This window comes from Chelonia mydas, chromosome 10 (genome assembly GCF_015237465.2).
Source record: "Chelonia mydas isolate rCheMyd1 chromosome 10, rCheMyd1.pri.v2, whole genome shotgun sequence".
Classification (NCBI taxonomy): Eukaryota; Metazoa; Chordata; order Testudines; family Cheloniidae; genus Chelonia; species Chelonia mydas.
In genome coordinates, this window is record NC_051250.2 from 39,387,179 (window position 1) to 39,459,103 (window position 71,925).

Below are 71,925 nucleotides of genomic sequence, written 5' to 3' on the forward strand. Positions count from 1 at the left end.
GACAACACTCCATTCAAAAGCGTCTGGACACCTTACTTTCCTACAGAAACACACCTCATGCTACGACCAAGGCATCCCCAGCCTTTCTAATGATGGGACGACAGCTGCACACTTACTTTGATCTGCTGAAACCTTCTGAACCCAGACAAATTGTGCAACAACAGCAGCAATATCAAGACAGCAGACGTGCACCCAGAGCAAAAGACCGAACCTTTAGCTCGGGACAGCCAGTTTTGACTTGGAATTATACTTCTGGAGCTAAATGGGTCCTTGCCATGATCATCGCTCAAACAGGACCTGTTTCCTACACAGTCCGGACTGCAGAGAATCTCACCTGGAGGTGACATATATATCAGCTGTTGCCAGGTCATGCCAGTCCTCAGGACACATCTTTAGTTGAGTTGTCTGACTTCACCTCTTCTGGTGAGACACCGAATCAAGAATCACCCTGTTCCTGACTGTTCTTCTCCATTGCTGCCGGCGGCTGAGATACCCCCTTGCCCGGAACAAGCTGTTACCACCTCCTCACCCGTTCGCGCTACAAACCCTGAGCCCATCGTCAGGCCTGCGCCCAAGGTACTTTTGGGTGCAACAACACCAGAAGTTCGCCGTAATCCACCTAGAGACAGAAGACCTCCTCAATGGCTGGATCTTTAGCTAGGGCGAACCCGCAGTTATGGGGCAAAATAATCCCCGGGGTTTAGCCCGGAATGGAGGCAGTCTACCCTCCTTCTCTAGTTTAGCGTTTGTTTTATTTAGGGGATGTTCTTATTCAGGGGGGAGGAATATGTTGTGTATTTGGTTGTCGTGGTAATAGCATCTTGTTGCTATGGCAACTGAGTTAGATTATTAGGGGATAGCCCAGCCAGTTTTGGCTGGTTTGCTTAGTTCAGTGTGTGGAAATAAGTGGCTGCTTTCATGGCTCACAGCTCTCTGTGTCTCAAGTGATTTCTTCCTAAAACTGCTGCCCCCAAGGACTTGGGGTCCATATTTAAGTGCAAATAGAATAATGAGTAGCAAATACTCTTGTTTGCACCTGGTTAACTTTCTGACTACAGGTCTTGGGATGAAAAACAGCCGGTTCCTTAAAAAAACAAGCAATCATGAATGAAATAGCAAGATGTAGACATGGTGGGTGCAAACTGCTCTTTGGAATTCATACCAATGTTTACCAAGACTGTTTTGCAGGGTTCAATCAGCTCTACTTAAAAGGATTTGCTATAAGTTCTATCCCCGCTGCCCTGCCCAAGCTGCACTGGTCTGCTTTGAGATGGACTGTGATGATGTAGTGATGGGGCACTGCCCTGCAGCAGTTTCTGGGTAGGGTTTTGTGTGTGTTTGTTGAGTGGGCAGCTTTGAGGCTGTGTTCCCATTGCCATGGAAATGCACACTGGGTAGCAAGACAGTGGACATGCTGCAAGCTCTAGTGCCCCAGGTCTAGGCCTGGAGTAGAATTCCAGTATGACCCACACCGGCCTTCTTTATGAGGCAATTCATGTGACTTGGCTGTCCGGGTGGGCCCTGAAGGTTTCTTAGATGGAAGCTAAAGTAACAATAGGCCCCAAGCCTTACCCAACACTTAACCCAACTTTTTTGAACTTGAGGTTTTACATTTTCCTTTTTACATTTCCTCCTGGCCCCTGCGCATCCTGCTTTCTGGCCGGGATCAAAAGCAAAATGAGGGCTCTGCTCACCAGATTTACGGCCTAGTGGAAACCACATCTTGGAAGAGATTCTCAGCATATTTCTAGACTGCAGTGGTTCTGCTGTACTTGTGGCTGTTTACTCATATCAGCCCTCTCAAGCTTTGCCTATCTCTGCTCTGCAGGCACGCTGAGACCAGGGGGATTGGTACCAGCTGCAAACCAAAGCAGAATAGAATGCCCATGTACACAGTGTGTCTGTGTACCACTGCCCTCTAGTGGATGGCATCAGAACTGCTTTGAGTGAGTATTATCATGGCTCTGCCTAGTGGCTGGAGGCCCAGATCTGATGAAAGCCCTACTATAGCAAATGAAGAGTCTTCTTTAGTTTAGGGAGTAGAGGCCTGTGTCTATGGCGCAGGAGAAGCTGAGTCCTCTCCCTGCTTATGGCTGTGAAGTCCAGGCATCCATGGGGTACGTCAGAGGTGACAGACCTTTGGCTGGAGGAAAGAAGAGAGGTTGACTGCACCAGTGCCGCTCAGAGGATTCAGGGAGCCTGGAGCAAAGCAATTTCGGGGGCCCCATCCATAAAAAAAGTTAGTTTTGCCGCCCCGAGTGGCGAAGAAAAAAAAAGAAAAACCCAAGTCGTGCCGCCGAAGAAAGAAGAGGACAGGAGTACCCACCGCTGAATTGCCACAGAAGACTGAAGCGGAGCGATCGAGCTGCCGCCAAAGTGCCGCCGACGAGGAAGGAGAGGGACTGAAAGACCCGCCGCTGAATTGCCGCCGAAATTGCCCCTGCCCTGTCTGCGGGGCCCGGGGCTTGGAGCAAATTGCCCCACTTGCCCCCACCCTGGGTGGCCCTGGACTGCGCCCAATGATCCATGGAGAGAGCAAAAATGAAGAAGAGTGGGGTCTCCTGATACCTTTACCCCACTCCCCTCCTCGGGAAAAGAAGCCAAGATTTCTCCCTCCTGTGTTCTGCCTAGGAAGGGAGATGGAGGGAGTGGAGAGCGCTGGGGCATGGGTGGAAATAGGAAGAGCAGCAGGATTGAATTATGGGGCAGTCTCTTTTTTCCAGGTTGGGGATTAATTTAGGTCTGGGGGAGAGTGCAGGGGGAGGGATGGGCATGGCCGGATTGGAGCCTGTTGAGATTGCACTGGGTCTGTGCAACATCTCCAGAGTGGTCCTAGAGCCATGCAAGATGCATGGTGGCACAAAGCATCCATCAGGTGACTCTGCTGCGGAAGCAGCATGGAGATCAAGCTCACATGATGCCAGCAATCAATTCCTTCTGGCTCCAGTGCTGACAGCAACGTGCAGCTCCCAGGTGGCTCTGTTCCAGTTCTCACTACTTTGCTCAAGACTACCCGGAGACAGGCCCAGAACAAAACCCAGAGCCAAACTCCCCTGAACTTTGGGAAGGTTGAGACCTAGAGCCAAACATTGCTGCTTGAGCCCATCTCTAAACGTAATGCAGAGGAGCCTCTCCAGAGTCACTGATAAGTGGATTCCTCATTTTCATTCCTGATCCAGCACGGAGGGGAAGGGGGGAGTATGGAAGCGGGGGCCATCCATGTCACATCAGGCAGATGGTTAAGAAATCAGCCCAGGGTAGCTCTAGTCCTTTAACAGCTCTGCTAGTCATTGCCATATATTATAGTATCAGATACAATGGCAAAGAGCACTTGGTACCTCAATAATAATGCTAATTTCCTGCATCGTAGTGATTGAAAAAGGATTTTATTTCATTGGTTGGCTCACAAATATAGCTGCACTGTATAACCTGTAATAGCTTTAAACCTTTCACTGATCACATATGGGTTCATTAGGCTACTCAGTACTGTTGTGGCGCAAGACCAGAAGCCTCGGTCCTGATTCACAAAGGCTGGGTTCAGATCCAAAGTTCAGAGGGGACAGAGTATTGTTTGGCTCCGAGGCTTCGTTCTGAGGCCCACCCTCTCCTCCGTTATGGAGCCTGGGGAAATATAACACCATATGCAGCTGCAGCTGTCCCTGCAGTAGTATTACTTAGGGTATATCTACACTGCAAGAGCTGTGCACAGCCTAGCATAACCTACCTAGCTTGAATCCAGTGCAGGTAACAACAACCAGAAAGACAGTGCAGCGTGGGCTAGGAAGCTGAGTACATACCCAGGGCTCATGCTGGGGTTGTACACCTGCCCTGTGCTGTTTTCATTGCTATTGTTAGCCATTCTAGCTGGAGTCATGCTAACCCCGGTAGACTGGCCCTGCACAGCTTTTGTGGTATAGACATATCCTGGGGGTACTTAATGCAGTACCCCTTAGCGTACACTGAATTTACTCACTCCAGCCTTGGAGTGGGAAGGACCTAGCTGCCTGGGAGCACAGGGTACCTGAAGCAGAGCAATGCTGGGGAAGGGCAACAGGAGCTGGAGAGCTCCAGATGCGGCCTTGTTAAAGGTGCAGCCCGGGGATAGGCAGAGGCAGCTGGTCCAACCCCCTTGCCAATGATGAGTGGCCATTACAGACTAAAGTTTGTCCCAGAGAAAGGAGGCTAAATGATGACTGGCAGTAGTCACTGAGATAAGGTGGGCATAGAGGGAGGGGGTTCCCCTGGGAGGGGAGACCCAGAGTGTGGGGACACTGCTGCAGGGCAGCACCGCAAGGAAAGGGGCACTGGGGACTGGGAGGGACACGGGTCTTGGGCAGGAGGGACACTGGCCAGCAGGAGGCACTCTGAGTGCTGGAATTGAGCTAATTCCCGGGTGACCAGCAGGAGGTGCCACGCTGGTGAGTCAGCGACTTGCTACAGGATTACTCTGGAAAACACCCACAGCCAGCCTTTCAGGTACAACAATGAAGAAGTCAGACAGGGCTGATGACCCATCAGCAAAAAAATGGACTGTGGAATGTTTAATCTTCCTGTAAGCGTTTTGACCAGCCTGTAAGCAATGGCTGCTATAACACTGCAAGGTCATGTGACCAGACTACATGTCTCTGGACTCCAGATGTTAGTATTTTTCCACAGATTGGGCTGGTAACCAAGTTTTAAAACAAAGGGTTCCCACCATATGCGAAAACTATATAAGGCAATGGAGTGACCTCATCTGTTGTTCTTCACTCCCCACACGAGAAGACTCCTGGAAACATCCGAGGAACAAACACTGAACTGGAGGAAGTGCTGGACCCAGGCTAAAGGGATTTCTAGCCTGTGTATGAAGACCTGAGAAACCCAAGATGTAAAGCTAATGCAGCTTGTGCCTTAAGAATCTACAAGTCTGTACCATCAATTAGGGTGAGAACCTGCTATTCATATCCAGTCTCTCTAGGATAATAAGTTTATGTTGCGTTTTTGTTTATTTGCTAGGTAATCCACTGTGATCTGTTTGTTATCCCTTATAATTACTTAAAATCTATCTTTTGTAATTAATAAATTTATTTTACGTTTTAATCTAAACCAGTGAGTTTGGAATGAAGTGCATAGGAATTTTAGCTCAGATAGGCTGTAGTATATTCCTCTACACATTGAGGGGGGGAAGTGGAGAAATCTATGAGCTTACGCTGTAGTTCCCTGTGCAGCGCAAGACAGTATCATTTTGCGTTTATGCTCCGGGGGGGGTGCATGACTGGGGAGCTGAGAGTTACTTTGGCTTTAGCCTTTCTACTGTTGGTTTGTGCAGTGGCTAGTCAGAGACCCTGCATGTAACTGCAGCTGGGAGTGTTCCTACCTCTGTATATGCTGGTGGAAATGTAAGACCAGGAGCATATCTGCAGCTTGTCACAGCAGTACAGTGTGAGAGGGAGCCCAGGATTGTGGATCAGAGGGCTCAGTGGTACCCCAGTTCCAGGTGGCACCCTGTGGGAAGCCTGTCACAATCCCCCTGCCCTGTTGGTGTTTGGATTCACAACGCTGTAGGGGAAAGTTTAACACTAATTTTTAAAAAATTATAAAAACCTGATGTGATTATTATTTTTCTTTTAAATTATAAACTAAAATATTTCCAGTCATATTAGGTATTTTTAATCCCTTCCGGCTTTTTAAACAAAATATAAATACTCAGTTGACAGCATCCCTTTAAACTGAATAAAAATTAAAACTCCCTGACAGATTCTGATCTCACGTTCACCAGTGTAAATCAGGAGTAACCCCTCTGACTGTTTTATACGGCTAAATGCAGTGCCCTCTGACTGTGACGTCAGTACTAAGTGACGTTGCATTGCTTTACTTAAGTTGTAAATTCTTTGGACGGGGACCAGTTTGTTGTTCTGTATCTGAACAGCACCTAGCACAATGGGGTCTGGGTCCATGACTTGTAACATTACAGGTACTGAAAGAAGATTTTAGCCCTAGACATTTGGCTAAACGTTGGGTGTCCTAAAACAGAACAATTTGGGCTTGATTTCAGAAGCCCTGAATACCCACTATTCCAACTGAAGGCAATGGGAACTGCAGGTGCTCAGTACCTCTGACAATCAGACCCTAGAAGTCTTAGACTGGGCACTCAGGAATGTAGACAAAACCAGAGGTCGCATTTGAAACTTTTCACCTTAATTCCTATTTGGAGTGTGGTGGTGTCAGATTATACAAAATAAAATACACCCAGATTACAGCTGTATTCTTACTGTGGGGCTGGGGGTTAGGATTTGTAATGTCACCAGCAAACCTGCACAAAAATACAGCCCCATATTGTACAGCAGGGCACAGTTTAGACTACAGAGCTATCTACCGATACAGCATGTAATCTACAGATATTGGTAGTGCCTGGTACAGTAATAACCCTTGTTTTATTTAACCTAAATCATCAGCAAACTCCACGTGGAAACAGAGAAAAGCCCCAAAGATTGAAGAAAAGTTAAGTATAAAAATATTTAAAATAATCACTCTCATTTCCCTCATGTTCTTAAAATTGAGAAATACTTTTTTTGTCTCCAGGGGCTGCTGGAATGGAGAAACGTCTGATGCCCCACTGTATCGTGCACCTCAGAAGCTGACATCTCAAATGCCATCTTGAAAGCATTGAATTTGGGTTGGGAGGTGGGGTCAGGTGTTATGCACCCCTCCCTGTGTGGATCACGACCTGCAAGAGGAAAATAAGAGCACTCAGCAGGCAGACTGGTTGGAAAATGCTCATTATTTTTAGGAAGGAGGGAAAAAAAAAAGTACTGTGTCATCTCTGTCCCCTGACCCCTTATTACGGCAAACATGCATTTAGTAAAAATTTTCAATCTTTGAAAACCAAAAACTAAACTGAAAAACTAAAATGTTTATTGAAAGTGTGCACAGAAAATCTGCAATAATAATGACCAAAATGAATATTTTAATTTTTGGTCAAAAAGCTAATTTCCACTGAAAAAAAAGTTTCAGTGGAAAAATGGGAGTAACTTTATTGTGGCTTGTTATGTGAAGGGAGGGGTAGCCCAGCTAAGGTTCAGCTGTCAACTAGCACACCCACCATGGCCCAGATCCTGAAAGGGAGTTAGGCACCAGAGAGCTACAGAGCAATCTGGAAATCCCAGATCTCATAAAATACAGCCTGGTCTTCCCTGGGATCTGGAGGACCTATGGATGAAACCCTGGCCCCACTGAAATCAATGGCAAAGCTCCTACTGATGTTAATGGGGCAAGGATTTCAGCCTGTGAGTTTAATTGAAATTCACAACTCGTAGAATGCCGGCAAGGCATCCTGTCCCACTGTGGCATGGAGCACTGATGAGGGAAACAGCTCCCAGGACCCGTAGCAGTGCCTGGCAGGAATCCCCCCCACCCCCCGCCTTTTAAAGCTACGTGATGTCTAATACCAGTAGAGGCAGGCAGTGCCTCCCTCCCTGCTGGAGCCCACAGTCCTCCCTGCCAGTGCTTTGGCTGGCCATGGGAGTTGTTTTTTTTTTCCATTCAGGACCAAGCGTTAGCCAGTTGCAAAATATATTTTTAATGAGAAAATGTAAAGAAAAATAAATTAATTTTTTTCCCCTCTTGGTTACTGTGTCCAAACCAACTACTGTCACTCGGCAATCATGGGAGAACTTCACCGCAGCAGTCCTGTTTGTGCTGGTTTCCCTAGCTCTGTGCTTACGGTGTTCTCAGAGATACCACAGTGCTTCTCAAACATGCACAGAGAGCTCTGCGATGGGACCACAGCAGGAGAAGAACTCACACCGACAATAGCAACTCGCTGCATTTTGACATGGCTCCTCAGCCTGAGCCCCTCTTCCCACCTCACCTGAGTAGGGGCAACCTTGGGCTGAGGAGGGGCAAGGTGGGGGATGGTGGGCCTGCGGGCAGGATGCAACATGCTTCAGTGCTCCTGGCTTGTGAAGCAGGTTGCTTGGAAGCTGCCAGCACTGGTGAAAGTTAGAGCAGCCCTGAGGTTGCTCTAACTTGTCCCAGGGCCAAACTGACCTTCCCCAGCAGCCTCTGGAATAGGGAAAGTGGAAAGGTAGCATAATTCCCCTACGTGCACTAAGTGCTGCTTTGACTCACTTGGGTAACTAGCCCTTTTCATAGAATCATAGAATATCAGGGTTGGGAGGGACCTCAGGAGGTCATCTAGTCCAACCCTGTGCTCAAAGCAGGACCAATCCCCAATTAAATCATCCCAGCCAGGGCTTTGACAAGCCTGACGTTAAAAACCTCTAAGGAAGGAGATTCCACCACCTCCCTAGGTAACCCATTCCAGTGCTTCACCACCCTCCTAGAGAAAAAGTTTTTCCTAATATCCAACCTAAACCTCCCCCACTGTAACTTGAGACCATTACTCCTCGTTCTGTCATCTGCTACCACTGAGAACAGTCTAGATCCATCCTCTTTGGAACCCCCTTTCAGCTAGTTGAAAGCAGCTATCAAATCCCCCCTCATTCTTCTCTTCCACAGACTAAACAATCCCAGTTCCCTCAGCCTCTCCTCATAAGTCACGTGTTCCAGTCCCCTAATCATTTTTGTTGCCCTCCGCTGGACTCTCTCCAATTTTTCCACATCCTTCTTGTAGTGTGGGGCCCAAAACTGGACACAGTACTCCAGTTGAGGCCTCACCCATGTCGAATAGAGGGGAACGATCACGTCCCTCGATCTGCTGGCAATGCCCCTACTTATACATCCCAAAATGCCATTGGCCTTCTTGGCAACAACGGCACACTGTTGACTCATATCCAGCTTCTCGTCCACTGTAACCCCCAGGTCCTTTTCTGCAGAACTGCTGCCTGGCCATTCAGTCCCTAGTCTGTAGCAGTGCATGGGATTCTTCCGTCCTCAGTGCAGGACTCTGCACTTGTCCTTGTTGAACCTCATCAGATTTCTTTTGGCCCAATCCTCTAATTTGTCTAGATCCCTCTGTATCCTATCCCTACTCTCCAGCATATCTGCCACTCCTCCCAGTTTAGTGTCATCTGCAAACTTGCTGAGGGTGCAATCCATGCCATCCTCCAGATCATTAATGAAGTTATTGAACAAAACCTTTTGGCTGAGGCTCTCCATGTGCTTCACGGACAATCCCTTAATTATCATGCCCCCCTGTGCAAAGATTTACCACACCTTACAGGTGGAGACCTAAGGAGGTTAAAGGCCTGATTTCTCGAGGTGGCAAAAGTCAATGAGAGCCGCTGGTGCTCAGCACCTCTGAAAACCAAGCCGTAAGTGACTTGCCAGTGGTCACCCAGTGGGTCAATGGCAGAGCTGGGATGAGGACCCAGAGCTCCGGGTCCCTAGTCATGTGCTTGAACTACCCTAGGCTGTGCAAAGCAGCAGAGTGTGGGGAACAAGCCTTCACAGGCCTGGCATGGGGGAACAGGTGGTGGGAGTGGAGGATATTACCTAAGAGGCATATGGTGTTTCTTGCTTAAGAATTAGCGATGCAGACATCTCACGGGAATGGTGTTGATGAGACCACAGCCTAACACTGAATAAGGGAGCAGAGCAAGGTGTTTTTTGTTCTGTGGCAGAGGGCTGCTTGGGGAGCAGATTATTCTGAAGGTGGCAGCTGAATACAGAACAACTCCATTTCAGGTGCCAACTGTTGCTCCACTAGACCAGGGGTTCTCAAACTGTGGCTTGGGACCCCATTTTAATGGGGTTGCCAAGACTGGTGTTGGCCCTAGGCCCCAGCAAGTCTGAAGGACAAGCCCCACCACCCAGGGCTAAGGTTACATGCTCCCTGCCCAGGGCAGAAGCCATTGGGTTTCAGCTTTGCCCCCGCCCTGGGCAACGGGGCTCGGGCGGCAGGGCTCGGGTGGGCTCAGTCTTCGGTCCCCCCTCCTGGGGTCATGTAGTAATTTTTGTTGTCAGAAGGGGGTCATGATGCAATGAAGTTTGAGAACTGATGCACTAGACCCTCAGGTCTAATTCTGGAAAGACCCTTTCCCCACCCCTGATTCAAGTACCATTTCTGCATTTCCCATGCCCCTCCCCAACAGCAGCTCCCTGGCAGCTCCATCCTCACATTTCCCTTTTGATCTGTAAGTCTACACCACCAAGAAGTGATGGAGGCAGAAAAAGAAAGAGGTGAGATGCCTGGATACCACAGTAATGGAAGAACCCAGGCAAACAGACAAGGAGTGGGAGAGTTTCACCAGTGCTCTTACTGGGCAATTTTGCAGTTTGTAGTGGCAACGTAGCGTCCAGTATAGTGAATATTGCACCTCACAACATTGTTGGTGAAGTCGGACTCCAGCACCAGGTACTTGGGGTTCACTTGAACCTGAGAAAACAAGACAAAGACCACATCAGGAAACAGTTCCTCTGATAGTCAGTGGAGAGAGAGAGAGAGAGAGAGAGAGATGTAATTGTGTGTTAGACCCCTTGTGTCTAGCTTGTCTATTTAGCTTGTAAATTAGGTGAAGGACTAGCTACTACTCTGTGGCTGTACAGCACCTAGTGCAACGGGGCCCAGTTCTTGGCGGGTCCCTGGGCTCTACTGTAAACACATGATAATGTACAACTAGAATTTTTTTCAGTGAAAAATGCACATTATTTATGGGGTTGGTGTGGGTGGTATTCCTTTTAGGGAAATAAACTATCATGGGCAGTTTTGCTTTTCTACTTTTATGGTTTCTTCTACAGGTAAAACACCTCCACTTTCTTCCAAGAAAACAGTTCATCATCCTGATGCAACCATCTTGCTTCACTGTAGCAAATGGTCAAAAAAAGAAAGCTGTAAACAAAGAGAGTCAAATTCAGCACTGGTGTAATTGGGCTTAGCTTCCCTTGAACCGAATGGCATTGTGCCCACTTGTAGCAGAGCTTAATTTGGTCCTAAAAATGTGTTTGAGTATGAGTACACAGTGGCTTTCTTTCCATCTGTTCTTGGGGTTACCAGCTATTGTTTCATTTTCATACCTCTCCCCCACCCCCATTGTTACTTCTAATTGCCAATGTGTAGCTTGTGACTGGGCCCTCCGTGCAGCTGCTTCTGTCCTCAAACAAATGTCTGATCAGCCATATTATTCACATGCTTTGAGGATGGATGTTCACAACCAAGGGGACTAGCAATGGGGCCGTGGACACACACAAACCAAAATCCAGCACTAAATTCACCATGGATTTCATGAGTAACTGCCTAGCTCTATTCATGGCAATGGCCCGTACAGAGAAGCTCTACATACAGGGAAACCAACCTTTAAGATGTAATTTCCAGGCTGAACGTCTGTTATGTCAATCCACTGGCAATCAATGTCGGCATTGTAGGTGTCATAGCAACCGGGACTCAAGCCCTGACAGAAGGAAAGAGCAGTGCTCACAATTCATATGGCCCACACGGAGCCATCAGTTCATCTAGTCTGACCTCCTGCATAACACAGGGTATGGACTTTGCTTTTTATCTTTAGCGTTTCTCATTTTTCCTTTTCTGTTGTTCCCTCTCTTTCTTTATATAGAAATATGTTCAGGAATTACCCACACTGCTCAATTCTGTGCAGGTGGCCTATCTAGTCTGCAACTTTTACTATTGCAAAACACATATTTTTCTCCCAGGAGCTGTATTGCAGAGTCCATTCCATGTGGGCAAAGTAATCCAGTTCAGGTTTTTCTCCTTCCCAAGGGCTGCATGCAGAGTCCATTCCCAGTGGACACAATCATCCAGTTCAGGCATTTTGAATGCGAAGGGAACAAGCAGTCTGAGGACTGTCCAGCAAATGTAATGCCTGTGATGGCTATATGAAAATACTGGAGTGGATTACTGTGCCCATCTGGAATAACTATTTTACTTCATTTCAGGAAAAATTGGTGCATCTGTGTTTTGCTCAGCCCGATATATCTGAGCATCAGAAAGATTCAAGTGTGGAGTGCAGACTAATCCTATATACATATATACATAAAAAGCACTACCAAGTGCTCAGCCAAAGATGTTGCTGCCCTGGGTGCCCCTCCTTTCCCTGCACTGGGCAAGCCCAGGAAACAGAGGAGCCAGAACCGGGAAAGTGGGGCCTGGCTGGTACACTTTTCACCTGGGTGGACTCCGACCCTTCCCCTCCTCTCCCCCCCAAGCCAGCCCCCCACAGCCAGGCTAGCGTGGAGGGAGCCCGCCTGGGGAGCCCAGGCAGCAGCTGTGCGGAGACTGGGTCCCTCCATCTGCCCGGAGTGCGGGGGGCTGCTGAGGGCATCCCTGGCCCGTGTCCCCCACCCAGGGCAGGTGGAGGGACCCAGGCTCCGCACAGCTGCCCCCCTGGCTCTTATCATGGCCGGGCTACGATTCCGAGCCCCCCTCCCTCCTGGGCTGGAGCCAGGTTGGGGAGAGCTGCATGGGCAGCTGTGGGGAGCGTGGGTCCCTCTACCTGCCCTGGGCGGGGAGCCCGGGACACGGGCAGGGGGCTGCTTTCGCTCCCCGGCGCCCCTCTAGCTTCGCAGGGGGCGGGGTCGACCCCCCCCCTTTGGGGAGGGCTCCAGTGCCTGTGCCAGGAAATCAATAGGACATGCCCACCTGAGCCTGCTTGATATTCCAGAGGGAGGTGTAACCCCTGCACTGGCATGATGCCTTGAGTGAGGGAGATTCCTGACCAGGTCCAGACACTCACTAATCCCTCCCCCAGCTCCCTTAGGTGACTCTTCCTGCCCACTCGCAGCTGGGTGTCCTGGGAGACTGGGATGGTCGGGGAAGAAAGCCCTGCACTAAATTGCAGCCAGAGGGTAGAGTGGCCCTGAATTCGTTGGACACATCTCCTCCTCCTCTCACCTGGGTATGTGAAGTGCAGGCATAGCGCTTCAGGTTCCCAAAGTCGCAGGTGGTGTCCTCCAGGCAGAAACTAGCCTTGTGGCCCTCGGCCACCTTTTTCCCTGTGGCCGCATCTAGCAGGTCGTAGTGGCTGAACTCGTCCATGCTGTGGTAGTGCCTGGGGGAAACCCAGGGCAGAGGCATGTACCACAGCGATATTCACAGATGTATGCTGGGTGGGTGCAGGGGCACCAGAGCAGCCCAGGAGTGGGCGGCGGCAGGGAAAATGGCAGGATCCCAGACCCTCCCCACCCCACATTTAGAAAATGCTGGGGCTCTGAGCGATGGAGTGTGCGGCTTCTTGAAAGCCACCTGCTCCCACAATGCATAGGTCACAACATTAGAAGCCCAAACTTCTCTTTGCCCATGGCACTCAGTTCAGGGGTCCGTGATGATGTGGCCTGACCCTTTGGGATCAGCACAGGACACTCACTCTGAGCAGCATGGAGACAGGAGCAGGAGCTGGCAGGGAAATGGTTTTGGGTTTGTGGGGTGGGATAAATAAATATTGCAGAGAAAGGATGAAAGAAAAGAGGAGCAGAGGAAAAAAGAAAGAAGAAAAGGGTTGGAGTGAGGGAATGAGAAAATGGAGAGAGGAAAGTAAGGTGGGAATGGAGGAGGCAAGTCCATTGATCTATAGCCAGGGGTGGCTCTAATCCTCAGCATATTGACCTAGATCCCAGTTCAGCAAAACGCTGAAGCATGTACTCAAGCTACTTTACTGAACCAGAGCCTCGCCCTGAACCAGCCTGGGTGGCTCCCCATGGCTGGATACCAGCCTCTGCCCACCAAAGGAAGGTCCCCTTGGCAAGGCCCTGTCACCCAGAGATGGACTAATAAGTTGCTGAGGAGTGCCAAGTTCTCCTCAACTTACTGGTGGCAGCTGTGCCACTCCCAGTTGTGGCGGGGGCGGTTGGGCAGGAAGTCTGCTGTGCCCTGGTTCTTCACCCGCTGCGGGAACCTCAGCAGCACCCGGATGTCGTAGTCGGTGGCCTCGGGGGTGTAGGCAGTGCTGAAGGGGTTAAAAGGAAGGAAATGGGGGAGATGGGTGAAAGTCACTTCACCCTGAAAACAGCTGGTGACATCTGAGCACTGGATGGGCTGAGGGATGGAGCTTCTACTTGGAGCAGAGGGAATTTTTTTCAGTGAATAGATTTTTTTGCTGAAAAATGCATTTTATTTTATTTTTTAGCTCAGAAACTGTTCCTGAATTCGGGTTAAAGCTGATGTATCCCTTCTGGGTTTGATTTTAAGTCAAAACTTTTCGTTTCAGCTATTCAGTTGGAAGCAGCATTTTCTTTACCAATGTGGCTGGTTAAAAAAAACAAAGGGGTGGTGGTGGTGAAAACACACAAAGTTGGCTGAATCAGAACACAAAACTTGAAAGCATTACCGGTAATTTCAAAACAACTGCAACATTCCAAAATTAGATTTTCCAAGTTTTTGATTTAATGAAATGTTTTGAAAAACATGGTTTTTGTTTTAATTGAACCCACCTTTTCTTCAGCCAAACCAAAAAATTCATTATTTGCTCAGTTCAGCTTGTCATAACCTGCCCCTGGGAGGGAGGGCGGGGGAAGGGGAGGGAAAGGCTCTGCTACCCCATTGGAGGAGAAGGGTTATACAGAGCGTGACAAGGCTGAGGCATCAATTGCTTAATTGTTGGGTTTAAGTGGTGCTAAGAGTCCAGCTGAGAACAGCTGCCCAGCTCCAAGTGGGCCCTTCACACAAAGTTCATTTTGAGCACAGGAACTGATTGCAATTCTATGTGCGCTCTAAACTTTACAGTGCAGGGAAGCTGAGATGAGTCATTGCAAGGGGAACAAAAATACGTCACGTAAAATAACCCAGCCCCTCATTAAGATATGAGCCGCATCTGCTAATACTGTGCATTCCAAGGCACATCTGCTTAATTAAGGCCAGATTCTGATACCCTTACTCCTGTCGAACATCACCTTACTACACTGGTGTTAATGGCACTATGTACAGAGTAAGATACTACCCAATGTGAGCAGCAGTATCAGAATCTGGTCCTTACCAAGCAAAGGCAATGTTTCATTATATTCAGCACAGCACTGCCTTAAGCAGCTACAGAAATGCCAAGTAAATTCCAGAGACTATTAGTGATGGTGGCATCTATCTATCTATCTATCTATGCATCCGATGAAGTGAGCGGTAGCTCATGAAAGCTTATGTTCAAATAAATTTGTTAGTCTCTAAGGTGCCACAAGTCCTCCTGTTCTTTTTGCGAATACAGACTAACACGGCTACTACTCTGAAACCTCTAATTTAATAGAATATCAATCACCAATATATTCAGTGTATGAACTAGAAAGAACAGTTACACGAATCTTCACATTCCATTGTATCCACAGTGAATGAAGGTAGATTTTCATGGGCACAAATGATTTTTTCTATTAAAAACGGTTTTCATTGAAATTTTTTGTCCCTTCTCAGAAATCTGGACATGTGCAGAAAAGGGCTGTACAACAGTAAAAGAACAATCCTCAGATTCATTCTCTCCTAGACTTCCTGTTTAGTGCTTTTGCTGGCCAAATTTGCGCACCTCTGAGTTAACACCGGAAGCTTTCCAAATTCAACCAGATTTTTGGCTGGCCCATCATTAATACCAAGGTAGCGACAACAGTATCATGAACTCCAAACATTCAAAAATCATGAGTTGGGCATTCAAAAATCATGAGATTGTTTAAAAATCATGAGATTGAAAAAATTGGATTCTTTTTCTTTGCCTTCAGGTTTCTGAGCCTTTAAGTTTAATGTTTTCAAGCTTTTCTCTGCAACCACAAGGGTTAGAAACTTCTTTTATAAAGGAAAGTTCAGATTCTCCCCTAATCTCCTGACTCCAGGAACTGGGGCTTCAGGGAGAACCCCAAATAGTACAATACTCATGATATAATCACAAGAGTTGGCAACATGGAGTCACCCATCTCCTTACCTGGCGAGGCACTTTTCCTCAGCGGCACAGCGGAGAGAATAGAGGTGAGCTCTCTGGATGTAGGTGGAGGCCTGGACATAGTTTGGATCAGGTACTAAGTCAGGGAGGCCTGTAAAAGATAGAGATGCAGCCTGAGAAAAGCCTGAAAATACATCAGCCACTTAAAGACTAACGGGAGCTGCTCGCTATGTGCGTCTGACACAGCAGTATTCTCAGACTTGGAGGCAGCTGCTCCTAATCTCATTGGGAAGGCTTGCCTTGGTGACTGCCATGTTTTTTTAATTTCAGCTAAAGATGGAAAATCCTCTTCACTTCCCCCCTCCCACCTCCTTTTCATTGGCAAATCAAACTCTTACATTTTCAAAGGCAGCCTGCTTCATCCAGCCTCCTGGAACTGATTATATGAAAGATTCCATTGGCTGGGTTACCCATCAGATTTGCAGTGGATTGTGGCTTCTTTTTCCTTCCAAACCAGCAGAGATAGCAATTACCTTAGTACCAACCTGGCTGGGAGACAGCACCAGAAATGAGTTCTTCCTATTTAATTATTTATTTTTAAAGTGAATTTAGTGGGCATGAAAGATTAACAGCCTTGGTAACATGCCAGGGAATCCACAGACAAGTGATAGCACAGAAATCAGTAATGGAAGCTTTTGATCTATTCACTCCTTTTGGCTAGACCACACCACCTCTCTGGGTGGTTTACCAGGAATCTGAAAAGGAAAAGAGGCTGCCAAAATGCTGTGCATTCTAGATCTGGGTGCTGTGATGGTTACAGGTGGTACTGACAGGGCTTTTCCAGGGAACTAATGCGCTCTGCATTAAACAATCTGATTGCTTAAATTTTCTCTCAATGTTCCACTGAACTCAGAATGTGTCATACTCAGAAAGGGGAGGGCATAATCTTGGCCCCAGGGATTTCACTAGGACATTACAAACACAAGTTTCAGGAATTCTGATCAGGGAAAGGATCTGGGGATAGGCTTGTGGTGAAACACACTTGGGCAATATACAAAACTTGGTGGCAGAATGCTAACATAACTTACACTGATTAAACTTTATAGTGGAGACATGGCCTGTGAAACCAACATCTCACAAGCTGGATACTGGGACTTAGTGAGAGGAGAATGATCATTACAACTCTACAAAAGGGCTAGTCAAGGATGTTGCTGCCTTGCTGGAGTATGGGGCACCGTAACTCTAGTTGAGATATAACGGGAGAGAGATTAATATTTGGCAAAAGTACAGAAGGTGGCAAATAGGGAGCTAATCTAGTTATGAGAAGAGGTGAAGGGCCAATATTTACCTTCCTTCTCACTGAAAGGGGTGTATGATGCAGGTAAGCAACTGATTTCATGTTCTTTCACAGGTACTAATCCGGAGAGAGAACTAGATGATACATCTGAGGGAAGGGAACAGAAGGAGACTCTGCCGACTGGAAGGCATGAGATGCACTGTCTTAGGGATGGGGGTTCCATGACCACCGCTCCCAAGAGAAAGAGGTGGGTGGTGGTGGTCGGGGAATCTCTCCTCAGGGGGACTGAGTCATCTATCTGCCACCCCGATCGGGAAAACTGAGAAGTCTGCTGCTTGCCAGAAGCTAGGATTCACGATGTGACAGAGAGACTGCCGAGACTCATCAAGTCCTCGGATAGCTACCCCTTCCGGCTTCTCCACGTGGGCACCAATGATACTGCCAAGAATGACCTTGAGCAGATCACTGCAGACAATGTGGCTCTGGGAAGAAGGATAAAGGAGTTTGAGGGGCAAGTGGTGTTCTCGTCCATCCTCCCCGTGGAAGGAAAAGGCCTGGGTAGAGACCGTTGAATCGTGGAAGTCAACGAATGGCTACGCAGGTGGTGTCAGAGAGAAGGCTTTGGATTCTTTGACCATGGGATGGTGTTCCAAGAAGGAGGAGTGCTAGGCAGAGACGGGCTCCACCTAACGAAGAGAGGGAAGAGAATCTTGGCAAGCAGCCTGACTAACCTAGTGAGGAGGGTTATAAACTAGGTTCACCAGGAGAAGGAGACCAAAGCCCTGAGGTAAGTGTGGATGTGGGATACCGGGAGGAAGCATGAGCAGGAGAGTGCGAGAGGGGAGGGCTCCTGCCTCATACTAAGAAAGCAGGACAAACAGAAAGTTATCTCAAGTGCCTATACACAAATGCAAGAAGCCTGGGAAACAAGCAGGGAGAACTGGAAGTCCTGGCACAGTCAAGGAATTATGATGTGATTGGAATAACAGAGACTTGGTGGGATAACTCACATGACTGGAGTACTGTCATGGATGGATATAAACTGTTCCGGAAGGACAGGCAGGGCAGAAAAGGTGGGGGAGTTGCATTGTATGTAAGAGAGCAGTATGACTGCTCAGAACTCCGGTATGAAACTGCAGAAAAAACTGAGAGTCTCTGGATTAAGTATAGAAGTGTGAGCAACAAGGGTGATGTCGTGGTGGGAGTCTGCTACAGACCACCGGACCAGGGGGATGAGGTGGACGAGGCTTTCTTCTGGCAACTAACGGAAGTTTCTAGATTGCAAGCCCTGTTCTCATGGGAGACTTCAATCACCCTGATATCTGCTGGAAGAGCAATACAGCGGTGCACAGACAATCCAGGAAGTTTTTGGAAAGTGTAGGGGACAATGTCCTGTTGCAAGTGCTGGAGGAACCAACTAGGGGCAGAGCTCTTCTTGACCTGCTGCTCACAAACCGGGAAGAATTAGTAGGGGAAGCAAAAGTGGATGGGAACCTGGGAGGCAGTGACCATGAAATGGTCGAGTTCAGGATCCTGACACAAGGAAGAAAGGAGAGCAGCAGAATACGGACCCTGAACTTCAGAAAAGCAGACTTTGACTCCCTCAGGGAACTGATGGGCAGGATCCCCTGGGAGAATAACATGAGGGGGAAAGGAGTCCAGGAGAGCTGGCTGTATTTTAAAGAATCCTTATTGAGGTTACAGGGACAAACCACCCCGAAGTGTAGAAAGAATAGTAAATATGGCAGGCGACCAGCTTGGCTTCACAGTGAAATCCTTGCTGATCTTAAACACAAAAAGGAAGCATACGAGAAGTGGAAGATTGGACAAATGACCAGGGAAGAGTATAAAAATATTGCTCGGGCATGAAGGAGTGAAATCAGGAATGCCAAATCACACCTGGAGTTGCAGCTAGCAAGAGATGTTAAGAGTAACAAGAAGGGTTTCTTCAGGTATGTTCGCAACAAGAAGAAAGTCAAGGAAAGTGTGAGCCCCTTACTGAATGAGGGAGGCAACCTAGTGACAGAGGATGTGGAAAAAGCGAATGTACTCAATGCTTTTTTTGCCCCTGTCTTCACGAACAAGGTCAGCTCCCAGACTACTGCACTGGGCAGCACAGCATGGGGAGGAGGTGACCAGCCCTCTGTGGAGAAAGAAGTGGTTCGGGACTATTTAGAAAAGCTGGATGAGCACAAGTCCATGGGTCCGAATGCGCTGCATCCAAGAGTGCTAAAGGAGTTGGCGGGTGTGATTGCAGAGCCATTGGCCATTATCTTTGAAAACTCATGGCGATCGGGGGAGGTCCCGGACGACTGGAAAAAGGCTAATGTAGCCATCTTTAAAAAAGGGAAGAAGGAGGATCCGGGGAACTACAGGCCAGTCAGCCTCACCTCAGTCCCTGGAAAAATCATGGAGCAGATCCTCAAGGAATCAATTCTGAAGCACTTAGAGGAGAGGAAAGTGATCAGGAACAGTCAGCATGGATTCACCAAGGGCAAGTCATACCTGACTAATCTAATTGCCTTCTATGACGAGATAACTGGCTCTGTGGATGAGGGGAAAGCAGTGGACGTGTTGTTCCTTGACTTTAGCAAAGCTTTTGGCACGGTCTCCCACAGTATTCTTGCCAGCAAGTTAAAGAAGTATGGGCTGGATGAATGGATGATAAGGTGGATAGAAAGCTGGCTAGATTGTCGGGTTCAACGAGTAGTGATCAATGGCTCCATGTCTAGTTGGCAGCCGGTATCAAGTGGAGTGCCCCAAGGGTCGGTCCTGGGGCCGGTTTTGTTCAATATCTTCATTAATGATCTAAAGGATGGTGTGGATTGCACCCTCAGCAAGTTTGCAGATGACACTAAACTGGGAGGAGAGGTAGATACACTGGAGGGAGGGATAGCTCAGTGGTTTGAGCATTGGCCTGCTAAACCCAGTGTTGTGAGTTCAATCCTTGAGGGGGCCATTTAGGGATCTGGCGCAAAAATTGGGGATTGGTTCTGCTTTGAGCAGGGGGTTGGACTAGATGACCTCCTGAGGTCCCTTCCAACCCTGAGATTCTATGATTCTATGAGGGTAGGGATGGGATACAGAGGGACCTAGACAAATTGGAGTATTGGGCCAAAAGAAATCTGATGAGGTTCCACAAGGACAAGTGCAGAGTCCTGCACTTAGGACGGACGAATCCCATGCACCGCTATGGACTAGGGACCGAATGTCTAGGCAGCAGTTCTGCAGAAAAGGACCTAAGGGTTCTAAAATGAAAAGGAGTACTTGTGGCACCTTAGAGACTAACCAATTTATTTGAGCATAAGCTTTCGTGAGCTACAGCTCACTTCATTGGATGCGTATTGTGGAAAGTACAGAAGATGTTTTTATACACACAAACCATGAAAAAATGGGTGATTATCACTACAAAAGGTTTTCTCTCCCCCCACCACACTCTCCTGCTGGTAATAGCTTATGTAAAGTGATCACTCTCCTTACAATGTATACGATAATCAAGGTGGGCCATTTCCAGCACAAATCCAGGTTTTCTCCCCCCTCCCAACACCCCTCCCCCCAAAAACCCCACTCTCCTGTTGGTAATAGCTTATCTAAAGTGATCACTCTCCTTACAATGTGTATGATAACCAAGGTGGGCCATTTCCAGCACAAATCCAGGGTTTAACAAGAACGTCTGGGGGGGGGGAGGAATAAACAAGGGGAAATAGGTTACCTTGCATAATGACTTAGCCACTCCCAGTCTCTATTCAAGCCTAAGTTAATTGTGTCCAATTTGCAAATGAATTCCAATTCAGCAGTCTCTCGCTGGAGTCTGGATTTGAAGTTTTTCTGTTGTAATATCGCAACTTTCATGTCTGTAATCGCGTGACCAGAGAGATTGAAGTGTTCTCCGACTGGTTTATGAATGTTATAATTCTTGACATCTGATTTGTGTCCATTTATTCTTTTACGTAGAGACTGTCCAGTTTGACCAATGTACATGGCAGACGGGCATTGCTGGCACATGATGGCATATACGACATTGGTAGATGTGCAGGTGAACGAGCCTCTGATAGTGTGGCTGATGTTATTAGGCCCTATGATGGTGTCCCCTGAATAGATATGTGGGCACAGCTGACAACGGGCTTTGTTGCAAGGATAGGTTCCTGGATTAGTGGTTCTGTTGTGTGGTATGTGGTTGCTGGTGAGTATTCGCTTCAGGTTGGGGGGCTGTCTGTAGGCAAGGACTGGCCTGTCTCCCAAGATTTGTGAGAGTGATGGGTCGTCCTTCAGGATAGGTTGTAGATCCTTAATAATGCGTTGGAGGGGTTTTAGTTGGGGGCTGAAGGTGACGGCTAGTGGCGTTCTGTTATTTTCTTTGTTAGGCCTGTCCTGTAGTAGGTGACTTCTGGGAACTCTTCTGGCTCTATCAATCTGTTTCTTCACTTCCGCAGGTGGGTATTGTAGTTGTAAGAATGCTTGATAGAGATCTTGTAGGTGTTTGTCTCTGTCTGAGGGGTTGGAGCAAATGCGGTTGTATCGCAGAGCTTGGCTGTAGACGATGGATCATGTGGTGTGCTCAGGGTGAAAGCTGGAGGCATGTAGGTAGGAATAGCGGTCAGTAGGTTTCTGGTATAGGGTGGTGTTCATGTGACCATCGTTTATTAGCACTGTAGTGTCCAGGAAGTGGATCTCTTGTGTGGACTGGACCAGGCTGAGGTTGATGGTGGGATGGAAATTGTTGAAATCATGCTGGAATTCCTCAAGGGCTTCTTTTCCGTGGGTCCAGATGATGAAGATGTCATCAATACAGCGCAAGTAGAGTAGGGGCGTTAGGGGACGAGAGCTGAGGAAGCGTTGTTCTAAGTCAGCCATAAAAATGTTGGCATACTGTGGGGCCATGCGGGTACCCATAGCAGTACCGCTGATTTGAAGGTATACATTGTCCCCAAATGTAAAATAGTTATGGGTAAGGACAAAGTCACAAAGTTCAGCCACCAGGTTAGCTGTGACATTATCGGGGATAGTGTTCTTGACGGCTTGTAGTCCATCTTTGTGTGGAATGTTGGTGTAGAGGGCTTCTACATCCATCGTGGCCAGGATGGTGTTATCAGGAAGATCACCGATGGATTGTAGTTTCCTCAGGAAGTCAGTGGTGTCTCGAAGGTAGCTGGGAGTGCTGGTAGCATAGGGCCTGAGGAGGGAGTCTACATAGCCAGACAATCCTGCTGTCAGAGTGCCAATGCCTGAGATGATGGGGCGCCCAGGATTTCCAGGTTTATGGATCTTGGCTATGTAGACTCCCTCCTCAGGCCCTACGCTACCAGCACTCCCCCCCCCTTCCCCCCCTTCCTCAGACGTTCTTGTTAAACCCTGGATTTGTGCTGGAAATGGCCCACCTTGATTATCATACACATTGTAAGGAGAGTGATCACTTTAGATAAGCTATTACCAACAGGAGAGTGGGTTTTTTGGGGGGAGGGGTGTTGGGGGGGGGAGAAAACCTGGATTTGTGCTGGAAATGGCCCACCTTGATTATCATACACATTGTAAGGAGAGTGATCACTTTACATAAGCTATTACCAGCAGGAGAGTGGGGTGGGGGGAGGGAAAACCTTTTGTAGTGATAATCACCCATTTTTTCATGGTTTGTGTATATAAAAACGTCTTCCGTACTTTCCACAGTATGCATCCGATGAAGTGAGCTGTAGCTCACGAAAGCTTATGCTCAAATAAATTGGTTAGTCTCTAAGGTGCCACAAGTACTCCTTTTCTTTTTGCAAATACAGACTAACACGGCTGTTACTCTGAAACCTAAGGGTTCTAGTGGACAAGAAGCTGGATATGAGTCAACAGTGTGCCGTTGTTGCCAAGAAGACCAATGGCATTTTGGGATGTATAAGTCGGGGCATTGCCAGCAGATCGAGGGACGTGATCGTTCCCCTCTATTCAGCATTGGTGAGGCCTCATCTGGAGTACTGTGTCCAGTTTTGGGCCCCACACTACAAAAAGGATGTGGAAAAATTGGAAAGCGTCCAGTGGAGGGCAACAAAAATGATTAGGGGACTGGAACACATGACTTATGAGGAGAGGCTGAGGGAACTGGGATTGTTTAGTCTGTGGAAGAGAAGAATGAGGGGGGATTTGATAGCTGCTTTCAACTAGCTGAAAGGGGGTTCCCAAGAGGATGGATCTAGACTGTTCTCAGTGGTAGCAGATGACAGAATGAGGAGTAATGGTCTCAAGTTGCAGTGGGGGAGGTTTAGGTTGGATATTAGGAAAAACTTTTTCACTAGGAGGGTGGTGAAACACTGGAATGCATTACCTAGGGAGGTGGTGTGTCATAAATATAAAGGGAAGGGTAAACCCCTTTAAAATCCCTCCTGGCCAGAGGAAAAATCCTCTCACCTGTAAAGGGTTAAGAAGCTAGGATAACCTCGCTGGCACCTGAACAAAATGACCAATGAGGAGACAAGATACTTTCAAAAGCTGGGAGGAGGGAGAAAAACAAAGGGTCTGTGTCTGTCTGTGTGATGCTTTTGCCGGGGACAGAACAGGAATGGAGTCTTAGAATTTAGTAAGTAATCTAGCTAAATATGCGTTAGATTATGATTTCTTTAAATGGCTGAGAAATTAAGCTGTGCTGAATAGAATGGATATTCCTGTCTGTGTGTCTTTTTGTAACCTAAGGTTTTGCATAGAGGGATTCTCTATGTTTTGAATCTAATTACCCTGTGAGGTATTTACCATCCTGATTTTACAGAGGTGATTCTTTTTATTGTTACTTCTTTTTTACTGTTTATTCTATTAAAATTCTTCTTGTAAGACCTGAATGCTTTTTTCATTGTTCTTAAGATCCAAGGGTTTGGGTCTGTGGTCACCTATGCAAATTGGTGAGGATTTTTACCAAACCTTCCCCAGGAAGTGGGGTGCAAGGGTTGGGAGGATTTTGGGGGGAAAGACGTTTCCAAACAACGCTTTCCTAATAAAATAAACCCAGATAAACATTTGGTGGTGGCAGTGGAAGTCCAAGGGCAAAGGATAAAATAGTTTGTACCTTGGGGAAGTTTTAACCTAAGCTGGTAAAAGTAAGCTTAGGAGGTTTTCATGCAGGTCCCCACATCTGTACCCTAGAGTTCAGAGTGGGGAAGGAACCTTGACATGGTGGAATCTCCTTCCTTTGAAGTTTTTAAGGTCAGGCTTGACAAAGCCCTGGCTGGGATGATTTAGTTGTGGATTGGTTATGCTTTGAGCAGGGGGTTGGACTAGATGACCTCCTGAGGTTCCTTCCAACCCTGATATTCTATGATTCTATGTTTCCACAGCTAAACAGGAAAGAGAAGGTGGTGCCATAGGTGCTGACTCCGTGGGTGCTGCAGGGCTGGAGCACCCACGGAAAAAAATTAGTGAATGCTTAGCACTCAACGGCAGCTAGCTCCTCCCCTTCCCCTCCCACCCAGTGCCTCCCACGTGCTGAAGATCAGCTGTTCCATGGCGTGCAGGAGGTGCTGGGCGGAGCGGGAGGAGCAGGGATGGGAAGAGGCAGTGGTCGGGTGGCAGTGGGGGCATGGGGAAAGGGGTGGAGTGGGGCGGGGCTTGGGGTGGAGCAGGGGTTGGGGTGGAGCAGGGGTTGAGCATCTCCAGGGCAAGGAGGAAGCCAGAGCCTGTGGGTGGTGCCATCAAAAGGTCAATTGCAGAAATCAGAGCTGCAAAGTCTCTAGGTGGCCAGCCAATGCAGGCTACTCCTGCATTTTTAAGTATATCAGAAACAGGAAGCCTGCTAAACAACACGTGGGTCCACTGGACAATTGAGATGCTAAAGGAGCACTCAAGGACAATAAGGTCATTGCGGAGAAACTAAATGAATTCTTTCCTTCAGTCTTCATGGCTGAGGATGTGAGGGAGATTCCCAAACCTGAGCCATTCTTTTTAGGTGACAGAGCTGAGGAACTGTTCCATATTGAGGTATCATTAGAGGAGATTTTGGAAGAAACTGATAAATTAAATAGTAATAAGTCACCAGGACCAGATGGCATTCACCCAAGAGTTCTGAAGGAACTCATATGTGAAATTGCAGAACTTCTAACTGTGGTATGCAAACTTTAAATCATTTAAATCAGCTTCCATACCAAATGACTGGAGGATAGATAATGTGACATCATTTTTTTAAAAGAGCTCCAGAGGTGATCCCAGCAATTACAGCCTGACTTCAGTACTGGGCAAACTGGTTGAAACTATCGTAAAGAACAAAACTGTCAGCCACATAGATGAACATAATTTGTTGTGGAAGAGTTCACATGGTTTTTGTAAAGGGAAATCATGCCTCACCAATCTACCAGAATTCTTTGAGGGGATCAACAAGCATGTGGACAGGGGGGATCCAGTGGATATAGTTTACTTAGATTTTCAGAAAGTCTTTGACAAGGTCCCTCACCAAAGGCTCTTAAGCAAAGTAAGCTGTCATGGGATAAGAGGGAAGGTCCTCTCATGGAATGGTAACTGGTTAAAAGATAGGAAACAAAGGGTAGGAATAAATAGTCAGTTTACAGAATGGAGAGAGGTAAATAGTAGTGTCCCCCAGGGGTGTGTACTGGGACCAGTCCTATTTAACATATTCATAAATGATCTGGAAAAAGGGGTAAACATTGAAGTGGCAAAATTTGCAGATGATACAAAACTACTCAAGATAGTTAAGCCCAAAGCAGACTGAAAGAGTTACAAAAGGATCTCACAAAACTAGGTGACTGGGCAACAAAATGGCAGATGAAATTCAATGTTGATAAGTGCAAAGTAATTCATGTTGGAAAACATAATCCCAACTATACGTATAAAATGATGGAGGTCTAAATTTGTTGTTACCATTCAAGAAAGAGATCTTGGAGTTATTGTGGATAGTTCTCTAAAATGTGCAGCAGCAGTCAAAAAAGCCAACAGAATGTTGGAAATCATTTAGAAAAGGATAGATAATAAGACAGAAAATATCATATTGCCGCTATATAAATCCATGATGTGCCCACATTTTGAACACTGTGTGCAGATGTGGTCGTCCCATCTCAAAAAAGATATATTGGAATGGAAAAGGTTCAGAAAAAGGCAACAAAAATGATTAGGGGTATGGAACAGCTTCCGTATGAGGAGAGATTAATAAAACTGGGACTTTTCAGCTTGGAAAAGAGATGACTAAGGGGGATATGATAGGGGTCTATGAAATCATGACTGGTGCGGAGAAAGTAAATAAGGAAGTGTTATTTACTTCTTCTCATAACACAAGAACTAGGGGTCACCAAATGAAATTAATAGGCAGCAGTTTAAAACAAACAAAAAGAAGTATTTTTTCACACAACACACAGACAGCCTGTGGAACTCTGCCAGAGGACGTTGTGAATGCCAAGGCTATAACAGGATTCAAAAAAGAACTAGATAAATTAATGGAGGATAGGTCCATCAATGACTAATAGCCAGGATGGGCAGGGATGGTGTCCCGACCCTATTTTTCAGAAGTTGGGAATGGGTCACAAGGAATAGATCACTTGATGATTACCTGTTCTATTAATTCCCTCTGGGGCACCTGACATTGGCCACTGTCAGAAGACAGGATACTGAGCTAGATGGACCTTTGGTCTGACATGGTATGGTTGTTCTTATGTTCCTCTAACATAGTCTCCAGTGCTTTGTGCAGCCCCCTTTGCACAGTCCAAGGGCTGGGGGGCCCACTCCTTCCCTTGTGACATTACATCCCAGCCAAAGATTCCAAAGCAAGGAGATGCGGCTGAAGGGGAGAAAGGCTCCTTTGGGAGAATTGCTTTTACAGAGGGGGCAATTATCCCAGGGAATGGACTTCAACTAGGAGCACAACAAGGGAAAAGGCTCAGAAGAGAGTGGGAGAGACACTGAGAGCAGGGCCAAGTTCAGACCATGGGGGGCTCTAGACAAACCCCACATGGTGTTCCTGTGGCCCTATCCCTGATTCATGACCCTCCCTCCCACTCCTTCGGGAGGCTGCAGGAGTCAGAATTAAGATGAATGGGGCAGTCCATACCTCTTGGAACTATAGTTTCAGGCTGCCTGTAGACTCAGGCAGGCATCAATTACATCCAGTTCACCTTGTCAAGCTTTCTTTGCGTCCATGAGGGCTAAACACATTTGTGTTAGCTGAGAGCTCTGCTCTCAGGCTGTGACTCCAGGAGCTGGGATGCTAGGCACGGGCCAAACTGTCCTGAGCCAGACATCAAAACACGTTGCACACGCATTGCAGCTAGTGAGGCAAGTGTACAGAGCAGGAATTGGATGCCTGGGCTGCTTTCCATTCTGGATTGTTGTTATTTTGTCTCCTGGCCCTTCATGCTCCTCCAGCACATTCCCATCAGACTCTCCTGTTTCCAGGTTCCAAAATGAGGCAAAGTAAGTGCTCAGCGCCAGCCTCCCCAACGTTGCCAGGGGATGTCTTCCCATCTTGCTTTAGAAGAGTAGATTAGCTCACAGAGGCTTAGCATCAGCTTATCCTGATTCTCGTGCCGTATCCCCAGACCAGCCTCACGCCTCAGGAAGGAGGCCCGTGCTGGAAGATGAAGCCTCACCGCAGAAGCAGAAGGAGGCAAGATGTTGACAATGGCCAGGAGAGGGCTGGGTTAGGAGATAGGGCTGCGGGGAGGCTGAGTCATTACAGAGCTCAGCTGGAAGTAGAGCCTCAGTCTTCAGAGCCCCTGAAGGGCAGTGGGAAGAAAATGACGTGATCCCATTACTATGAATGGGGGCGTGAGTTTGGCCTAATGGTTGGACCTGGGGGGAGCTGGGTCTCTTCCATTTGCACCTCTGCCCTCAGTTCCAGTGTGCTAATGACTGGGGAGATTGCTTCACCTTGCTGTGCTGCAGTTCCACTAACCTCACTCATGAGGCTGGACAAGTTTGCACTTATAAAAGGCTTTTAGATCCTGCTTCAGGGTGACTATGGTCTAGAGGGCTGGGCTTCAGGGGATCTGGGTGCTATTCCTCAGCTCTGCCACTGACTCCCTGTGGGATCTTGGGCAAGTCTCATCTATGTGCTGTGCCTCAGTTTCACTCTCTGTTGAATGGGGATAATGCTGCACACCCCTGTTTGCGAACCACCATCACCCCTATGGGTGACAAGCTCCAGCTGTTATTTAAATACCTGGGTACACTGTGGTGTACAAGTGGAAGGATTACCACTTATTCCCAGCATCAGCGCTGATGTCCAGCAGACCAATCCCCAAGCTCTACAGCCCCCGTCTCCCCCTTTCTTCTGTATTTCAGAGTGCAATCAGACCTCACGGTTATGGCACAGTCCTCCTCCTTTGACTACAATTTGTAATGGATCTGCAGCCCAGCTTCCCACAGCAGAGCAGCTCAGGTGAGCTTCAGACAATCTGGGATGCTTGTGCAAAGTGAGCTTTATATGGCTTACCCTTTGCCTGTGTTGCAACAAGCCTTCCTCTGTGCTGCCAGGGGTTTGCTGAATTCCAGAGACTTCAGCTCTGCTCCAGCTCCCGCTGGAGTCAGTGGGAATCTTTCCATTAGTTTCAACGGGAACTGGATCAGGTCCTGAGTGTTTTTTTTTCTTCCAGAGAACAATGCCTTCTTGTTTCTTGAACTGCTTTCCCTGGAGAAATCACGTCACTAGATTGGATCTTGTTTCCTGCCTCTATGCTTGGTCATTTCTGGTGATGTAATGCACAGGGGGATTTGAACACAAAGACAAGGAGAAGGCGTCAGGGGAAGCAACTGTTTTTTCGAAAGAAACTGTTCACTAAAAAGAAAAGAAAAGAAGAACACCCCAGGCTGATCAGCCATGCTTCAGGGAAGGAATTCAGAACTGGGCCCCATCCTTCTTCCTTGATGATTTGTGCCTACATTATAGAAAGGAACATTGCCAGGGGATTGGTCATTATTTATAAAAATGTTTCCTTTTCACTGATGTTTATAATAAATCTTGGGAACTTGAGACAGCAATCAGGTTCCTTTACCAACATGGATCTTCCCTTCCCACAAGTTTCTGCACTGCCTTGTTATTTTAGGGCTGCTCAAAAGCACTGGGCGGAGCACAGTGGTTTGTTATTGTAGGGTTGCTTATATGTGCAGGGCTGCACTCCCTGATTTGTTATTCTAATCACTCAATAGTGCTGTACTGTGCATGCTGGTTGGCAATGGAAGCGGAGGCTCACTAATTCTGGGTTGCGCATACTGGTTAGTTATTGTAGGGTTGCTTTCAATCACTGGGTTGCATGACCTGCTCAATCAATGGGAGTTCTGTCTGAGGAAGCACTGAGAAAGAATGGCAAGATTTGGTCTTTATGTCAAGAATCCTCAACATATTTGAATAATAACTGATTATAAAACATTCTTGATTGTGGCTTAAGCAACTATCAAGTGTACCTGCTAAAGACCACAATTGTGCTTGAGGACAGCATTAATGGATGTACAGGTCTTACAAGGATCATTAAGTTCTTCTGTTCCTTTCCCATCAAGAAGCTAGGCTTTCTTTCTTTCTTTCTTTCTTTCTTTCTTTCTTTCTTTCATTCTTTCTTTAATTCAGTGCTGGTAAAAGGAGGCAGATTGGCAGCCTCACCACACGTAGCTCGAAGAAAGTGGAAATATTTCATGAACAATTTATCAACATTTCCCCACCCTTTTTTGAAAACTGAAATTTTGAAAATTCCTCAAAAAACAAACAAAACAATCAAACAAACAGGCCTCCGCTGCCAACCAAACCCAATCTGACCAGCCCCATAGTTAGTTGAAAAATAGGGGAAATTTTTCATCAATGTTATCCAGATTTTTTTTGTTTTGAAATTTCACATCAACATCCAAAAAATGTTGACTGAAAAAACTTGTTCTTCATAGAATCATAGAATCATAGAATATCAGGGTTGGAAGGGACCTCAGGAGGTCATCAAGTCCAACCCCCTGCTCAAAGCAGGACCAATCCCCAATCAAATCATCCCATCCTTCGTCCTTTTCCTATGGCTTCATTACAACAAGAGATGGAGTTTTACATCGAGATAGTGATGAGAATGCTGTTTGGGGCGCAGAACAGAGAGCTGGGAGTCAGAACCACTGGGTTATGTTTCTGGCTTTTGCCACTGACTTGCTGTATGATGAGTTCCTTTCTTATAGTTTATCCTTCCATAAAATGGGTATGGTGGTTACCTGCACAAATGTTCGGAAAGGAGCTGTACAAGTGTAATGTGTTATTGCAAGACACCTCCAACAAGTGATGTGTTTGAAATGAAACCTGGCAGAGGACGGAAGGAGGAGACAGCAGAATATGGAACCATTTGCTTTAGATCACAAGTTCAAACCCATTTGTTAGAGGGCAAGTGACTCCATCATCAAACCACCCCTGCAATGCGAGCAGATTATTGCTCTTGTCTCAGGGGAAGGCCAAGAATTGATTGGGCCACACGAGCTGAACTGCACTCTCCCACCTTGAGCCCCAGGTCAGGCCTGAGGCACACAAGGCTGAAGGCAAAGTGAGCTGAGCTTTGCATTTCTGCTGCAGGGGCTGTGGCCAAGGAGAGCCTTCAGTCCCCAGTGGTATCTAAGTGAACTTGAGTAAAACTGAGATCTTGTTGGCGATGCAGCCCCTTCCCCCTTTTAGCTCTGTAAGTCGAACCAGCTGGACTCAGGGTTGGAGGGAGCAGAGCTCATTAAGCCTGGAGCTTTATGTTCCTGTATATGTAAGTGCTTCAGTGCCCAGATACTACGGTGATGGGCATCCTTTAAGGATCCTATCCATTGCCTACTGAAGGCAGTGGAAAGACTCCAGTTTGCGTCAATAAAAGTTGGCCCTAAATTCTTGATATAAACAGACAGTCGAAAGCCGAAAGAATCAGTGAACCATGAAAGTTGGAAAGAAAGAGAGTAATGGAAAGTGACCTCGCTTCATAAGATAGGAAGGAAGTGGAGATGCAGGATTCTAGGTTGGTTAAAAAATCCCAGTGATTTTTGTAGGAATTTTTGGAAAAAAACAAACCCCCTTTTTTCCCCTCCTGAAATTTCCTATGAACTTTGCCTGGGGTTTTTTCAACAAGAAGAAACCTCAAACCCCAAACATTTGTTTTTTGAAAAATCGTTTTGGGGTTAAAAATCAGTTTCTGGTAACAATTTTTCATTGCAAAAGGGAATAATTTGATCAGAATTAATATTTTCTGCAAAAATGTTCATTTTTGGCTAAAAAGCCTTTTTGGTTGAAAAAAAATGCCCTGCAGCATCCAGGGTCAGCCTCAGCCTCCCAGCAAACTGATCTGACATGGAATGTTGCCGTTACCAGCAGGCAGGGTGGCCCAAGGAATGGGGACAGTCTCCCTTTCATTCCCTTCCCCTCCAGGTGCCATAAGGTGTGCCATAAGTGCCATCATTAAAAGCCATCTCAGCTGACAAAGGCAAACCGCCTGTTCTCCAGTCACTCTGGCTGCAAAGCCCCGACTTTCCACTTGTTCTTTTCTTCATCTGGGTTCATGACCATGCCCACAAGCCAGGTACCAGTGATGCTTTGATAAGTACTCAGCAGCTAACCTGAACCTTTTGCAACTGGAGCCAATGCCATCCCAAGGGCTAAATGGCTCCAGTCATAACGATCAAAGGTATTCCATGGCTGTAATGTCTGTGCACATCCCAGTCTTTCATACATTTATCCTCACAGCAGCCTGCGGAGGTGTGTTTTGATTTAAAAATAAATCTATTGTTTTTTTCTGGCCAAAACTGCTCACCAAATTCAACCCAAATTTGCATCTAGTTTCAGGCGATCCACAATTGCATTTTTGATGAACAAACTATTAATCCAAAAACCTTCACCCAGCTCTATCAGGCAGGTTAAAAATTCAAAAAGTCTGGTTCCACTGGATCAAAGGTTGCCCCAAATATGGCATGTCCTGATCTTTGCCCAGGGATAAGGCAATAGTGTCTTGTGTAAGCTCATGACTACTGGACCTTGTTTCCAACCCATCAAGCCAAGAATTTTTAATAAAAAACAAAGTCTCAGATAATCAAATTAAAAAAAACGTAAAAAACATAAGAGGACCCAAAAATGCCACCATGTCTAAGCAGCAGAGTAAAAGAGGCTGTTAGAGTTAAAACAGCAACCTTTAAAATTGGAAGTCAAATCCTACTGAGGAAAATCAAAAGGAGCATAAACTCTGGCCAGTCAAGTGTCAAAGTACAATAAGGCAGACGAAGAAAGATTTGAAGAGCAACAACAACAAAAAACTAACAGATTTTTTTAAAGTACATCAGAAGCAGGAAGCTGCTAAAAAAAATCAGTGGGGCCACTGGACGATCGAAGAGCTACAGGAGCGCTCAAGGAAGAGAAGGCCATTGCAGAGAACCAAAATGAATTCTTTGCATCGGTCTTCACTGCCGAGGATGTGGGGAACACCCCCACATGCAAGCCATTCTTGTAGGTGACAAATCCAAGGAACTGTCCCAGACTAAGGTGTCAAAAGAGGAGTGTTTGGAACAAACTGATAAATTAAACAGTAATAAGTCACCAAGACCAGATGGTATTCACCCAAGAGTTTTTATATCTATATATTTATATAGATATAGATATAGATATATACAGGTAGTCCTTGTACTTATGACACAATTGGTTCCTGAAAATTGCGTCGTAAGTTGAAACGTCGTAAGTCAGAACCGCAAGCCACTCCACTGCAAGACTGAGCATCATAAAGTTGAAACCAATTGTCATAAGTCTAATCAGGGTGTCAATTCAGAAGTATTGGAAGTGCCGTTCATTGTAAGTCGAACATTGTAAATTCAAGGACTGCCTCTGAGTGTGTGTGTGTGTCTGTGTGTGTCTGTGTGTGTGTGTGTGTGTGTGTGTGTATTAGGGCTGTCGATTAATTGCAGTTAACTCATGAGATTATCTCAAAAAAATTAATTGTGATTAAAAAAACTAATCGCAATTAATTGCAGTTTTAATCGCACTGTTAAAAACAGAATACCAATTGAAATGTATTAAATATTTTGGATGTTTTTTTCCATTTTCATATATATTGTATTCTGTGTTGTAATTGAAATCAAAGTGTATATTATTTTTATTACAAATATTTGCACTGTAAAAAACAAAAGAAATAGTAATGCACAGTGGAAAAAGTAATTCCAACTATACATACAAAAATGAGTTTAAATTAGCTGTTAACGGTCAAGAAAGATTGTGGAGTCGTAGACAGTTCTCTGAAAATATTTGCTCAGTGTGCATCTGCAGTCAAAAAAGCTAAGTGAATGTTAGGAACCATTAGGAAAGGGATAGATTATGGGACAGAAAATATCATGCCACTATATTAATACATGCTTTGCCCACACATGGAATAATGTGTGCAGTTCTGGTGGTCCTATCTCAAAAAAGATAAAACTGGAAAAGGTACAGAGAAGGGCAACAAAAATGATTGGGGTATGGAACAGCTTCTGTACGAGGCAAGAACAGGACTACTCCACTTAGAAAAGAGATGACTAAGATTGGATATGTCAGAAGTCTATAAAATCATGAATGCAGTGGAGAATGCACAGTCAATCTGTGGAAGTCATCCTAGAGGATGTTGTGAGGTCAAAAGGTGTAACCGGGTTCCAAAAAGAACTAGATAATTGCATAGTCAGAACCTTGCACAAAAGTGTTAGCTCCCTCTGGACAGTGAGGGTCCCCGCAAGACCCATGCATAGCAAGTGCAACTATCACATTGCAGACACCAATCATGAGGGAGGCCTGCTGCGAAACCTGCCCACCAGCTGGCAGACACAGCATGGGGGGAATCAATCTTATCTATTGTGCCCATAGCACACACGCAGCAGTGTATTGGTGGGCAGAGTGTGGCTGGGGAGCAGTGTGCATGGAGGCAGCCAGCCATGGGAGGGGTCTCACAGGGTAGCTTGCTGAGCCACATGGACGATGCTCACTGTGGACCAATAACAGCAGTCCCTTTATCCACGCTTCAACTGAAGTTGTGCCTGAATGAGGGCTGCAGGATTGAGCCACCCTACTGATAACTACACATGTCTAGAGCTAGAGACCAGGAAGACTGGGTTCAATTCCCAGCTCTACCAGTGACCCATGTGTGATGTTGCGCAAGTCCCTTCACCTCCTTGTGCCTCAGTTTCCCCACCTGTAAAGGGGGATAGTGGCAGGGTCAGCCTTTGGGGTGGACCACCCAGGCAACCGCCCAGGGGCGTGATGGTCAAGGGGGTGCTGTGCAGCAGCACAGAGGTGCGCATTGCCAGTGTAAAGTCAGAAACTGCTCCCGGCTGGCAGGGGAGTGCCGTGTGGAAGGGCGCCCAGATTTCTCCCTGCTTCCGCCTGGTGGAGGACAAGCAGTGATGCACAAATACTGCTCACCCCCCACCCCCAACGTTCCTCCATGCACCCCTAGGGGACTGTGAGTGGGGGAGCAAGGAGCAGCACCAAGTACTTATGCAGCCTAGGTGGGAAAAGTGACCTGGATGCAGGGGGCCCTGATGTCGGGCCTCATTCCCACCCCCAACCCCCTAGAGGTGTGCGGAGGAGCAGTGTGGTGGGGGTGGAGAGAGCGAGCAGCAATGCCAGCTGCTCCATGCATCTGGGTCAGTTTCCCAACTTGGGCACAGGAGAGGGGTGCAGGACTTAGGGGCAAAAGGGGCACATGCAGGAGTTGGGGCACAAGAGAGAGGCAGGGGTTGGGGGTGCAGGTGGGAGGGTAGTGCAGGGGTTGGGGACACAGGTGAGGAGCCATGGGGGTCAGGGGCAATGGGAGGCACTGCGCCCACAGGGGTCAGGAGCCCCAAAATGCTAGTTCACGCAGGGTGCCATTTTCCCTGAGGCCGGCCCTCGATAAGAGTACTGAGCACCTTTGTAAATTGATTTGAGATTACTGATGAAAAGAGCTAGGTATTATTATTAGTTTCCAAAGAGGGAGGGGTTTGGAGAGTTTGGAGCGGGGGACCCCAGGATTCTATTTTCAGCACTGCTGCCATTTTACTGGGTGACCTTGGGCATGTCACTTACTCTGTCAGTGCCTCAGTTTCCCCACCTATAAAATCGGAATAGTAACATGGACCTACCTCACACCTGGTTTATTCACCAATTTTGCAAACTGCTTTGAGATCCTCACATGGAAAGAAATTTGAAAGTCTATAAGTAATTACACACACACACACACAGAGTGGAACACAGGTACTTCTGAACTGGAACATGGCCACTCTTCTCTATTAGGAACACTACCCAACAGTTTATAGGAGGAGACTAACTTCTCTAATTGAAGCTGCTCAGGGACTTTCAGCTCAGCCAGAATGTAATTACTTAGCCTGAAAGCTGGCCAGGACACTGGGGCTAACACCTCCTGTGAAAAGTGTCATAGGAACTTTAATGCCCACAAGCGGTCAGCCCCTGGAGTTTATGGATCAGCAGAAGGACACAGGACCCCCACCTGTGAGTGCTGAGAGAGCAGAGGAGGGAGGGGGCCTGTTATTCCACCGGTACCCTGAACTCATATGTGCTGGTAAATGTGAAGAAAAATCCCAGCCCTCCAAACCAAGCCGCCCACAGAGTGAACACAAATCCCTGTGGGAAACCAAGACAGCTATGCTGGGTTGAGTGGTTGCTAGGTGACCTGAGTACATATATGGAAAGAAACATGAAAATAAATCTAATCAGAGACATGTGGAGACAAGGAGAGGAAAGTGGTTCTGCTGCAGAAACTGCTCAGAGCAGAATGGCCAGGCCTCTTGGAGACAGCCCTCTCCTTGGAGGGAGCTGAGGAGGCCAGGCAATGGGATGCCCCCTTCAGTATCCCGCCAGGCAGAAGGTAACATCTTCTTTAGATGTTTTATAAGGGGTGGTTGCCCCCTTGCCCTATTCTGTTCCCTAACTCGGATGGAGAGATTGGCCAGAGACACAAAGTTCAGGCCCAAACATATTCAAGCTAGCTTTACTCCAGTTACCATGGTACTGGAGCAGGGCCGTCCTTAGGATTTATGGGCCCCTACGCAGTATTATTAAACTGGTGCCCCTATGCCCAATGGCAGCCCGAGCTTGCAGCCCGGCGGGGTGGATGGGTGGGTGAGTGAGGGGAAGAGGCACCAAAGGATAACAAAGACGCCCAGCCTGCCTCACGGTGGTGGAGCATCACAGTTCCACGCAGAGACCCCTGTACCATCTCCCTCACGTAGAATGGACATGCAGAAGGTACCTAATTAAAAGCACTAAACTTGGGAATAAAAAATGTCAATCACAGGTTTTTTGATATGCCCTGAAGTTTGTCAGACATTTATTTGCAAAAACTTTGTAGTAAGGGTGAGTCAGCTGTCTTGCTGAATACAACATTAAATATTATGGAATACATGATGCAGCTCTTCTCTGTTTTACATTTTCTTAATCAGTATTTCTAAGCTGATTTTATATTTTAAATGTATTCTTAAGCCTTCATAAAGTAATCATTCCAGATTACTACATATTTAACTCACTGAAACAAAGACATTGTTTTAAATTAATCAGTCACAGAGGTTTAGTGTGTTCATAACAAAGTTCATTGCTTTTAGAAAAAGGGAACACTAATTTGCCTTGTGTGATCTCCATAACAATAGACATGTTTATGAAATTTCACCAACTTTAAAAAATATGTTTCCAAAGATTTTAGGCATAACAAAGGATTTTATATCTTACTAAGGTACTGATTTTGCTGGAGGGTTCTCTTAGTTTATCAGATAATCAAAAGTAAAGAAAGGGAAACTCTTTGTCCAGCTATCTGGAAGAAAAGGGGTGTTGTCCCTTTAAGGCTCTGTTCAATGGAGATGGGGGTGGGTGGGTGAAGGGAGAAAGGGATGGACAAAAAGGACAGGAAGACTTTGGAAGCAAGTTTTTTTTACTATAGTAATTAAAATGTGTATTTTAGATAAGGGTGGTCTTTTGAAAGATTTATTTAAAAAACTATATGTCTGAAGATCCAAGTATTTAAGGCTAAAGATGATTGTGCATCTAAAAATCTATGCAAGGATTTTTTTAGAGATGTGATTTTACAATCTTCACAAACACACTAATTAGATATTTTTAAAGCAAATTTTAAACTAAGGTCCTGTAGACTGACATGTTCTGAGTAAATATTATAGTAATGCACAACTGTTTTTGTCAGTAAATTCAGAAACTGACAGTATATACCTGGGGTTTGGCAAATGCTTGTTAAATGGCTTCATTACCCCTTGAATGGCTGTTCAACAGTTTCAGTGTTCTGCTAATAGGTCTGGCAGGCTGGAAGGCTTTTTCATTTTTAACTACTAGATCCCCTCCCGAGGAAGCCAGCCGTAGGAACCCTTAGGAAGGGTCAGAACAGGGATAGGAAAGTTAGGTGGTGGACACTAAGACCCAGTGGTGCCCCAAATTTTCAGGTGCCCTATGCAGCTGAGTATGTTGTGTATGCCTCAGGACAACCCTGTACTGGAGCAGGGAAGCTGCATCAGTAGCACCCAAGTGCTGCCGCAGCTTCGCTGCTCCAATGCCTGACCTAGCTAGCTCAAAACTAGTTCTGGTACTCCCACATGAGCTGCAATCACACCCCAGAATCGCACTGCTGATGTACCCTTAGAAGTTGAAATGTAATGGCCCTGGAGCGCTCTGGTCCCAGGTCCCATATGGGAGCAGATGCCAAGCACCCTGCAAGAACCACAGGGTTTTGTCTACCTGGTTTTGGGGGAAGGAGAAGGGAACTGAGGGAAGATTGGGATTTTGTTTGGCTCATGGAATGGGTGTATCTGTGACATCAAAATCAAACAATCCCGTCACCAGTACAGTCTCCTTGGTTCTCCTGGCCAACCAGTACACTGACAGAGAGAGTTTTCCTGGGATGACTGGTATCTTATAAAAAAAATACACTTGAGAGAGGGGGCAGTGTTGCCAATTCTCACAATTTTATCCCAAGTCTCATGATAATTGGTGTTTGTTTTAAATCTCCAGCTTCTGGAATCATGTGATGATGATACTTTAATTTTTTTAAAGTAAGTTTCTAGTCCTTGTGGTTGTAGAGAGAAGCCTGAGGACAACCAGAAAGCAAAGCAAAAGAACACCAGATTTATCAAGGATTTTTTTAATCTCGCAAGTTTTAGGACCTGACTCGCAATTTTTGAACACTCAGGGTTGACCAATGAGGATCCTCGTTATTGTTTCAATTCCCTGAGTCACATGTTCCCTGTGGATCTTTGTCTGGATTGCTTAAGTACAGAAAAGCAAAACATGGAAGTGGGTTTCCAATGAAAAGGTGTTAAACTAGATCAAGAGGAGATAAGAACAGAAGGAGGCAAGAGATAGAGACAAATGGCAGCAGATGGAGCGAAAGAGAGAGAAAGAGAAAGAGAAGACTTAAATATAACAAAATATGCAATGGAGAAAGTGAAGTAAGTGCTGGAAATAAATATTAAGGTAAAAGGAAGGAGAAAGAGAATGGATGGGGAAGAGGAAAGAATTGACGCCAGAGAGCATGTTAACAGCAGAGAGAGAGAGAGAGAAACAAATGGTAGTGTAAATGGAGCAAAGAGCATGGGGGTTGTGTTTATTTTAGAAAGTTCACATGTGTTTAGTATTGCAAGTTGACAAGAATATATACACACTCAGCTCCCCTTTGCCTCTGCAGCCCCTGGAGCCAGGCCAGAAGGAAATGAGGTCAAGCTCATAAAATTAGCCCTTTGTTCAGTGCTGCTTGCATGAAACATGGACTTGGAGGGATCTGATCACAAGCACATGCTCAAGGCCAGCTATGCCCGTGAACGCTGGCACTTTCCAGGCACAGAATCTCAGCTCAGAATTTCTGAGCTGAAGACACCCGCTCATGGCGGAGTTCCACCCAGAAAGCCCCACTCCTGCCACCCAATGAATTCATGGCATTTTGGGAGGGAGGGAGGGAAAGGTACAGTGAAAAGACTTGCTGGGTCTCCAACACTGATATCCAATCGAATGGTTGGACGCCACAGGGGTGCTTAGAAGGTTTCTCAAACATCCATCCAATTATTTGCTGGTTGCATTGGGGTCCTTGAATTAAATGTGCTTTGGATCAGGTCCACAGCATTGCAGTATCATCACCTGACATTTGGGCCACATGACTCCTACTGTTGCATCATGCTGCTGGGGCCCTAAAGCTCTGCCCACAGGCAGAAGGAGATCGGGCTGAAGTTTAGATTCTATAACTTCAATTAACTTTGTAACCAACAGCAGAAGCCAGGCCTGAGCTTCTCAAGTTCAGCTCCTCCTGGAGCCTCTCTTCTCTGTCCCAATTCTGCCTCCTCCCTCTGCCCAGTACTGACCACCCAGCTGGACTTTTAGAAGTTTACAGTAGGCCCCTGTGGAGATTTTTGGACAACATGATCAGTAGAGCTGGTTGATCGGGCCTCCTGTGACCCTTCCCCTCAGCAGTAGATCACAGGTATGTTTACTCCTCATTGACTTTTGCCTTGAATGTCATGTCCCAATCACTAGAGCTGGACACAATTTATCAGCTGAGACTTTGTTTTTTGGCTGAAAAATGCATGTTTGTGTTGACCGAAACATTTTTGCAAATTACAGTTGAATTTGCCAAGCTGGTTGTTGGGGGGAAAAAACAGAAAGAAAAAAAAATGCTGAAAAATCCTAAATGTTTTGTTTTGATATTTTTTAAATGAAACATTTTGATTTTTACACTTGGAATTCTGTTTTGTTTAGGATTTCACTGCATTTTTATTAATAGGTTAAAAAACCCCAAACCAAAACAAAATGTTTCAGGTCAAATTAAATGTTTTGTTTGATCTAAATTAAGCTTTTATTTTTTTATTTTGTTGTTTCACCGAAAATAATTATTTTGGGTTGACCCAATGATTTTTTCCCCGATTTTTTGGCTTAGCCACTGAACCAAAAATTCAGTTATTCACACAACTCTAGCCTGAAGGGTCAGAGTGAATCTCAGTGACTCAGAGAGATTCACTTGCTTTATAGCTGAACCATAAACTGGCCTAGGCTCACTTGAAATCCAGATTGCATTGACTCCAAAGGTTTTTTAGACTCTCAGTGAATCTGAATGTAGTCATTGCTGTAGGAATGAAACCACAGATTTGCCCCAGTTTCACCTGGTTTCAGAATTCATTGTGAACATTTTGGACATCTCTGGCAATCATGAGTGGGAACCTTTCCTGAAACTCTTCTCTTTGAGAGACCCTTGTGTTGATTAATATATGCTGGCTAGCATATAAATATAGGTTTCAGAGTAGCAGCCGTGTTAGTCTGTATTCGCAAAAAGAAAAGGAGTACTTGTGGCACCTTAGAGACTAACAAATTTATTTGAGCATAAGCTTTCGTGAGCTACAGCTTACATTCACAAATGCATCCGATGAAGTGAGCTGTAGCTCACGAAAGCTTATGCTCAAATAAATTTGTTAGTCTCTAAGGTGCCACAAGTATTCCTTTTCTTTATATCCTTTTCTTTAAAATATATCATATTAATAACATCTATTATCCACACCATATATATTAGTATCCATTAAGCACCAGTAACATTAAGCACAGTGATATAACCTAAACTGGCACATACCATAAGCTTGTTTACTTATAAGTATACTAAGTATCCCAGAACTGCTTGTATTTGCTGAAGTAAACATATGGCATAAGCAGATAGGAAACTTGTCAAAATCAAGAGACATTCGTTTTATATCTTAGTACACTCAGGAAGTTCCTTCATGGACCGGTACCTGGAATGCTAGTATTCACAACAAAGATAAGGAAGGAAGAGAAGAACAAATTAGGGAACTGGGACTGATAGGCTGGATTTTAGTGATGCGTAAAGAGATGGTCTGAAGTAGATAGGATGAAATTCAATAAGGACAAATGCAAAGTACTTCACTTAGGAAGGAACAATCAGTTGCACCCATACAAAATGGGAAATGACTGCGTAGGAAGGAGTACTGCGGAAGGAGATCTGGGGGTCATAAGCTAAATATGAGTCAACAGTGTAACACTCTTGCAAAAAAAGCGAACATCATTCTGGGATGTTTTACAGGAGTGTTGTAAGCAAGACACAAGAAGTAATTCTTCTGCTTTATTCCATGCTGATTATGCCTCAACTGGAATATTGTGTCCAGTTCTGGGTGTCACATTTCAGGAAAGATGTGGACAAATCGGAGAAAGTCCAGAGAAGAGCAACAAAAATGATTAAAGGTCTAAAAAACATGTCCTATGAGGGAAGATTGAAAAAACTGGGTTTGTTTAGTCTGGAAAAGAGAAGACTGAGAGAGGACATGATAATTGTTTTCAAGTACATAAAAGGTTGTTATAAGGAGGAGGGAGAAGAATTTTTTTTCTTAACCTCTGAGGATAGGACAAGAAGCAATGGGCTTAAATTGCAGGAAGGGAGGATTAGGTTGGACATTAGGAAAAAATTCCTAACTGTCAGGGTGCTTAAGCACTGGAATAAATTGCCTAGGGAGGTTGTGGAATCGCCATCATTGGAGACTTTTAAGAGCAGGTTAGACAAACACCTGTCAGGAATGGTCTAGATAATACTTAGTCCAGCCATGAGTGCAGGGGACCGGACTAGATGACCTCTCGAGGTCCCTTCCAGTTCTATGATTCTACGATTCTATGTGTAACTTGTAAACTTATATAAATAATACCAGCTGAAACATGTAACTTGGGGAGCACACCTTCTGTGTTAAGTGACTGTAACATCACTGCATGGGGCAGCTTGGAGACTGGTATTATATAGACAGAACCTTTTTCTCATACCATATTAATAAACCTTACTGACATTGGTTATTTGGTCTTTGTATATACTTCATAATGAACCAAATCATGGTCAAGCCATTGACTACACAACTGATCAGCACTTGTCACCCTACCTTCTTTCACTTCACAGGTAAAACTATTTAGATAAGCTCCTACTTACTTTGTGATTCTAGCCAATCACTTTGCCTCCCTATGACTCAATTTCCATACCTGTAGGATGGGGCTAATAAAATGTAAACACCTTGGTTAAGGTGAGCTGCTGTGAGATCTCTGGATGAAACACACTCTTCTATAAGTACCAAAGAGTATTAACTATGAGTTGTATTTGAGCATTGTTAGCTAGAGTGCCATGCTAACGTGGATGCTATTGTGGTATTGCCAGCATGGGACTGTGATTTCCTGATGATGGAGTGAGTCATTAAGGAGTTGATTGCAAAGAGGAAAGGTTCAGTTTACACTTAAATATCTTAGCAATCAACAAGGACTGAAAATAACAGCTGAAAGTTGAATGGTGTTTGGTTTTGGCATGAACAAGTGCCAAAGTGTGGTAGGGACGGGATCACTGAGTCTTGTCAGTTGCCTTTTAAGATGCTTTTGTTGTGTGGGTGGCAGGAGGAAGAGAGGATGTCCATACAGTGCACAAAACTCAGCTCACACAATCTAATGATCTGGCTGCTTGACTAACAGGCGATGTAACCAGCTCAGTTATGGGCTTGGAATTTCGTAAATTCCTTCCATGAGCTGCGACTTGGGCAGATTGACTGAATGTTTAAAGAGATTAGAAATGGCAATTAACATTTGATTCTATTTTAAAGGTGATTTTACCAATTAAGAAACCTGCCTCAATGACTGCCCTGTGGACTAGAGGTCTCTGTTTATAATCAAAGCACAGGGACAGCCTTGGCTCTTGGCCAACTGACCTGAAAGGGCCAGTTATAGGGGAGAAAGAGGAGAGAGCAGCTGGACTGCTAGTCCGGAGACATCAGAGTTTTATCCCGGGTTCCACCACTGAGCTGCTATGTGACCTCAGGTGAATTATTTTTCTTTTCCTCCTAGACTTTTGGGCATGGACTGTCTCTGTGTCCATACAGGACCTAGCTCAGTGGGGCTGGGATCGCAGCTGCGGCCTCTGGATCCTACACTAAGATAAATAATAACTATTATTACTATTTCTTTTGACCGATGATCTATATTTAAAAAACACCCAAGCCAGACAGTAAGCACATTTCCCAGGAACTAAAACACAGCTGCATGGAAGATAAAAACAGCAGTTTCTCTTCTGCTCCAGACCAGAAAACAGCCAACCAGAAATAACCCCAAACCCAAGCAACACCAGCCCCTCACTCCCCCAAGGCCTGGGTAATTGGACGGGTCAGCAGCATGCCCCAAAGGTCAATGGGCTGTTTTGGATCAAATGGTGGAGATGTTACAAAGTCGAGGGCCCTTCCCCAGAGAACACTCTGCCAGCAGCTCCTTCCCTTGTATAGGGTCCAGTTGAGCCCCTCTGTTTACTGCTGCTGGGGCTCTGACACACAGAGAAAGGGGATTCAGACAGACAGGTCCCAGGCCATCTAGGGTTTTACAGCACCACCAATGCCACCGAGGGAGGCCAACAGGAAGCCAGAGTAGATCACAGAGTACAGGAGTGAAAATGAAGCCCTGTGGGCCTCCAGTGGGAGTCACCCAAATCCCTCTTGGGGAGTGCTCAGCAAGGAAAGAACAGACACCAAGAGCAGCCCCTTCCTCTCCTGCTAGAGCTTCCAAATGAACCAGCAACACCTCGTGATCAACGGCACTGATGGCAGCTGAGTTGACAGATCAGTTGATCTTAGTGTGGACACCTGATCCTCAGCCCTTGGCCAGAGGACTCCATATAATCTTTGGCCTCTCTGCTGAGAATGCCAATGAGAGGGCCAATTAATGCCAATTGTGAGACCAGTTTTCATGATGGAACTGGACTGAGACCCACCAATTAATTACATATAGTCCCCCAAACCACTACTGATGGCTACAGTTCTTGATCTCTACTATCCAATGGCTGGCTCCAAACAGGTGTCCTAGGTTTCTGTAGCCCATTACCAAACTCCTAGATCATCTGCACTGAGACATCCCAGCCACATCTTGCTGCACTGACAGCATGGAACCTGTAGCCTTGTGCTGAGCAGCAGCAGCACACACAGAGCCATCATACTCATCCAGCCTACACCAGCATGTAGGGCTCCCCAGGGGACTGAGCGCGGAGCCTGGAGAGGTGTCTTTGTTCTTGTGTATCAGCCAGCCCATTCTGGACGTGCTTATCTCAGTAACCATTAGGGAGCTGGCCAGGCTAAAGGAGTCACAGGGGTCAGAGGGGTCTGGTGAGCTGGGGTTTCCATGGATTCATCCAAATCATTTTTTTGGGGGGGTGGGGGGAGCTAAATTCCACAGGTTTCCTGTCACACACGCTAGCCTTTGTTTTGAGTTCCAACTCAAAACAAAATATGCAAAGCAAACTCAGCCAAAAGCTATAACACTGGCCTATTTTGGGGTCAAAATCATGTGAAACCACTGAGTGTCCCTGTTCTGACCTTGATGATGCTCATCACACCAGACCCTCCTGCACAATGCAGTGCTAAACTGTGCAACCTAGCCTGTACCCTATCTCCTGTACAACTGCAGAGCAGTCCACGGTGCAGAATACAGGCAAGAAACAGGACATAATTACAAATCGGTTCGTAGCTGGAGTGCACTGCAAATGATGTCTCACGATGCAGTGCTTCTGAGCCAAGGAGCACAGTGCACATCACCCCCGCGATGCAGTGCTGCTGGACCCCAGGAGTACAGCACAGCTCAGCCCCCGCGATGCAGTGATGCTTGGGCCCATTCTCAGCTTCGCCACCCAGTTCACCCTGATCTATATAAGGTGTTAACAGGCATAGGTGCCAACTCCATGGGTGCTCTGGGGCTGGGGAAAAATTGGTGGGTGCAGGCTCCCCGCCCTGCCCCCCCACCCCATCTCGCCTCCGCCTCCTCCCTAGCTCTCAGTGCTTGCTGCCACAAAACAGCTGTTTCACGGCAGCAAGCACTGGGAGGGAGGGGGGAAGAGGGGGAACGCAGCACGCTCGGGGAAGAGGCAGGGCCGGGGCCGGGATTTGGGGAAGGAGTCCAATAGGGGCAGGGAGGGGGCAGAGTTGGGGCGGGGACTTTGGGGAAGGGGTCGGAATGGGGGCGGGGCAGGGGCGGGAGGAGGCGGGGCAGGGTGGAGTCGGGGCGGGGCTGGGGTGAGGGTGGGGGTCGAGCACCCACTGGCACTGGGAAAATTTGGCGCCTATGTAAACAGGGCGTCAGTCAACCTAGTGTATAATGGCACCTTCCCCACATATGTCTCCACCCACTACCTGAATACACATGAATGCCTCCTTCTGTCCATCATCTGGCTCTGCTCAGACCCTGTGGTCCCATCCTCATTACTCAGGCAGCTGAACGGCAGCAGATGCCTTGGGCCGCTGTGAGCAACTGGGCTGCTTTGTGATTCAGGGAACAGAAGGGAGTTGACGCAGGTGTAGGGGAGTCTCTGCTCCCATAGGGCTCTGCCTTCTGGCGTGTCCCTGAAAAAGCTGTGGGTAAACAGGCCATAGTGTGTGTCTAACTCAGATACCATGCAGCACTCCAGCCTCCCCACCCACATACCCATAGCTCCCAGGGCCAAGGACTCACCCCGTCCGTTCTGAGGAGGTCTGTAAACACTGCCCACGCTGACCCGGGCTTGGTTGTCGGATATCACTTGCGGGGCTTCTGGGCTCCTCACAGGAAGGTAGGGTTCAGGTCGCGGAGCCCCATAGGGATCCAAGTTCCGGAAAGGTGGCTGGGGTTCCACGTTGTGGGGTGGGACATAGGGCTCCAGTGGCATGTTACCGTAAGGGGGGTATCGCCCCAATCGTGGGTCAGTTCCATACCCAGGGCTGGCCCCCAAAGGGGACCCCGGGCTGAGCTGTAAGTTGTCCATAGTGGGGACCCCTTGTCCCATTGGCTGCTGGTTTTGACTTGCTGAATAAGGATCTTGGAAGCCTTGCTCCGCAGTGGCGCTAGTGTCATGATACAAGCTGTGGGAGTACCTCCTATCCAGCCCATCAGCAGGCTGGGGCTGGGGGGGCACTGCGACATAGGGCCTCTCTGGAGCAGGATAGTAGCCTTGGGCTCGGTAGGGATTCTGGTCCTCCCCATATTCCTCATATCGTGCCCTGGACTGGAAGGGGTATAGGACACCGACACCAGCAGCAGCTGATGCAACAGCGCCCCCTCCGTTTCCTGTGCTGCGGTAGTACAGGTAGCCTTCGTCATAGCCCCGAGACACCTGGGCATCGTAGGGCTCATGCTGGTTCCCAAAAGGGGGCTGGGGGAAGGGGAACTGTGAGTAGGAGGGCTGCCCAAAGGAGGAGTGTGAGAATGAAGAAGAGGCCGCGACGGTGGCAGCGGAGGAGCTGGTCTGTCGTTGCCGGCTGGTGGATGGCCTGATCCGCTGGGAGCTGGTGCTGTCTCCGACGGGACCTTCCCGCCAGTTCTCCGGGACTTGGCCAAAGCCGAATGGGTGCCGTGTCTGGCCCCGGATGGTGTCGGAGCCCACCCTGACTGGCAAGGTGGGTGCTTGCCTCCTGAGGTTCCCCTGCCCCCTTCTGCTTTGACTCCTGGGGGTGTCAGCTAGCAGGACCCTGGTGCTGCCATCCGCCGGCTCCTGGCCAGCGCGCACGTACTCAGACCCTGTATTCAAGAGGCTGTACACCCTGCCATTGTTCTCCCACTGGATCATCTGCCTCCACCGATTGCCGTCTGTGTTGCTGCTCTGTGGCTGCTGCCCATGGACCAGCAGAAAGATCCCACAGCCCATCACAGCCCACCAGTCGCACAAGCCACAGGCCGTCATTGTGGCCAAAGAGGAGCGGATGATTTAATGGCTAGTATTTGCAAAACCAAACCAAAGAGGCAGCCTGGATGGCCTCTGCCAGCTGTTCCTCTCTCCAGAGCCTCTACGCTGCTTCCTGATGTGAACAGCTCTAACTCTGTCCATTCCTGGCCTGTTCTAAACTGCACAGCTCTCCCGCAGGCTGCATGGCCAGGCCAACATATGTGGAATTGACTTGGGAGATGAAAGGAGGAAAAGAGCCGCTTTTGGTCTCAAGGCTTCAGTAAAGTTTGCAGGGCTTCTCCGTGAATGGTTTTCACATTGCTGCTATGTTCCGAGCAGGGATGTTCCTCTCTCTTTCTCTCTCTCTCACTCTCTCTCTGGGCTGGATGGATTTACTCCTCCTGATCTCAATGAATAAGCAACAGGCTGTGAAAAGTTTGGAGAGGTTTGAGGACAGCTCGTGTGACGTTCCTCCACTGGGTCCTAGAGTCCATCAGTTTTCAGTAGTTCAGCAGCACTACACAATTTCCCCAAGGCTATTTTATATATGATGTTTGAGTAAAACAGTCCCAAGATGGAACACTATTTATGAGCAACAAGTGTCTGTGCAGTTCAGTGCAACCGTTGTTTCTTCCTGAAACAGCCAGTTTGAATAAAGCTGACTGTTTTAACAGCAATGTGCGCTTTTTGCCCAGAAATCTCAAAGCTCTTTACATCAGAATCCTCCTGTTACTGATGGAGTCAGTGAGATGCTCGGCCAGGTAGAGTGACCTGAAGGTCACAAGAATGAGTTAGTGACAGATCTGGAGGCAGACCCTACCTTTTCTGTCTTGCAGGACCCCATTTTTTCCCATGAAATGGGAGAAAAGTTCAGACTGCAAAAATCAGATGTGGCTACTGATACCCTGCAAGTCTGGGGCTGTGTAGATCCAGGGCCCATCTCAAAATGAAATGCATTCCTGGATTTCAGAGGTTTTAAGGCCAGAAAGGAACATTCTGATCTAGTCCAACCTCCTGCATAGCCCAGGCCAGAAAACCTCACTCAGTGTTTCCCACATTGAGCCTAGTTGACCATGAGTGTATCTTTTAAGAAGACATCCAATCTTAATTTAATATACATGAAACATCCCTAATATAGATAGAGAATTTACCACAGCCCTTGGTAGTCTGTTCCAATGGTTAGATTCACTAGGATTTTTTACTCCAATCCTTTTCATAGTTTTGACCCTTCAGTTTGATGTCTTCTCTCTGAGATCCCCTGAATTTTTTAACCGCTGTCTTAGCCACAGAGTGTGGGTCATGTTTTCAAACTGGTTTGTATCTCTCAGATTGTGCCTGCAGGTTTTTGCATTAGAGCTGGTTGAACAAACAAAATGTCTGTCCCACAGAAAATTCTATGACATTTGAATTTGGTTTTGTCCTTGTGACGGGATGGACTAGTGTGAGGCCCCCTGCTGGAGGCCTTTTGGACCTGCCACACCCTGCCCCAGAAAAGGGCAGTAGAGAGGCCCTCCGAGCTGCCTACAATGGCTGTGTGGGATGCAGCCAATCAGGGCCCAGCAGGCTAGTATAAGAAGAGCTGCAGGGCCAGAGTGAGTTCAGTGCCTTACTAGAACTGGAGGAGTGTGGATAGCTGAGATACCTGCAGGACCTTAGCTAAGGTAATGCTGCCAGAAGCCAGGGAGAGCAAGAAGGAGCCCTGACCTGGTTGTGGGGATTCCATCAGGACAAGGCCCTGAGGTAAGGGTGAAGATAGCACAGGGCTGTGGGGAAGTGACCCAGGTAATTGTAGCAGCAGTGCAGTATATTTAAAGCTTAAAGGAACATTGTAGATGGCTGCTATCTATAAGGTCCCTGGGCTGGGACCTGGAGTGGAGGGTAGGCCCAGGTCCCCCCCCACCAGCCACTGGGAAAATGGTGTGGTCATTGAAGTACCCCAGTGTTAGGGGGCTTATTCCTTCACCCACTTACTTCCCTGGTCCTTCAGGTATTGTTGCTCTCTCTTCATGCAAGAAGTCCAAAGGTGCAAACAATTTGATGTTTATTGGGGTGAACTTCAAGCAAGCATGATTCCAGTTTCCTTCCTTAGTGTCCCCCTTCCCAGCTCTGACACCACAGAGCCTTATCTGTGTCCCTGTTCCCATTCCCCCCACTTAACAAAACATGATTCCAATTCCCCACCCCCATTCCCTGTTCCCTTTCTCTCCCCACATACACTCACTTCCTGATTGACTGCAGATTATATAGTAAAACCTGAGTTCTGCTTAGCTATACCTTAACCAATCATTTTACTGAAATGTAACTAACCAATCCTAACATTGTAACATGATTATGTAACCAAATTATATCCCACCACCTTAATTAGTTTACACCCAGCAAAATTAATTATACAGCAGACAGAAACAATCACAGAACCAGACAGATTATGCAGACAAACAATAGCAAAGTGGGAACTATAATGACAAAACAATACAGAAGTGAGGATTTCACATCCCAGCTATTGATAAGTGAGCTCTTGCCAGACAGGATGCTATCAAACTAAGTTTCCTTTTACATCTTCTAGGCACTTCCCTTTCTCTGGAGGTGATTGGCATTATCAGGACAGGATTGTATTCCTAACAGCCCAATAGCACCTTATTCCAATGTGACTAGGTTGGAATGTGAGGATGTGACCGGTCGCTTCCCAGTTTATGGCTGCCTCTGCTGCTTTGCCAAAGGCCTTAGCCTAAGAACAGGGCCTCTGACTCTCACAGTAAGAGAAGGCCCTTACACCGGCAGACAGTGATTTTGATTCTTTTATACCTCTAGAACTAGCCAAGTGATAATACACCTAAATTCTTAAAGTCTAGGCCTGAATATCTTACAGACAGGCCTGAATATCTATATCCTAACACTCCACCCCCTTTTTTTCTTTTGGGATCCTCCTGCCCAGGTATCCCTGGAAAAGCATAGGACATATGGCGACACAAATTTCCTGATAGGGCTAGGCATCAAGGTGGAAGGTATCAATATTCCATTTGTCCCACTGCCCCTTGTGTAGTATAGTGCCCTGCACCTTCTCTCGTATGGGCATACCTATTCCAATTAGTGTTTCAGACTTCCCATTATAGTGGGCCTGAGAAGGCTGGGTCCGGGTTGCCTAGTACACTGTAGGGTTTGGAGGGCTTATTACAGTACTTATAGGTTATCTCCATATGCAGCGTAACACAAGTACAGTTAACAATACAAAACCCACAGCAACACTGAGTCCTGACCACTGCAGTACGGTCCAACATCTGAGCCACCACCAAAACACTGCGTCTCCTCCTTCGACCGGGTCACGATCTTGTATCCAGTTGCAACAAGCTTCTCCTGCAGGTTTTGTGTGCTTTTGTCCATATCATAAGTCCATTGAAGGTTCACAGAGAAATGGGATATTGTCCAAACCAGCTTGACCACTTGGTATGGAATCAGGCAGTATGCCCTGGTTTGATTATTCACAGCAATAAGATTCACAGATCCATTTGTGCACCAAAGTCCAGATAGCAGCATAGATAGCAGGGGGTTGGACTAGATAACCTCCTGAGGTCCCTTCCAACCCTGATATTCTATGTGTGTAGTTATGGGCCGGTGTAATTGTGCCCCCAGTAGTATAGTATAAAAATATTGCTCGGGCATGTAGGAATGATATCAGGAGGGCAAAATCGCACCTGGAGCTGCAGCTAGCAAGAGATGTCAAGAGTAACAAGAAGGGTTTCTTCAGGTATGTTGGCAACAAGAAGAAAGCCAAGGAAAGTGTGGGCCCCTTACTGAATGAGAGAGGCAACCTAGTGACAGAGGATGTGGAAAAAGCTAATGTACTCAATGCTTTTTTTGCCTCTGTCTTCATGAACAAGGTCAGCTCCCAGACTGCTGCGCTGGGCATCACAAAATGGGGAAGAGATGGCCAGCCCTCTGTGGAGATAGAGGTGGTTAGGGACTATTTAGAAAAGCTGGACATGCACAAGTCCATGGGGCCAGACGAGTTGCATCCGAGAGTGCTGAAGGAATTGGCGGCTGTGATTGCAGAGCCATTGGCCATTATCTTTGAAAACTCGTGGCGAACGGGGGAAGTCCCAGATGACTGGAAAAAGGCTAATGTAGTGCCCATCTTTAAAAAAGGGAAGGAGGAGGATCCTGGGAACTACAGGCCAGTCAGCCTCACCTCAGTCCCTGGAAAAATCACGGAGCAGGTCCTCAAAGAATCAATCCTGAAGCACTTGCATGAGAGGAAAGTGATCAGGAACAGCCAGCATGGATTCACCAAGGGAAGGTCATGCCTGACTAATCTAATCGCCTTTTATGATATTACTGGTTCTGTGGATGAAGGAAAAGCAGTGGATGTATTGTTTCTTGACTTTAGCAAAGCTTTTGACATGGTCTCCCACAGTATTCTTGTCAGCAAGTTAAAGAAGTATGGGCTGGATGAATGCACTATAAGATTGTCGGGCTCAACGGGTAGTGATCAATGGCTCCATGTCTAGTTGGCAGCCGGTGTCAAGTGAAGTGCCCCAGGGGTCGGTCCTGGGGCCGGTTTTGTTCAATATCTTCATAAATGATCTGGAGGATGGTGTGGATTGCACTCTCAGCAAATTTGCGGATGATACTAAACTGGGAGGAGTGGTAGATACGCTGGAGGGGAGGGATAGGATACAGAAGGACCTAGACAAATTGGAGGATTGGGCCAAAAGAAATCTGATGAGGTTCAATAAGGATAAGTGCAGGGTCCTGCACTTAGGACGGAAGAACCCAATGCACCGCTACAGACTAGGGACCGAATGGCTAGGCAGCAGTTCTGCGGAAAAGGACCTAGGGGTGACAGTGGACGACAAGCTGGATATGAGTCAGCAGTGTGCCCTTGTTGCCAAAAAGGCCAATGGCATTTTGGGATGTATAAGTAGGGGCATAGCGAGCAGATCGAGGGACGTGATCGTTCCCCTCTATTCGACATTGGTGAGGCCTCATCTGGAGTACTGTGTCCAGTTTTGGGCCCCACACTACAAGAAGGATATGGATAAATTGGAGAGAGTCCAGCGAAGGGCAACAAAAATGATTAGGGAGTTTGCCTGGGACTGGTAAGTATCCGAGTGTGTGTGTTTGCTTGCTGAGGAAGTATCCGAGCGTGTGTTTGCTGGGAGGGCAGGGGGAGAGCCTGAGTGAGTGTCTGATTGGCTGCTAGCCTGCAGGGGGCGGGCATTAGGGTGTCTGTGTGTTTGCGTCAGGGAAGCCTGGCTGTTTAAAAATAGCCAGAGCCTCGCGAACCAGCTGAGCGGCAGCGAACCAGCTGAGCAGCGGGGACAGCAGAGCAGCTCACAGCAGGAGTTTGCCTGGGAGTTCGCCTGGAGTGAGCCCAGTGAGGCTTACATCTTGCCAACGTCTCTGAGGAAGCTCATAGTAGGTAGGTGATATGGAAGGGGGGGGTTCAGCTGTTGTGACCTGCACTGGATGTGCCATGTTTGTCTTTCTTCCACAGGACAGAAGCGACTTTGTCTGTACAAAGTGCAAGCTGGTCTCCATATTGGAAGAGAAGATTGAAGGTCTGGAGCAACAGGTAACGACCCTGCGTTGTATACGAGAGACTGAGGATTTTCTGGACAAAACTCAGGGTAGGCTTCTAGGGGCACAAAGCTCTAAAGATATAGAGCAGGTTGCACAGAGGAGCCAAGAGGCCAGTGAAGAAGCTTGGCAACATGTGACCTCCAGAAGAGGTAAGCGGAATGTCCGGGTTCCAGTAACACAAACACAGGTAACTAACCGCTTTCATGTTCTCTCCACAGGTACCATTGCGGAGAGTGGACCAGATGATATGTCTGGGGGGAGAAAGCAGAAGGAGACTCCGCTGGTTGGAAGGCATGAGATGCGATGTCCTGAGGTTGGGGGTTCCACGACCACCACTCCCAAGAGGAGAAGGCGGGTGGTGGTGGTCGGGGACTCTCTCCTCCGGGGGACTGAGTCATCTATCTGCCGCCCTGACCGGGAAAACCGAGAAGTCTGCTGCTTGCCGGGGGCTAAGATTCGCGATGTGACGGAGAGACTGCCGAGACTCATCAAGCCCTCGGATCGCTACCCCTTCCTGCTTCTCCACGTGGGCACCAATGATACTGCCAAGAATGACCTTGAGCGGATCACTGCGGACTACGTGGCTCTGGGAAGAAGGATAAAGGAGTTGGAGGCGCAAGTGGTGTTCTCGTCCATCCTCCCCGTGGAAGGAAAAGGCCTGGGTAGGGACCGTCGAATCGTGGAAGTCAACGAATGGCTACGCAGGTGGTGTCGGAGAGAAGGCTTTGGATTCTTTGACCATGGGATGGTGTTCCATGAAGGAGGAGTGCTGGGCAGAGACGGGCTCCATCTTACGAAGAGAGGGAAGAGCATCTTTGCCAGCAGGCTGGCTAACCTAGTGAGGAGGGCTTTAAACTAGGTTCACCGGGGGACGGAGACCAAAGCCCTGAGGTAAGTGGGAAAGCGGGATTCCGGGAGGAAGCACAGGCAGGAATGTCTGTGAGGGGAGGGCTCCTGCCTCATACTGGGAATGAGGGGCGATCAACAGGTTATCTCAAGTGCTTATATACAAATGCACAAAGCCTTGGAAACAAGCAGGGAGAACTGGAGGTCCTGGTGATGTCAAGGAACTATGACGTGATTGGAGTAACAGAGACTTGGTGGGATAACTCACATGACTGGAGTACAGTCATGGATGGTTATAAACTGTTTAGGAAGGACAGGCAGGGCAGAAAAGGTGGGGGAGTAGCACTGTATGTAAGGGAGCAGTATGACTGCTCAGAGCTCCGGTACGAAACTGTGGAAAAACCTGAGTGTCTCTGGATTAAGTTTAGAAGTGTGTGCAACAAGAGTGATGTAGTGGTGGGAGTCTGCTATAGACCACCGGACCAGGGGGATGAGGTGGATGAGGCTTTCTTCCGGCAACTCACGGAAGCTACTAGATCGCATGCCCTGATTCTCATGGGTGACTTTAATTTTCCTGATATCTGCTGGGAGAGCAATACAGCGGTGCATAGACAATCCAGGAAGTTTTTGGAAAGCGTAGGGGACAATTTCCTGGTGCAAGTGCTAGGGGAGCCAACTAGGGGGGGCGCTTTTCTTGACCTGCTGCTCACAAACCAGGTAGAATTAGTGGGGGAAGCAAAAGTGGATGGGAATCTGGGAGGCAGTGACCATGAGTTGGTTGAGTTCAGGATCCTGACGCAGGGAAGGAAGGTAAGCAGCAGGATACGGACCCTGGACTTCAGGAAAGCAGACTTCGACTCCCTCAGGGAACAGATGGCCAGGATCCCCTGGGGGACTAACATGAAGGGGAAGGGAGTCCAGGAGAGCTGGCTGTATTTCAAGGAATCCCTGTTGAGGTTACAGGGACAAACCATCCCGATGAGTCGAAAGAATAGTAAATATGGCAGGCGACCAGCTTGGCTTAATGGTGAAATCCTAGCGGATCTTAAACATAAAAAAGAAGCTTACAAGAAGTGGAAGGTTGGACATATGACCAGGGAAGAGTATAAAAATATTGCTCGGGCATGTAGGAAAGATATCAGGAGGGCCAAATCGCACCTGGAGCTGCAGCTAGCAAGAGATGTCAAGAGTAACAAGAAGGGTTTCTTCAGGTATGTTGGCAACAAGAAGAAAGCCAAGGAAAGTGTGGGCCCCTTACTGAATGAGGGAGGCAACCTAGTGACAGAGGATGTGGAAAAAGCTAATGTACTCAATGCTTTTTTTGCCTCTGTTTTCACTAACAAGGTCAGCTCCCAGACTGCTGCGCTGGGCATCACAAAATGGGGAAGAGATGGCCAGCCCTCTGTAGAGATAGAGGTGGTTAGGGACTATTTAGAAAAGCTGGACGTGCACAAGTCCATGGGGCCGGACGAATTGCATCCGAGAGTGCTGAAGGAATTGGCGGCTGTGATTGCAGAGCCCTTGGCCATTATCTTTGAAAACTCGTGGCGAACGGGGGAAGTCCCGGATGACTGGAAAAAGGCTAATGTAGTGCCCATCTTTAAAAAAGGGAAGAAGGAGGATCCTGGGAACTACAGGCCAGTCAGCCTCACCTCAGTCCCTGGAAAAATCATGGAGCAGGTCCTCAAAGAATCAATCCTGAAGCACTTAGAGGAGAGGAAAGTGATCAGGAACAGTCAGCATGGATTCACCAAGGGAAGGTCATGCCTGACTAATCTAATCGCCTTTTATGATGAGATTACTGGTTCTGTGGATGAAGGGAAAGCAGTGGATGTATTGTTTCTTGACTTTAGCAAAGCTTTTGACACGGTCTCCCACAGCATTCTTGTCAGCAAGTTAAGGAAGTATGGGCTGGATGAATGCACTATAAGGTGGGTAGAAAGCTGGCTAGATTGTCGGGCTCAACGGGTAGTGATCAATGGCTCCATGTCTAGTTGGCAGCCGGTGTCAAGTGGAGTGCCCCAGGGGTCGGTCCTGGGGCCGGTTTTGTTCAATATCTTCATAAATGATCTGGAGGATGGTGTGGATTGCACTCTCAGCAAATTTGCGGATGATACTAAACTGGGAGGAGTGGTAGATACGCTGGAGGGGAGGGATAGGATACAGAAGGACCTAGACAAATTGGAGGATTGGGCCAAAAGAAATCTGATGAGGTTCAATAAGGATAAGTGCAGGGTCCTGCACTTAGGACGGAAGAACCCAATGCACCGCTACAGACTAGGGACCGAATGGCTAGGCAGCAGTTCTGCGGAAAAGGACCTAGGGGTGACAGTGGACGAGAAGATGGATATGAGTCAGCAGTGTGCCCTTGTTGCCAAGAAGGCCAATGGCATTTTGGGATGTATAAGTAGGGGCATAGCGAGCAGATCGAGGGACGTGATCGTTCCCCTCTATTCGACACTGGTGAGGCCTCATCTGGAGTACTGTGTCCAGTTTTGGGCCCCACACTACAAGAAGGATGTGGATAAATTGGAAAGAGTCCAGCGAAGGGCAACAAAAATGATTAGGGGTCTAGAGCACATGACTTATGAGGAGAGGCTGAGGGAGCTGGGATTGTTTAGTCTGCAGAAGAGAAGAATGAGGGGGGATTTGATAGCTGCTTTCAACTACCTGAAAGGGGGTTCCAAAGAGGATGGCTCTAGACTGTTCTCAATGGTAGCAGATGACAGAACGAGGAGTAATGGTCTCAAGTTGCAATGGGGGAGGTTTAGATTGGATATTAGGAAAAACTTTTTCACTAAGAGGGTGGTGAAACACTGGAATGCGTTACCTAGGGAGGTGGTAGAATCTCCTTCCTTAGAGGTTTTTAAGGTCAGGCTTGACAAAGCCCTGGCTGGGATGATTTAACTGGGACTTGGTCCTGCTTTGAGCAGGGGGTTGGACTAGATGACCTTCTGGGGTCCCTTCCAACCCTGATATTCTATGATTCTATGATTCTATGATTCTAGGGGTCTAGAACACATGACTTATGAGGAGAGGCTGAGGGAGCTGGGATTGTTTAGTCTGTGGAAGAGAAGAATGAGGGGGGATTTGATAGCTGCTTTCAACTACCTGAAAGGGGGTTCCAAAGAGGATGGCTCTAGACTGTTCTCAATGGTAGCAGATGACAGAACGAGGAGTAATGGTCTCAAGTTGCAGTGGGGGAGGTTTAGATTGGATATTAGGAAAAACTTTTTCACTAAGAGGGTGGTGAAACACTGGAATGCGTTACCTAGGGAGGTGGTAGAATCTCCTTCCTTAGAGGTTTTTAAGGTCAGGCTTGACAAAGCCCTGGCTGGGATGATTTAACTGGGACTTGGTCCTGCTTCAAGCAGGGGGTTGGACTTGATGACCTTCTGAGGTCCTTTCCGACCCTGATATTCTATGTGTGTAGTTATGGGCCGGTGTAATTGTGCCCCCAGTAGTATGTACATTCCCAGCAAAACACCTTATACACAGTACACCCAATTGTCCACCCCTTGCATAGGCCATTGATTCTGCTCCTCCATAGTCATAGGAGAGGGGCACATCCAAATATCTTCTGGGGATTTACACTATTTTACACACCCCTCCATTGATTCCCAGTGAGCTCCTCCCCTTCTCATTATTTCCATAGGGCTTGTGGGGACCACCTTAGTTGCCATTCCATTTCCAGGTACCACAGTAGCTATTACACAGGTGCTGGCCTCCTAGTTAAGCATTTTGTATTCCCATACACATCTCCCTCCCCACCCCCAAGGTCAGCCTTTTGAAGCCATCCCCCACCCATGTCATGAAGTTTTTTTCATTAAAACAACAATGCTAGCAACCAGACAAACACAACACACAGATCCATGGTATTCGGGGTTATTTTTCCTGCTGGCACCAGCTTGCTTGTAGAGTGTCTGAAAAACAACTTCCACCCCTGTGGTGGGGACAGATTATTGCTTTAATAATACCACTTTCTTTTATAAATTTCCTTGCTAATTGCAGGACAAACAGAAGAATTACCTCAAGGCTGTCCTTATTTTGTTCTATAGTCAGGGTAATGAATTACCCCACTCACGGGTCATTTATGAAATTCATGAGGTGGTGTACCTCAGTTTCCCCTCCTGTACAACAAACCAAGTGAGCTGTAGTTCACGAAAGCTTATGCTCAAATAAATTGGTTAGTCTCTAAGGTGCCACAAGTACTCCTTTTCTTTTTGCGAATACAGACTAACACGGCTGTTACTCTGAAACCTGTCAAGTTTGCAATAGTTTCTCAGCTATTACCTGAGAATAAACTTAATGCTTGGTACAGCAGAGACACAGCTTCAGATTTTAGCACTGTACACACACCTTAAGGTTAACCTGTTCCCCTTATTTTCAGGCTTGACTTGTTTTTTCACCTCCGTTTCCTGGAGGGCCATAATCTGAGTCTTCTAGTAACTCGTTTGCTGACAAGATGTATTCATTATTTGCAGCTCCTTTGTGCCCATCAGCTAGGTAATTTGGATCCAAAGCTGTTAGCAGCTCATTAAAAGGGAAACATTTTACTTCCACCAGAGTTCTGATTACTTTCCACTTTCATCTCCTGCTCCAAATCACACATCTGAAAAAGAAAGCACAACCTATTGTGGCTCCTTTTGGAGCGCTAGCAGGGTTTTATTTAAGTACCATGTTTTATTTGCATTTCTTTTACCCCTTCTCCAATATACACTGCACACATCCTGGGAAAATGCACATTCCTTCCATATAGTTTAACCTCCATAACATTATATTAGGCATATTAATTTTTACACAAGGTGTAACTGCCTCCCCCATTCCCACAGAGTTTTCATACACACCCACCAAAGTGACAGTCCGATCCCCCAGAGCCACCCCAAGGCTGTGTTCCCATCATTCCTCCCCTTTTCCTTGTGCACACACAATTCTCTTTTGCCTAACATTTCTTGCACTGCGATTACTCTTTTTCACAACTGTACCTGATTACACTCCCATCTTGTACAACTAGACACAACCAGGGGCAGCCAAGTTAAGTTCCAATAGAAACCCCTTACATTCCTTTAGTGATTTTGATTACATTACCCAATAGTCAAATCATTTGGATCAAATTCTCTCTCCGCCTGCTGCCTGCAGCAGTCCCTTATAGACCATTTCTGTGGGAAAGGGCCCATTTTCCTTCAGACTAGCTGTAAAGGCTTCTGGGGACAGAAGCATAGTGGTGGTAGTAGCCACTCTACCTGACCCCTTTGGATAACCTAATTACCAAGCTTCCATCCAATGTAACTGTATGTGCAACTCTGTGCAGTCACATTTATATAACTGGGTTTTATCATTAAACAAAAACTTCCTTCTTGTAACACCACAACAGTTACCCTTTTAACATCTTCACAACAGTTACCTTTTACCATTTCCACAACTCCCAAACGTTTACTTTCCTGCAAACCCTGTATTATCAATTTTTGCAAAAGCTATTTGTAACTTTTCACTCACTTCTTTAAATCACTTACTCCTACATTTAGTTCTTTAAGGTAGTGTAATTTGTCTGTAACAACTTAGCCACCAAGTACAATTATTGCCACACAGCTGCCTTAACCTGTGCTGTCTTTACCTTGAGACTGTTCAAAGAGGCAGTAAAACATTTGTCTCCATGGATGCCCATGGATCTTTTACTCCAAAAATTCTAGTGGAATACAGCAGACCTCCATCATACTTTATCCAAAATAACCAAAAACATTTCACATAAGTATCCAAAGTACCCGCCACTAAAACTTCAGAAAAACAAAAGTGTGGAAAGGCATGGGGAGAGGTGGAAAGAAACCAATTAAGCCTGTCAGGTCAGTTTAAAGTATAGGCTACCAGCAGCAAATTAAGTAAACCAAGGAAAAGGATATAGTTAGCTCTGAGCCAAGAGTAGGCTCCCTGGGCTGAAACAGTTGGGAACCCTTATCCCCAGGCTCTCATTCTGGCTCTGGGAGAAGAGTGGGGGTTGTTACCTGCTCCTGCAAACCCTGCCATCTTGCACTTTGAAAATATTTTTTTCTTTCTCTCCGCTCCCCCAGCACCAAGTCCCAGCTCCAGTCTCTAAAGGTAGTTTGTTAACTCTGCTTTTGACTTTAAACCCTGTTGTGCCAAATCTTTAACCACCCCTAACTAATTTACAACCCTTCAGCAGCCCTTGCTGAAGCAGCACCAAACTTGAAAGATTACTGGCAGCTTCTCATAATGCTGCCCTTACGTCAAACATCTCACGTGCGGACTGAAGTACCTCCTTTCCCTGGAAGGCATTCAGTCCCCATGGGCAGGGACCTTCTTCCACTACCCATATACCAAGGAGGGTGGGCTCCTCAGCCATCCCCCATTCCTCTGGGTCGCCTAACACTTCCTCCATTTCCTTTTTAATCTCATCCCAGGTTGACCCCTGCACCTGGAATGGGCCCTGGTTCTTCCTTATTCATTTATCCAAAAAATCCTTTACCCTGGCTTGCCAGAACCCACAACTACCATCACGAGAGTTTGCTATACCCCCTCCAAGCAGCTGCACGGACGGTTGGGGAGGGGGACTTACAGGCTGCCACTCACCTATCCGATGCAATGCATCCGAGTTACCAGCACCAAGATGTTAGGGGGCTTATTCCTTCACCCACTTACTTCCCTGGCCCTTCTCGCATGAACCAAGAGCAAAAATACCTGAAGTCCAAAGGTACAAACAATTCGATGTTTATTGGGGTGAACTTCCTGCAAGCATGATTCCAGTTTCCTTCCTTTGTGTCACCCTTCCCAGCTCTGACACCACAGAGCCTTACCTGTGTCCCTGTTCCCATTCCCCCCTTAGCAAAACATGATTCCAATTCCCCACCCCTGTTCCCATTTCCCCCCCACTCACTTCCTGATTGACTGCAGACTATATACTGTTCTGCTTAGCTATACCTTAACCAATCATTTTACTGAAATGTAACTAACCAATCCTAACATATTGTAACATGATTATTTAACCAATTATATCCCACCACCTTAGTTTACACCCAGCAAAATTAATTATACAGCAGACAGGAACAATCACAGAATCAGACAGAGATTAAGCAGAAAAACAATAGGAAAGTGGGAACTGTAATGACAAAACAATACAGAAGTGAGTATACCAATACCTCCCGGCTATTGATAAGTGAGCTCTTGCCAGACAGGATGCTATCAAACTAAGTTTCCTTTTACATTTTCTAAGCACTTCCCTTTCTCTGGAGGCGATAGGAATACAATCCTGTCCTGATAGTGCCTAACAGCCCAATAGCACCCTATTTCAATGTGACTAGTTTGGAATGTGAGGATGTGACCAGTCGCTTCCCAGTTTATGGCTGCCTCTGTTGCTTAGCCAAAGGCCTTAGCCTAAGAACAGGGCCTCAGACTGTCACAGTAAGAGAAGGCCCTTACACCAGCAGACAGTGATTTTGATTCTTTCTTTTATACCTCTAGAACTAGCCAAGTGATAAGAATACACGTAAATTCTTAGAGTATAGGCCTTTAGAGACAGGCCTGAATATTTATATCCTAACACCCAGAAGGGGGACTGAACTCTAGTGGCATAGCTGACGAGGTGGGGCCAGAAAGGCCCGGAGAAGGTGAAGACACTGCCTCTAGGGAAGGAGCCCTGGGGCACTGCTAGATTCCGGAGCAGGGACAAACAGACATCACAGAAGGAACTGAGAGGCCCCTGTTGGACTTATACCCCAAAAGGGATTTGCTTTGCTTTTATCTCAGATTGTATATGACTTGGCTGGAGAGCTGAGTCAGTGAAGACCCACCACAAACAGGTAGAGAGTGCAGGCACTCAGCCAGGGGTGCTTATGAGAGGTTCATAGACTTTAAGGTCAGAAGGGACCATTATGATCATCTAGTCTGACCTCCTGCACAACGCAGCCTACAGAATCTCACCCACCCACTCCTACAATAAACCTCTCATCTATGTCTGAGCTATTGAAATCCTCAAATCATAGTTTAAAGACATCAAGGTGCAGAGAATCCTCCAGCAAGTGACCCATCCCCCACACTGCAGGGGAAGGCAAAAAAGCCACAGTGACTCTGCCAATCTACCCTGGAGGAAAAGTCCTTCCTGACCCCAAATATGGCAGTCAGCTGAACCCTGAGCATGTGGGCAAGATTCACCAGCCAGATACCCAGGAAAGAATTCTTTGTAGTAACTCAGATCCCACCCCATATAACATCCCATCACAGGCCATTAGGCCTATTTACCACTAATAGTCCAAGATCAATTAATTGCCAAAATCATGTTATCCTATTATACCATCTCCTGCATAAACTTTTATCGAGTTTAATCTTGAAGCCTGATAAGTCTCTTGCCCCCACTGCTTTCCTTGGAAGGCTGTTCCAGAACTTCTCTCCTCTGATGGTTAGAAACCTTCTTCTAATGTCAAGTCTAAACTTCCTGATGGCCAGTTTATATCCATTTGTTCTTGTGTCCACATTGGTACTGAGCTTAAATAATTCCTCTCCCTCCCTGGCATTTATCCCTGTGATATATTTTTAGAGAGCAATCATATCTCCCTCAACCTTCTTTTGGTTAGGCTAAACAAGCCAAGCTCCTTGAGTCTCCTTTCAAAGACAGGTTTTCCATTCATGGGATCATCCTAGTAGCCCTTCTCTATACCTGTTCCAATTTGAATTCATCCTTTTTAAACATGGGAGACCAGAACTGCACACAATATTCCAGATGAGGTCTCACCAGTGCCTTGTATAACAGTACAAACACCTCCTTATCTTTACTGGAAATACCTCGCCTGATGCATCCCAAGACTGCATGAGCTTTTTTATGGCCACATCACATTGGTGGCTCAGTCATCCTGTGGCCAATCAATACTCCAAGGTCCTTCTCCTCCTCTGTTACTTCCAATTGATGCGTCCCCAGTTTATAACTAAAATTCTTGTTGTTAATCCCTAAATGCATGACCTTACACTTCTCGCTATTAAACTTCATCCTATTACTATTACTCCAGTTTACAAGGTCGTCCAGATCTTTCTGTATGATATCCAGGTCCTTCTCTGAATTGGCAATACCTCCCAGCTTTGTATCATCTGCAAACTTTATTAGCGCACACCCACTTTTTGTGCCAAGATCAGTAATAAAAAGATTGGTCCCAAAACTGATCCATGAGGAACTCCACTGGTAACCTCCCTCCAGTCTGACAGTTCACCTTTCACTGTGACCTGCTGTCGTCTCCCTTTTAACCAATTCCTTATCTACTTTTCAATTTTCATATTGATCCCCATCTTTTCCAATTTAACTAATAATTCTCCATGTGGCACTGTATCAAATGTCTTACTGAAATCAAAGTAAACTAGATCCACTGCGTTTCCTTTGTCTAAAAAATCTGTTACTTTCTCAAAGAAGGAGATCAGCTTGGTTTGGCACGATCTACCTTTTATAAAACCATGTTGTATTTTGTCCCATTTACCATTGACCTCAATGTCCTTAACTACTTTCTCCTTTGAAATTATTTCCAAGACCTTGCATGCTACAGATGTCAAACAGGCCTGTTACCCAGATCACTTTTTTTCCTTTCTTAAATAGGAACTGTTAGCAATTCTCCAATCATACAGTACAAACCCTGAATTTACAGAGTCATTAAAAATTCTTGCTAATGGGCTTGTAATTTCATTTGCTGGTTCCTTTAATATTCTCAGATGAGGATTATCTGGACACCCTGATTTAGTCCCATTAATCTGTTGAGGTGAATGTGACCCGTTTTAGTCCTAAATCAGGATTAAAAAGTTGAAGTCTCAGACTTTTTTGTTGTGACATTAAATATTCCCAAAATATTTCATTTCAATCTTCTTGAAATACTTAGTTTTGATTTTATCATTTCCGCTCTTGTATTGTTTGTAACAAGGTGTTTCAAGCTAATTTTCCTCTAATTTGCCATGGAACATTCAATGAAATTTAATATGTAATCAACATTTTGATTGCACTGAATCAGCATTTTTCCATTGGAAAACTAGAGCTCATTTGGAGGCTTTTTTTTAATGAAACTCTTTTGGCCAGAAAATACCAATTCATTGAAATTAAAATCATTTGTGGAAAATTGTTGGCTTTGTCAAATTTTGGAAACACTAGTTTTGACGTTGTCCTGTTTCAGCATTTTCTAAGTTCTGCTTTTTGTGTCTAAACTACTTTTTTGTTTAAAACTTAAGATTATTTATAGTAAAAATGTAAATACAATTTTAAAAAAATCAAAACTGAAACATAACATTTGGAAATTATTGAAACAATGTTTCAGTTGATCAATGCTATTTCTTCCCAGATCTTCAATTTGCAGAAACTGTTAAGACTTTGATTTGTCCCTATCCAGGACAGAAAAAAAATGCTGAAATCTCAAATTCTCACAGGAGAGGAAAACAATTTCCCACCTAGCTCTATGTAAAACTGTTCCATCAGAACATACTTAACCCTACCCTCCCACTCCACACAATTATAAATGCAAGAGGACATTTGTGCACACAAAGAATGGCCAGCTACAAGAATGTGAAGGTAACTCTCCTCAGATTTTTGCGTCTTTCTCAAAATTTGGACCCACATTTCCCGGAGCTGCTAAAAATGTTCTTTCAAAGTTTCCATGCTGAAAAGTTGTGGGGTTTTGTTTTTTCAAAAAGGAAACTTCACCAAAAATTGTTGGCATAATCTAAAATTTTTAGTACAAAACTAGGGTTTCAGGAAATGGAAAAAGTAGAAAACAATTTAGCAATGGATATGAATAAGAATGTAGCAAAGATATTGATTAAAAATCATGCGACATGGATGTTTGGAACACTGAGAAATGGGAACAACTCTGAAATTTAAAAATTTTTATCAAGATCATTTTCTCTTTTTTTTTTTTTTTTTTTCAACCAGCTCTGTTCCCTAACTACTCCACTTCTGAGGGTGGGCTCAGAAATATTGTCATAACCAACTCTGGGGGATGGTTATGGGGAGGCAGTGGACACCAACACCCAGGAACCCTCCGTGATGAATTCATGGCCACCTTCCCTAGTCTTAAGCCACCATTCTATTCTGCACCTTAGACTAACCAATTTATTTGAGCATAAGCTTTCGTGAGCTACAGCTCACTTCATCAGATGCATGAGCTTTCGTGAGCTATGCTCAGATAAATTGGTTAGTCTCTAAGGTGCCACAAGTACTCCTTTTCTTTTTGCGAATACAGACTAACATGGCTGTTACTCTGAAACCTGTCATTCTATTCTGATGTTCTCGATACTTTTGTCATTCTCTGTCGTGCCTCTCAACTGCCAACTTTTTGGGGACCCTCTAAAAGGTCTGGCAGCTTCAAGGGTTGCTTAATTTTTGAGAAAATAACCTCAGGTCTTTGGAAACTAAATTTGCAGGCATCTGTCATGGAATCAAATGCCCTTCCAAATGGGCTTGTTTGTTGGAAGCTCATGTGTAGTAATGGACAGCATCAGCAGGCCAGTCTCTTGCTGGCAGGCTAATCACAAGACAGGAAACTGAGTATGCTTGCTAGGTCTCAAGACCTTCTCCCTGTTATGAGTCTTTCTAGTTGCTCCTTGAGGGCCTTCAACCAGGTGTGCAATGGACACCATTAATATTTCAGAGTGTATTGGTCTTGGTGCAACCACAGTCTCCTAAATTTCCACTGGACTCAATGGAATTTAAATACTTTTGTGATGAGCTTTGTGGTGGAAAAACAGAAAAGCAAATTTGAAGAATGCCCTACTACTGTAGAGGCCAACGACAAACACAACAGACTTTCCTCAGCCAGTGCCCAGTCAAAGGTATAAGGTAGCGCCTGCTGCAGCCAAAGTCCGAAACAAAGGTCTAAGTTGGCAGTAGCTTTGGCTGAGTTCCAAAAAGGAGGGGGAAATCCCTTGATCCCTGCTTAACTCCAGCCTTCTGCCTAGAAACCCTGATTCAGCCCCCTTGTTCTTATGGCGGTGGTGGGGGGGGGGGGTGAACTCCCTGGCAAATCCTTGCACCCAAGATAAGTACCTGGGCTCCCTTCAGCCAGTCCAAGAGTTAATCTCTTCCCTGCCAAACTGTGGAGAGGGTCAGTGCTCCCTGACACAAAGAATGTGGCTTAGTTTTGAGAGACCCAATCAGAGCTGGCAAGACCAGCAGTTAAGGGAATCTTGGTTTGTCACTGACATGAGCAAATCTGATCTGGCAGTCAATGATAGAGAATGTATGCAAGACAGACTGAAGTCATTTTTCTGCCTATAGCCACACTCCACTGGGTTCTTACTTAATGTGTTCCTCTCAGCAACTAAGCTGAGATCCTAATTAAACAGTTTTCAAGAGACACTGTAAATGGAGAAGGTGTACACTGCATGGAAACATTGTACCCTTATTAACACCTTTGATTAAAACAAGGGTGGGTTTACCTACTGGCTACAGAAGTGTTCTGGGAGTCAGGGTTCCTGAATTCTCATCCCAGAAGCTCTCCCACTGATTTAATGACTATCTGTAAATTTGGGCAAGCCACTTTTAGAGCCCAAATTCTCAACAGAGCTCAGTTTTCATTTAGTCACCAGAATAAGGGGTGGGTTTTTTCAAAAGAACTTGGTATGTTGGGTGCTGTGGGAAATCTAGCCCCAAATGTGAGCACTGAGCTGTTGAAAATCCAAACCTGAGTTCTTTTGAAACTCTGGCCTGCAGTCTCTGTGCCTCAGTTTATCCATTTGTAAAATGGGGATAATGCCTTTCCCAAATGGATGGTGTAGTATTGACAGTAATTGGTGCTTACAAGATTCCTTGGGATCCTAGGGAAGAAAGATATAAATGGGCAAAGTGTTTCCATTAGTACTGATCAAACACCTAAAATGCATTGTGAAAATGTTAATGTTGTATGACAAAGTTAAATTGAAATTCAAAAATATATTGCTTAGCTCTGGTTCCTCAAACAGAAATCCTGTTAAAAACCTCTTTGATTTCATATATAGAATGCAATATATTTTATTGCAAATCTTAAATCCATCTGAAAAGAGGATGGAAATATCTAGGCCATGTGTTAAGGAAGCCAGAGCATCTGCCATGGCAGGCATGCAATTGGGCAGCTTGAGGAACATGCGAAAGAGGGCAAGTGAAAGAATCCCTCCATTGAACTGTACTCTGAGAGGGACAACTTATGGAGCATAACAATGTAGGACATGCACAAAGCATCCCACAATAGAGAGGGATGCAGGGCCAGGCTTTATACCGCAGTGATTAGTGTGGTATATAAGCCTATATAGAACAGAAATGAATTATGCTCTAAGCAACCTCTGGGAGCATGGCAAGGATTCAGAATTCCTCCATTAATTAGCTCTTTAGGTCTCTTTGTTCTGTTTGTACAGCACCTAGCACAATGGGGTGCTAAGCCATGCCTGGGGCTGCTGGGCACCAACATACTTCAAATAGTAAACATTATAATAATACCATTTGTTCTCCTTTCACTTGGATCGGCCACTACTGGCCAGCAGTTCCCAGTGTAACCATAAACGCTGCAAAACTATGCCCAGGGCAAAAGGCCAGGAAGGGACCATTAGATCATCTCGTCTAGTCTGACCTCCAGCATAGCATGGGTCATTGAGTTTCACACAACTACCCCCATATTGAGCCCAAAGACTAAAGCAGCTCAGTCCTCAGACTAAACTGTATTACAGGCAGAGAACAGGACTGAGATACCAAAGCCCCTGCCGTGGCAGGGAATTGATTAGGAGGAACATGCCAGACTATGCCAGCAGGCAATCTGCCCCCGACATGCTGCAGAGGAAGGGGAAACCCCCCCAATATCTGCCAATTCCTTCCTAACACAAAATCTAGTGTCCAGTGTCACCCTGAGCATGTGAGCAAGATGCACCAGCCAGGTATCTAGAGGATTCTCTGCACTGTCTCAGCATCACTCCACCCTCTCTGGTACTTAGGCCTGGTCTGCACTTAAGTTAGCTCAGCATAGCTATGCACTCAGGTGTAGGGTTGCCAATTTTGGAACAAATTTTTATGTCACAGACAATCTTTAATTAAGGATTAATTTTCAATTCCTGGAAACTCCAGGCCAATCCTCAAGGGTTGGCAACCCTAGGGGTGTGAAAGTGCTGTAGCTATGCCAACCTAACCCCCAGGGTAGACATGGCTAGATTGAGGGAAGCATACATCCACTAACCTAGCTACTGCTGCCTGGGGAGGTGGACTACCTATCAGTAGGGCTCTGTCTGTCACTGTAGTTGTGGAAGTCACAGATTCCATGAGTTCCTGTGACCTCTGACTTCTGCAGTGGCCCATGTTGCTGACCCCAGGGCCGCTTAAGCAGCTGGCCCCAGAGCCAGCTGTTCAGCCGGCCTTGGGGACAGCCACACTGGCCAGTGCTGGAGCATCTCTACAGCCAGCCCCAGCCCCTCAGGTGGTCCCTAGGCCAGCCACACCAGCTGCTGCTCTGGTGGTCCTGGGCACCTGGCCTCGGGGACTGCCTGAGCAGCAGCCAATGCAGCTGGCCCAGGGACTCATCGGTCTTGGAGTGGCCAGAGCAGCCTGGGGACGGCCGGAACAGTGTCAGGTCCCCCGGGATTCCCCCATCCCGGCAGCATCCAGAGAGGCGGCGGGCCCCCTGGGGCTCCCTCCCATTCTCCCCTCCCTGGCATAGCTACAGTGCAGAGCTGGAGGTATCCTGCCATTGTGCCCACTGTGTTGTAGACAGGGCCTGATGCACACAAGTATCTTTACACAGGTAACCAGTTCCATGGTGCACCCTAAGTACAGATACTGCATGGAGAACACCACAGGCAGGCCACTGAGATTGCATGGACCCCTGTAGACTGTATCATAAACCACTGACACAGCAGCTTCTTTAAGTATTAAATATCTTTAGTCAGGCAACATACATGTCTGCAGTGGTTCTGTGGTCCTGCATAGTGAGCAGTTGCCAACACCCAACAAGCAAATAGTAGACAGTCACACGTTTCCTTTCAGAGTAGTAGCCATGTTAGTCTGTATCAGCAAAAAGAATGAGGAGTACTTGTGGCACCTTAGACTAACCAATTTATTTGAGCATAAGCTTTCGTGGGCTAAAGCCCACTTCATCAGATGCATGCAGTGGAAAATACAGTAGGAAGATAGATTTATAGTACTCATTCTTTTTACACATTTCCTTGTTTAACAATCTGCCCACTCCATCTAGTGGATGATTTATTGTACTTGTAACATCTTCTCTCCCCCCACCCCCTTAGGTATTCACTTTACAACGTACAAAACCCAGCAATAGTAATTAACAATGCATTTCAAAGTACAAGTAATAAAACAGGCACTCTGTCCCTATTGCACTGTATAATGATTCAAATATCTAGATGGATGTTTCTCCTGTATAGAATTTGCAAAAGGAAATTCTACAAGAATGGCCATACTGGGTCCATCTAGCCCAGTATCCTGTCTTCTGACAGCGGCCAGTGCTAGGTGACCCAGAGGGAATGAACAGAACAGGTAATCAAGTGATCCATCCCCTGTCGCTGATTCCCAGCTTCTGGGAAACAGAGGCTAGGGACACCATTCCTGGCCAATAGCCACTGATGGACCTATCCTCCATGAATTTATCTAGTTCTTTTTTGAACCCTGTTACGGTTTTGGCCTTCACAACATCCTCTGGCATGGAGTTCCACAGGTTGACTGTGCATTGTGTGAAAATGACATGGATTTATATAGAGGCAATATGATATATTCTGTCTTATTATCTTTCCCTTTGTTAATGACTCCCAACATGCTGTTCACTTTTTTGACTGTTGCTGCACATTTAGTGGATGTTTTCAGAGAACTGTCCCCAATGACTCCAAGATCTTTCTTGAGTGGTAACAGCTAATTTAGGCCCCATCGTTTTATATGTATAGTTGGGATTGTTTTCTAATGTGCATTATTTTGCATTTATCAACATTGAATTTCATCTGCCACTTTGTTGCCCAGTCACCCAGTTTTCAGAGATCCTTTTGTAGCTCTTCGTAGTCTGCCTGAGTAGTTTTGTATCATCTGCAAATTTTTCACCTCACTGTTTACGCCTTTTTCCAGATCATTTATGAATGTTAAATAGTACTGGTCCCAGTACAGACCCCTTGGGGACACCAGTCTCCATTCTGAAAACTGACCATTTATTCCTACCCTTTGTTTCCTATCTTTTAACCAGTTACTGATCCATGAAAGGACCTTCCCTCTTATCCCATGACTACTTACTTTGCTTAAGAGCCTTTGAGGGACCTTGTAGAAGACTTTCTGAAAATCTAAATACACTTGTCCACATGCTTGTTGACTCCCTCAAAGAATTCTAGTAGATTGGTGAGGCAAGATTTCCCTTTACAAAAACCATGTTGACTATTCCCCAATAAATTATGTTCATCTGTGTCTGACAATTTTGTTCGTTACTATAGTTTCAACCAGTTTGCCCAGTACTGAAGTCAGGCTTACCAGCCTGTAATTGTCAGGGTCACCTCTGGAGCCCTTTTTAGAAATTGGTGTTACATTATCTATCCTCCAGTCATTTGGTACAGAAGCTGATTTAAATGATAGGTTACAGACTACAATTAGTAGTGCTACAATTTCACGTTTGAGTTCCTTCAGAACTCTTGGGTGAATACCATCTGATCCTGGTGACTTATTACTGTTTAGTTTACCAATTTGTTCCAAAACCACCTCTAATGACACCTCAGTCTGGGATTATTTAGTCTGCAGAAGAGAAGAATGGGGGCAGGGTTTGATAGCTGCTTTCAACTACCTGAAAGGGGGTTCCAAAGAGGATGGATCTCAACTGTTCTCAGTGGTAGCAGATGACAGAACAAGGAGTAATGGTCTCAAGTTGCAGTAGGGGAGGTTTTAGGTTGGATATTAGGAAAAACTTTTTCACAAGGAGGGTGGTGAAACACTGGAATGGGTTACCTAGGGAGGAGGTGGAATCTCCTTCCTTAGTGGTTTTTTGAGTCAGGCTTGACAAAGCCCTGGCTGGGATGATTTAGTTGGGGATTGGTCCTGCTTTGAGCAGGGGGTTGGAAGGGACCTCAGGAGGTCATCTAATCCAACTCTGATATTCTATGATTTGTCACCTAAAAAGAATGGCTGAGTTGCAAATCTCCCTCACATTCTTATCCGTGAAGACCGATGCAAAGAATTCATTTAGTTTCTCTGCAATGGCCTTATCCTTGAGTGCTCCTTTAGTATCTCGATCGTCCAGTGGCCCCACTGGTTGTTTAGCAGGCTTCCTCCTTCTGATGTACTTAAATGTTTTGCTATTACTTTTTGAGTCTTTGGCTAGCTGTACTTCAAATTCTTTTTTGACCTTCCTAATTATATTTTTACACTTCATTTGCCAGAGTTTATGCTCCTTTCTATTTTCCTCACTAAGATTAACTTCCACTTTTTAAAGGATGCCTTTTTGGTTCTCACTGCTTCTTGTACTTTGTTGAGCCACAGTGGCTCTTTTTTTTCCTCTTACTATTCCACTGTTGCTGCTGCATTTTCAGGAATAACTTTTGGTTCAAACCTGTCATTCTGCGATGTGGTAACTTGAACATTTGTCCACGAGGTTTTTCCATAGTAGCTAATCTTGTGTCAGGCATAGGTGCCGACTCCATGGGTGCTCTGGGGCTGGAGTACCCATGGGGAAAAGTTGGTGGGTGGTCTGCACCTACTGGCAGCTCCCCACACCCCAGCTCGCCTCTGCTCCGCCTCCTCCCCTGAGCATGCTGCTGGGTCCTGCTTCTCCCCCTCCCTCCCAGCGCTTGCGCCACGAAACAGGTGTTTTGCGCAGCAAGCCGGAGAGGAGGGGGAACACGGCACACTTGGGGGAGGAGTCAGGGCCAGAGCAGGGATTTGGGGAGGGATCCAATAGGGGCAGAGTTGGGGCAGGGGCTGGGGGGGGAGGGGTGTAAGCACCCACTGGCGCCGACAAAAGTTGGCGCCTGTGGTGTCAGGCTGTTGCCTCCAGATTTCCAGAAACTAGCACTGAATCTAATTGAGCATTCTCCAGTGGCAGTTCTATTCTTGCTGTATTAACATCTCCATTGTTCATCACAATCCTTTCTCAGTTGATTCACATGTCTGCATATGACCCTGCCATCCCCCAGAATTCCCATGTTGGAGAATAGCATCCAGTTGGGACCAGGCCCAAAGTTTTTAGTATAGACAGCTTCTCCAACAGTAAAACTACTTTCTTTAGCATGTTTGTCATATTGCTGCTATTGCTTCTATTGTTTTTCAGAATTTTTCCCATTACGTATTGATGCATAAGGTCTAACTTTGACCTTGGTTTCCTTCCCATTAACATCTCTGCTGCGGACAGGATTGCACTTGACTGCAGGTAATGAGACACTTTTGTATCTATAGTACCTCCGGGTATTCTTTTAATACCCTCTTTAAATGACTCAGTTGCCCATTTAGAAAACCCATTTGGTGGATAGTAAGGTGCTAATGTAATGTGTTGAATGCTCTTTTGTATCATAAATCTTTGGAATTACATGCTAGGGAAAGAACATCCATTCTCTGGTACAAGCATTTCAGGTAAACCATGGATACTAAAACTGGTCCTTAATTTTTCTATGTGGCTTCACTAGTGGATGCATTCATGGGATTAGACGTCTACTCATTTGGAACGTGCATACATTTGTACTGAAAACATTTTTTCTGTAGATGGTCCAGCATAATCACTATGTACTCTTGTCTAGGGCCTCTAGGGCCACTCCCAAGATGGAGCAGAGCCACAGTGAGCTTTTTGACTCTTGACAAATAGATATCAGTATCCCTCTTTGGCCACTGCAAGTAACTCTGGGCTAAAACTTGCATTTTAGTAGCACCCGGGTGTGTCTGATGCAGTTCATCCATGCTTTGGGATGACCCATGCTCCCCATAATACACACT

At 46.3% G+C, this 71,925-nt stretch overlaps 1 protein-coding gene across 1 annotated transcript; it reads right to left on the minus strand.

The window, feature by feature from the left end:
* Window positions 1-6,244: 6,244 nt before the first annotated feature.
* On the minus strand, window positions 6,245-47,087 carry LOXL1 (lysyl oxidase like 1). Its single transcript, XM_007059902.4, has 7 exons — window positions 45,428-47,087; window positions 15,783-15,891; window positions 13,701-13,838; window positions 12,788-12,944; window positions 11,235-11,330; window positions 10,203-10,318; window positions 6,245-6,706 (listed from the first exon to the last, which is right to left on the minus strand). Exons 1-7 carry the CDS (start codon window positions 46,629-46,631, stop codon window positions 6,700-6,702), a joined length of 1,827 nt encoding a protein of 608 aa, XP_007059964.2. The 5' UTR covers window positions 46,632-47,087; the 3' UTR covers window positions 6,245-6,699.
* Window positions 47,088-71,925: the final 24,838 nt, after the last annotated feature.

What these genes read in the sequence shown, in the direction of transcription:
- LOXL1 (XM_007059902.4), bottom strand. Translation starts at nt 46,631, where the DNA reads ATGACGGCCTGTGGCTTGTGCGACTGGTGGGCTGTGATGGGCTGTGGG. An exon ending in CCTGCACTTCACATACCCAG is followed by an intron (nt 11,331 to 12,787) that starts GTGAGAGGAGGA and finishes TCCTTCTGTCAG; the next exon opens with GGCTTGAGTCCCGGTTGCTA. An exon ending in CTGGAAATTACATCTTAAAG is followed by an intron (nt 10,319 to 11,234) that starts GTTGGTTTCCCT and finishes TTGTTTTCTCAG; the next exon opens with GTTCAAGTGAACCCCAAGTA.